This window comes from Cervus elaphus, chromosome X, assembly GCF_910594005.1.
Source record: "Cervus elaphus chromosome X, mCerEla1.1, whole genome shotgun sequence".
NCBI classification, from domain to species: Eukaryota; Metazoa; Chordata; class Mammalia; order Artiodactyla; family Cervidae; genus Cervus; species Cervus elaphus.
Genome location: NC_057848.1, coordinates 167,221,491 through 167,293,579, shown reverse-complemented (window position 1 = coordinate 167,293,579; position 72,089 = coordinate 167,221,491). Strand labels below are relative to the sequence as shown.

The window sequence follows — 72,089 nt, the reverse complement described above, 5'->3', positions numbered from 1 at the left end:
GAGTAGCAATCTTCATATCAGACAAAATAGACCTTGAACTAACGAAGATTACAAGAGATAAGGAAGGACACTACATAATGATGAAAAAGGGAAAAAGAACAAAAAACATTGAAGCAAACAGTCTCTAAACAGTGGGTCTAATTACTAGGTATTCTTAAAAGTAGAGGCTTAAAGATAAGTAAACAAAGCGAGAATTACGTATCAAAACCAAGTCTTATGTTCACATTCAAATAGGAGAAGAGATGATTTTATACAAAAAAAACTGGCACACCCTCATCTTTTTATCTCCCCGTCCCTGGAATTCAGAATTTTGGGTCAATGTTAAACTGAGATCATGGGTGATTTTCTTCTTTCATTGTATTTTTCTGGCAAATTTACATTTTCCGTTATGAGCATGTACTAATTTTTAATAGTTATGCAGTATCTTTCTCAAAGTAAGGATACATCTGGATTTTCTAAATTACATTCATAAGCATTCTCTTTCGCCATGAGAGGGCAGCAAAAGTAGAGTAAATATTTATTCATACCCTCATTTACAAATGAGAGGATACATCTGGATTTCATAAATTACATTCATAAGTATTCTTCTATTTCTTCACGAGAGAGCAGCAAAAGCACAATAAATGTTTATTCATACCCAAATATACTCTGAAGAGTCCCTTGGACTGCAAGGAGGTCAAACCAGTCAATCCTAAAAGAAATCATTCCTAAATATACATTGAAAGGACTGATGCGATCTGAAAGAGACACGTGCACCCCAATGTTCATCGCAGCACTGTTTATAATAGCCAGGACATGGAAGCAACCTAGATGCCCATCAGCAGACGAATGGATAAGGAAGCTGTGGTACATATACACCATGGAATATTACTCAGCCGTTAAAAAAATTCATTTGAATCAGTTCTAATGAGATGGATGGAACTGGAGCCCATTATACAGAGTGAAGTAAGCCAGAAAGATAAAGAACATTACAGCATACTAACACATATATATGGAATTTAGAAAGATGGTAACGATAACCCTATATGCAAAACAGAAAAAGAGACACAGATGTACAGAACAGACTTTTGGACTCTGTGGGAGAAGGCGAGGGTGGGATGTTTCGAGAGAACAGCATGTATATTATCTATAGTGAAACAGATCACCAGCCCAGGTTGGATGCATGAGACAAGTGCTCGGGCCTGGTGCACTGGGAAGACCCAGAGGAACTGGGTGGAGAGGGAGGTGGGAGGGGGGATCGGGATGAGGAATACTTGTAAATCTATGGCTGATTCATGTCAATGTATGACAAAACCCACTGCAATGTTGTGAAGTAATTAGCCTCCAACTAATAAAAGTAAATGAAAAAAAAACAAACAAAAAAAAACAGCCGGTGGTGGCTAAAAAAAAAAAAGAAAAGAAAAAGAAAAGGAAGAGATCAGAGATCCCCCGCCACACACACACACACACACGCACACACACACACACACTTTGTGAGGACACAGTGACATAATGCAAAGGTTGTCAGCAGAACAGAAAGAGGACCTTTATTATGAACCAAATCAATGAGCACCATGGCCTTGGACTTCCCAGCCTCCAGAGTTGTAAGAAATATATTCCTGTTGCTTAAAAGCCAAAAAAAAAAAAAAAAAAAGAAAGGACTGATGCTGAAGCTGAAACTCCAATACTTTGGCCATTGTGACCCCATAAACCTCAGCACGCCAGGCCTAAATAAGACATACAGATGGCTAAAAAACACATGAAAAGATGTGTAAGATAACAAGATTAACCATAAGGTTTTCAGGAAGAAGAAACTGTCCTCAAGCAGGATACATTGTTGTAATATAATCCCTAGGTCAGAGTTTAAACTGAGTTGTTTGTTGTGTATCATCAGTTCCAGGCTTAAAGAAAAAAAAAAAAAAAAACAACGTTTTATGTGTCAAAGACTAAGGAATGCAGAGGAAAAAAAAACATGTGTCCTTTCTTCGTCCTTTAGAACTCCAGACCCATATTTTTGCTTCAAGAGCCCCAGAACCCTTTCTCCTCTTTGGGGAACCCGGACTTCTTATCAAGTTGCTTACAAACTGACACTCTCACCACCAAGTGTATGCCTCCTCCCTAACTGATCATCAACCTGCTCACCACCCACCAGCCAAGCACAGCTCAGCTCTGTCACTTAGGAACACACAGATTGGAACCACCCTAGCTCCATCCATGCCAGGTGAGCAGGCAGACCACTCCAACTCCATCCATGATGGGTCAGCACTCAGACCACTCCACCTCCATAGATTCCAGGTCAGGACACAGACCACCAATCTCCATCCATGCTGTTCAGTACACAGACCACCCCAGCTTCATCCATGCCAGGTCAGTACACAGAACACCCACCTCCATCTATGCCAGGGGAGCACACAGACCACCCCACCTATATCCATGTCAGGTCACCACTCAGATCACTCCAACTCCATCCATGCCAGGTCAGGACACAAACCACCCCAGCGTCATCCATGCCAGGTCAGATCACAGACTATAACACGTCCATCCATGCCAGGTGAGCACAGAGACCACTCCAGCTCCGCCCTTTTCAGGTCAACACTCAGACCACCCCACATCAATCTATGCCAGGTCAGCACACAGACAACCACACCTCCATCCACGTCAGGGCAGCTCACAGACGACCCAACTTCCATCTATGCTAGGTCAGGACACAGACCTCCCCATCTCCATAGACGCCAGGTCAGGACACAGACCATCAACCTCCATCCATGCCAGGTCAGCACACAGACCAATCCACCTGCATGCATGCAAGGTCAGCACACGGACCACCCTACACCCATCCATGCCATGTCACACACACACCACACAGCTCCATCCATGCCAGGTCAGCACACAGACCATCCCACCTCCATCCATGCAAGGTCAGGACACAGACCACCCCACCTCCACAGATACCAGGTCAGCACACAGACCACAACAGTTCCAAGCATGCCAGGTCAGCACGCAGACCATCCCATGTCCATCCAGCAAGGTCAGCTCACAGACCACCACATCACTGTCCCTCAGACTGATAAGGATAAGAGGCTTATGGAAGCTTCTTCGTGGGAGAGACTGACTGTGGGGGAAACAGGGTGTTGTTCTGATAGGTGGAGCCATGCTTAGTAAATCTTTAATCCAAAGTGACAAAATGGTGGAATAGAAGGACATGTAGTCAACTTCTCCTGTGAGAACTCCAAAATACAACTAGCTGCTGAACAACCATCGAAAGGAGAATGCTGGATCCCACCAAAAAAAGATACCCAACGTCCAAGGGCAAAGGAGAATCCTCAACAAGATGGTAGGAAGGGTAAAATCTCATTTAGAATCAAACCCTATGCTGGCCAGAGACACTTGGAGGGCTCAAACAAAACCTTGTGTGCACTAGGACCCAGAGGCCCCACAGAGACTGACCAGACCTGCCTTTGAGTGTTTGAGCATCTCCTGTGGAGGTGTGGGTCAACACTGGCCTGCTGCAGGGGCAGGGGCTCTAGCTGCAGGAGATTTGGGTGTGGCATAAGCCTTCTTGGAGGAGGTCGCCATTTATTCCACCATAGAGACACCGAGCAGATGACCCAAAAACTGCAGAACAATTATACCAAAGAAATTCTCGCACTGTTAAGAAAGTTCTAGGACCCACAACAGATTTCCCAACATGGGGATCTGGCAAAGGGACTGAGAAGTCCCAGGGAATTAGACTTTGGAGGCCAGTGAGGTTTGATTACAGAACTTCCAGAGCACTGGGGAAACAGACTCTTGGAGGGCACAAACAGAACCTTGTGTGCACCAGGACCCAGGAGAAAGGAGCAGTGTCCCCAAAAGAGACTGACCCAGACTTGCCGGGGAGTGTCCAGGAGTCTCTGGTGGAGGCGTGGGTTGGTGATGGCCTGCTACAGGGTCGGGGGCACTGAGTTCTGCAGTGCGTGCACGCGATCTTTTGAAGGAAGTTGCCATTGTCTTCATTACCTCCACCATACTTTGGTCTCAGGTCAAATAACAGGGAGAGACACAGCACCATGCATCAACAGAAAGCCATGTTGACAGGCATTCAATATTCAAAAGGTCCAAGGGTTTCTAAGTAAACAACAACTGATCTCCTGGAGTCTCCTGGGGGGCCATCAAAAAAGAATTCATAACTGGGTAGACTGCCACAAAGCCAATTTTAACAGGTTCCTTTAACTCACACATTAAAAAAAAATCATGTGAAAAGATGTCAACATTTCTAAATATAGGGAAGGCTGTTCAGTCTCACCTCACACCACCAATCAGAATGGTGACTGTCAAGCATTCCACAAAGATTAAATCCACCAGATGCCATGAAGAAAAGGGTTCCCTCCACCTCCGTTGCTGTAAATGAAAATAGGTGAAAGCCACTATGGAGGACAGCGTGGACATGCATCAACAATGAAAATGAGAATGAAATTAGAATATCCCTCAAACCATACACAAAAATAAACTTCAAAGAAGATAAAGATACAAATGTAAGATGCTGCTGCTGCTGTTAAGCTGCTTCAGTTGTGTCCGACTCTGTGCGACCCCATAGATGGCAGCCCACCAGGCTCTGCCGTCCCTGGGATTCTCCAGGCAAGAACAATGGAGTGGGTTGCCATTTCCTTCTCCAATGCATGAAAGTGAAACGTGAAAGTGAAGTTGCTCAGTCATGTCTGACTCTTCGTGACCCCATGGACTGCAGCCTACCAGGCTCCTCTGTCCATAGGATTTTCCAGGCAAGAATACTGGAGTGGGTTGCCATTGCCTTCTCCAAATGTAGGATGGATACTATGCAAATTTGAGGACAATATGGGGCGGGGGGGGGGGGCAGGCTGTAACATCAATTCCACCAAGTGTGCCCAGAATAATGAAAAATAAACCAAAACTAAGAAAACAGGACTGAATTAACCTTAAAAGCATTTGCACAGCAAATGAAACCCTAAATGAAAGAGAAATACAGTCCTCAGAATGGGAAAAAATATTTGCAAACAAAGACGTCCATAAGGAATAAAGAAGATGGGGTACATAGACACGATGAACCGTCACTTAGCCACAACAATCAGGAAAGAATGCCATAGGCAGCCTCAGGGAAGAAAGTTGACATGATCATAGCAAGTGAGGTGAGGGGGACAGGGAGGGATATTAGCATAAGACATCACTTGTAGCTGGGATCTAACAATGGATACAGATGATCTTCTTTAAAAAGAGAAACAGTCTCACAGACTCAGAAAAGAATCAGTGGTCCCCAGGAAGAAAAAACAAAACTGTGTGACAGGGAGTAATGAACTAATTCAGTCTAACATAGGGAGGCTAATATCATAAAAAAAAAAAGTATCCACCAGAAACCACTGTGTAACACAGGAATCCTATCGAACACCCTGTAACATCCTATATTGGAAAAGAACCTGGAAGAGAAGATATACACATCTATGTACAAGTGAATCAAGTTGCTGTTGATCCAAAAGGAAAAAAAAAATCCTCAAACCTTGTCATTCAACTACATATGCCAATTCAAATTAGGGAATAAAAGTACAAAAAAGGAATCAGAAAGGCTGACTCTATTGCCCTCAGGCCATGGTGACCCAGATGGTGTCACATCCCTGGAGCCTGAGCCGGTTTCAGTCCCAAGCCTGGAGGGTCTCATTGCAGACGGAGCTGGGAACATGTGGCAGGAAACGTGACCCCAGAATGGACCTGGGGTGCCTCCTTCCCTCTGCATGAGCACCCAATCTCCAGATGCAGGTGGAACCTCCTGCAGAGAAACCAAGCCTACATCACCCAAGAACTGATGGAGCCTCTGGGCTGGAACAAGTTTGCAAGGTCCCCTGGCCAGTCTATGTCCCCTAGGCTGGGGTTCCTACCTCCAGCCTCCATCCTTAGGGTCACCCCACCTACAGATGACAGCACCCTCTGCAGAGTGTGTTCCAAAAAACTGGAATGTGTCCTGGGGACACTGGGTAAGGGGGAAAGAGAAGAGACTCAAGCCTTGGGTGTTTCTTCTGGCACATTCCACACTAGCTGACAATACCATGAAACAGAGTTTTCCATGAGACTCAATGCCTGAGGACCACAGTGGGGCAGGAAGCAATGCTCTTTCCTTAGGGCCATCTTCTAGAACAACAACTGTAAACCTAGTGCTGTTGGGCTCCTCATATTCACAAGGCCTGTGGGACTGTAAAAGACCCCTCCTGTCCAGTCATGTCCTGGGGTAAATCATCAGACAGGAATTCAAACAGGGCCACAATTCAAGAAGACAATTTCAAGAGGTAAACTCTACTCACACTGTACAATATCGAAAAGCACGAGGAAAATTCCTCCAGCTCACTATGTATCCAGTTCAGTTGCTCAGTTGTGTCCTACTCTCTGCAATCCCATGGACTGCAGCACAGCACTATGTACTGAATCCATGCAAATCAAAACCCCCATGAAAAATCCCCTCCCACAGGTCAGAGTGGCCACCGTCTAAAACATCTACAGAGAATACAGGCTGCAGAGGAGGGAGGCAAAAAGGAATTCTCCTACACTTTTGGTGGGGGTGTAAATGGGTGCAGGAACTATCAAAAACAGCAAGGAGGTTCCTTATCAGATAAACATCCAGAAACCACATGGCCCGACAATCCCAAGTCTGGGATCAGACCCAGAAAAAAATCACAAATCAAAGTGACCCATGCACCCTTGTTTTCAGGGCAGCTTGACTGACAATGGCCAAACTAGAATGGTTGCTGGCCAAAAACTTGGCTTTCTCTGCCCAGTGAAGCCAAATAAAAAATACAGAGACAGAGTTTGAAGGAAATACAAAGATGGCTTTTATTCTCCAGCCAGTGGAGAGGGGAATACAGTATGGTCATGCCTCAAGGACTGTGCCCCCCACCCCGCCCATGAAGAGTCTAGGGGCTTATATAAGGCAAAGGCTCACATTCAGGAGTCAGTGATGAGGAACAAAGGGGATAGGATCTAGATTTCTTCCTCATGCATTTTTTTCAAAACAGTCATAGACTTAAGTCAGTAACCCAGGAACTGACTGGCAGCTGGGGTGGCTCTGCAGCCTTCTTTCTGATATGTAAGTACAAGGGGAAAGGTGCTGTAAGGGTAAACACCAGATAGGGGATGTATTTAGCATAGAGCAGAAGGAAAAAATGTTAACCATAGCTCCTGCAGAGTTAGGGGGCAGAAAAGCAAACTTAGTTACAGACATTCAGAGTTATGAGTAGTTAAAATTAAAAAAAAACTAGGAATGTTCAGGCCTGCTCACTGTTCTCTTTATCCCCTTTGCTCTCAAAAAACAGAAAGAATAAAAAATCCATTTCTCTTTTTTTCCTTTGCACACGTTCTCAGGTGCTTCAGTCATGTCCAACAGTTTGTGACCCCGTGGACTGTAGCCCACCAGGCTCCCCTGTCCGTGGGATTCTCCAGGCAAGAAGACTGGAGTGGGTTGCCTTTCTCTTCTCCAGGGGATCTTCCCCACTCAGGGATTGAACCCGCGTCTCTTGCATTGGCATGCAGATTCTTTATTGGCTGAGCCACCAGGGAAGCCCTTTTTTCCTTCTCCCTGCAACAAATTCAACCAAGTTATCCCCTGACAGGAAAATGATGACAGAATGGTGCACCTCTACACTGCAATGCTACCCAGCTCTGAATCAGAATGGAATAATGCCAGTAACAACAGTGTGGATGGATAAAGTGGTTACCATACTAAGTAGAGGAAGGCCGAGAGAGAAAGACAAATATCACAAGGTATCACTGACAGGTATCTTCTTGAAATTAATGCAAATGTAGGATATTACACAGAATAAACAGACTCACAAACTTAGAAAACTAACTTCTGATTATTTAAGAAAAAAGAGTTAGGGATGTGGGATAAATGAGTTTGCAAGGAACAAACAGACATTACTACACATCAAACAGAGAATCAGGGAAAAAACTGTTGAACAGCAAAGGGCAGCATACTGGAGACACTGTAATCCTCTGGAGAAAAGTGAAAGTGAAGTCGCTCAGTCGTGTCCAACTCTTTGCGGCCCCATGAACTGGGGCCTACCAGGATCCTCCATCCATGGGATTCTCCAGGCAAGAGTACTGGAGTGGGTTGCCATTTCCTTCTCCAGAGGATCTTCCCGACCCAGGGATCAAACCCAGGTTTCCCGCATTGTAGGCAGATGCTTTACCATCTGAGCCACCAGGGAAAATGAACCCCAAAAGAATTGATAAACGTCTGTGTATCACTGAATCAAGCTCCCATACTCCTGAAACAAACACAGTATCAGAAATCAACCCTACTCCAAAATAAAACAAGGAATGGATAGAAAAAGAAATAAAAAGTGGAACATGAAGAAATGCTGATGCCTTGTGGCCACTCTTTATAATGGCAATTCTACAGCTGTGTCCAGTGCAGGTTGGTTGTGTCTGACTCTTTGTGACGCCATGGACTGCAGCACACCAGGCTTCGCTGTCCATCACCAACTTCCAGAGCTTGGTCAAACTCATGTCCATTGAGTCAGTGATGCCATCCAACCATCTCATCCTCTGTCGTCCCCTTCTCCTCCTGCCTTCAGTCTTTCCATGCACTTAGTATTCACAAGGTCCGTGGGGCTGTAAGTGAAAAACAACTGCCCTCCAAAAGTCTCCCAGGGATGGTCAATGAACAAGAATTCAAAACTTGGCAGATGATCACAGAGCCAAGTTGAACAGGTACCTTTAACTCACATCCTTTAAGAAAAAAAATCACATGAAATGATGTCAACATTGCTAAATATTGGGGAAGTGCCTGTCAACCCTGCAATGAGGTGTTACCTCAAGCCGGTCAGAATGGCCATTGTCAAACCCTCAAGTGTTGTAGATGCTGTGGACAAAAGGGAACCCTCCTCCTCTAATGCAGGGAATATAAGTTGGAGATAGCCCCTCTGCAGAACAATGTGTGGGTTATTTGAACAATGAAAACGAGAATGAAATTTAAAAAGTCCCCAACACCGTACACAAAAATACACTCCAAAGAGAAAGATCTAAATGGGAAGATGGAGACTATGACATTCTTGAGGAAAATATACGCAGGACACACTTTGACATTCACCTTGGGAAATTCATTTGGGCTCCAGATCTTAGAATAATGAAATATAAATCAAAAGTAACAAAACAGGACCTAATTAATCTCAAAGCATCTGCACAGAAGAGGAAACCCTAAACAAACAACAACAACAAAAAAAGACGACTCTCAGAAAGGGAAAATACATTTGCAATTGAACATACCCACAAGGAATTCATGTCCAAAACATAGAAAGGGTTTGTGCAGTCTAATGTCAAAAAACAAAAAAAGCAACCCAAGAAATCAAAGGGCCCAAGATGGAAATGGGTATGTCTTCCAAGAAGGCATACAGATTCCCATAAGGCACATGACAAGATGCTCATAATCTCGAATTATTACAGACAGGACAATCAGAAGTCCCTGGGTTTGGAAGATCCCCTGGAGGAGGACACAGCAACCCACTCCAGTATTCTTGCCTGGAGAATCCTGTGGACAGAGGAGTCTGGCAGGCTACAGTCCATGGGGACACAAAGAGTCAGACATGACTGAAGCGACTTAGCACACACTTAGCAATCAGAATCCACTGACAGCATCGTGGATGGACAGACTGATCACGATACTAAGTGCAGGAGGTCAGAGAGAGAGCAACAAATGTCATAAGATATCATTGACAATTATACTCTAGAGATTAAGGCAAATGAAGTATCTTACCCAGTTAGAGGGCTTCCCTGGTGGCTCAGAGGTTAAAGCGTCTGCCTGCAATGCGGGAGACCTGGGTTCGATCCCTGGGTCGGGAAGATTCCCTGGAGAAGGAAACGGCAACCCACTCCAATATTCTTGCCTGGAAAATCCCATGGACAGAGGAGCCTGGTGGGCTACAGTCCATAGGGTCTCAAAGAGTCGGACATGACTGAGCGACTTCACTTCAACCAGTTAGAAATACTCACAAACAGAAAACCAACTTGCGATTATCAAAAAGATGTTAGGGATGAGGGATAAATTAAGAGTTTGCTAATAACATATACATATTGGGGTATACTTAGTCGCTCATTCATGTCCAACTCTGAGATGCCATGGTCTGTAGCCCACCAGGCTCCTCTGTCCATGGGGGTTTTCCAGGCAAGAATACTGGAGTGGGTTGTCATTCCCTTCTCCAGGGGATCATCCTGACCCAGGGGTCGTAGCTGCGTCTCTTGCGTCTTCTGCGTTGGCAGGCGGATTCTTTACCTCTAGCACCACCTGGGAAGCACATGTACATGTTATTAATATACACATTACCATTTATCAAATAGGTGATTAAAAGGGACTTATTGAAGAGCACAGGGAATACACACTGTCATCACCTATATAGAACAAGAACCCAAAGAAAGAAGAGACAAACGTCTGAGTATCACTGAATCAAGTTCCTGTACATCAGAAACAAACACAGTTTCAGAAAACTCTACTCCAATGGAAAATAACAATGAATGCACAGAAGAAGGAAAAAAAAAAACAAAACAAAACTGAGCCCTGAAGAAATGCTGCTGCCTTGTGGCCACTTTTTTTTTTTTTTTTTTTTAGGTTTTAGAGTAATTTATTATGCATAATAGAAAACTAATACAGAGAATTTCAATATAATTTAGGTCCATAAATATTATAGAAATCTTTTGCTAAAATCAATTGATAAATTGTTAACTTGATGGATGATGCTCTTTTTCTTTTTTTTTTTTTCATTTATTTTTATTAGTTGAAGGCTAATTACTTTACAATATTGTAGTGGCTTTTGTCATACATTGACATGAATCAGCCATGGATTTACATGTATTCTCCATCCCGATCCCCCCTCCCACCTCCCTCTCTACCCAATCCCTCTGAGTCTTCCCAGTGCACCAGGCCCGAGCACTTGTCTCATGCATCCAACCTGGGCTGGTGATCTGTTTCACTATAGATAATATACATGTTTCGATGCTGTTCTCTCAAAACATCCCATCCTCGCCTTCTCCCACAGAGTCCAAAAGTCTGTTCTGTATTTCTGTGTCTCTTTTTCTGTTTTGCATATAGGGTTGTCGTTACCATCTTTCTAAATTCCATATATATGTGTTAGTATGCTGTAATGTTCTTTATCTTTCTGGCTTACTTCACTCTGTATAATGGGCTCCAGTTTCATCCATCTCATTAGAACTGATAGCCAGGACATGCAAGCAACCTAGATGCCCATCAGCAGATGAATAGATAAGGAAGCTGTGGTACATATACACCATGGAATATTACTCAGCCATTAAAAAGAATTCATTTGAATCAGTTCTGATGATGCTCTTTCTGTCCAAGGTTCTTTGATGGTTGTCACATCGGGCTGTGACTTGTGATAGTTTGTCCAATAATAATCACAAACAAAAAACAGTAAGACTATTTGATAATCCTTTACAGAACATTCAAGTTATTTTATTACTACAAATAACATTAAAGGGACATTTCCAGACAGGCTAAGAATTTCTAATTCTAGAAGATAATATTGAAAATGTTTATTTTCTGTTTGTGCAAGAAATATCATTTTCTGAGAATTGTCTGGAAAAGACTTCATTACTTGGTGGTGGTGGCAGTAGCACTGTCACTAAAGATTTAATATTTGGAAATACCACTTTTTCTAATAGCAACTCCAGAAGCTCTGTTGCCTGCGTACACACTAAGACTCTGTGACTGCATGGACTGTAGCCCACCAGGCTCCTCTGTCCATGGGATTCTCCAGGCAAGAATACTGGAGTGGGTCACCATTTCCTTCTCCAGGGGTTCTTCCTGATCCAGGAATTGAACCAGGATCTCTTGCATTGCAGGCAGATTCTTTACTGACTAAGCTACAAGGGAAGACCCTATTATTCTTAGAAGGAACATTATCCTTTTTATGGCAACTCTGATAATCCTGAACACACATTTCACCTTAGCTAGCACAATACCCATTGTGTTGTTAGTGTTTAAGGGCTACAGTGTCACTTGGGGAAAACGAAAAGATCTTGGAGATGAATGGTGAGGACATTTTTACTACAGTGTGAATGCAGTTAATGCTATAGAAGTGCATACTTAAAATGACTCAAATGATAAATATCTTACATTGTTAATCACAATGAAAAAATAATATATGTTACAACATGGAAAAGCACTGACAATATCCTCAGTGAAAGAGACCACACAGAAAAAGCCACCCAGATCATACCCTTCTTGTACACTTTAAATCCATGAAGGTTTTTAACATGAGGGAAAGCCTCAGTGGTGGTCCCAGAAAAAGAAACCTAGATTAGATGAAAAAAGTATATTTGCACAAAGCTCAGGCAGCTGGTGAAAGCTGAAGTGGTCCCGTGGATAGGATTACAATGTGGAAACCATAATTATCCTTCCTTTTGGAGTAAAAAAGCGACAGTTTTGGGTAAAACACACGGCAGTATTTGGTGTGAATGTAGAAAACTTTGTACTGTTATTTAAAGTTGAAACAATTGAAATTTACTAGACAGTAAATTACCTTTCAATACAACCATGTAAGTCACATGCCAGAAAATCAGAGATGACATCAAACATTGCTATAGTGGCCAAGACTTAACCAGACCAAATGCAACTAAAATGGTGATGCCCTGTAGAAGTCCACGTGGTATTAAAAGGCACCATAGGAAGAGTGTATTAGTAGCCACCATTCTGGTGGCTCAGACTGTAAAGCATCTGCCTGCAATGAGGCAGACCCGGGTTCAATCCCTGGGTCTGGAAGATCCCCTGGAGAAGGAAGTGGCAACCCACTCCAGTACTCTTGCCTAGAAAATTCCATGGATGGAGGAGCCTGGTGATCTACAGTCCATGGGGTCACAAAGAGTTGGACACAACTGAGTGACTTCACTTTCTTTCTTTTTTCTTTTCTTTTCTTATGTGTTGTGTGCTGTGGCTGACCCTGATAGAGCTGAAACCATGAGATTTCTGATTTCCACTTTTCCACATAAAACTACAAAACAACTATCAGAACTAAACAGTGAATTCAGGGAGTCCCTGGCAGTCCAGTGGTTAAGACTCTACACTTCCAGTGCTGGGGGTACGGGACTGATCCTTGGTCAGGGAACTAAGATCCAACATGCCGAGTTGCATGGTCAAAAAAAAAAAAAAGAAAGAAAGAAAATCAGTCGAACTGCAAGATCATTTGTGATTCTCTATATAATAATGAACTATCCCAAAACTGATGCCCCAGTGGGTCCAGAGGAGTCTAGACTCCTGTCAGCCTGAACAAAACTCCAAAATGTCCCAAAGCTGAAGTCTCAGTGGATTGTGAGGAGACCAGACCCCCATCAGCCTGAACTGAACCCACAGTGTCCCAAAACCAAAACACTGGCAGGTCCAGAGGAGACCAGACACCCATCAGACTTGACTGGACCCTACAGTGTCCCAATGCCAAAGTCGCAGTGGGTCCTGAGGAGACTAGAATCCAGTCAGCCAGAACTGAACCCCACAGTGTCCCAAAGCTGAAGCCCCAGCAGCTCTTGAGGGACCATAGTCCTCTCTCCCTGCACTGGCCCCACAATGTCCCAAAGACAAAACCTAGCAGGTCCTGAGGTGACCAGGCTCCTGTCAGCCTGAACTAACCCCACAGTGACACAAAGCTGAGATCCTTCCAGAGTGCAGTAGCTAGCAATTCTGAGACCACTGTACATGTAATCTGAAGAGGAGAAAAGAACTGATCAATGCAGATGGTGGGGGCCAGTCTCCTCGCTGCAGGAGTGGGAAGTTACAGATAAGCAAAGAACAAGAGGATGAAGCTGAGCCCCTGACCACCACTCCATCTGGTTCTGAGTTGTGTCCAACAGGACCACCATCACCTGCATATAGGTGCTATAACCCACTTGCCCCCTCCTGGCCTTTCCCCTTCCTCCCTGTGATGATTCCAGTGACATTTCCAGCCTTGTCCCCTCTCCCAGGCCAGTTGCATCTCTCCAAACACTGCCTCCCCATCTCACCCTGGGGGCTAACAGGCCCCTTGAGGACTGCAATCCTGCTGTTTCCCACAGCCAGGAGGCAGCCCGAACTTCTCTAGTTGCTGAGCCCAGACACCTGGTGTAAGTGAGCAGGAGCCTATGGGGCCTTCCCAGGACAGACCTCATCCCGTATCCTCTGCTGTAGCTCCTCTCTGAAGTACGGAGATAACAGTATCTGATGCACACTCTGGGAGTTGTTTTACAGATGCTAAAAGCCCCACTGAGTGGAAGAAGTTAATTACCAGATGAGCATGAACACGTAACCCCAGGAGCTTCCATGCCTGAGGATTTGTGAGGTTAGCCACCTGTTACCTCACCAACCAGAGAAATGTGCACCAGCGGATCACATACTCTGTGACTCCTTCCCTCTTGTGGCCTATACAACTGCTTTCCTGAAACCCTTCAGGGATTTCAGGGTTTAGAGTACGAGTTACCTGTCCTCCACGTATTGGTGTCTTCACAATTAATGTTGCATTTTCCTTTACCACAACTGGTGCCAGGCAACTGGCTTTACTGCACTCAGGTGTGTGGACTCAAGTTTGGTTCAGTAACACAGAGGCCCCCCAGGATCCCAGTTCCTTGTGCGCCAGTGACAGACAGTTCCTCCTCCAGGGCGTATGGCCAACCCCCACACTAATTCCCCTCTACACCCATGTCCCTGGCCCAAGCCTAACCCCTCCATCAGGCCCTAACAAAGCTCCCTGCCCCTGTGGTGCATTTCACATCCCACCCCAACCTGGTCTTTAGGAAGCCTGAACAAGACCATGCCCCTCTCCTCCCTGTGATTCCCCTCACCTGATGAAGCCAGGCCTTCATCCATTCCAGGGGACCCCAAGGTCCTAATTCTCTCCACAATTCACCGGTGTGGCCGCTGTCTGTGCCCATCTCTATGGGCCTGTGGTGATCTCCTAAAATGAGGATTACCTTATACACAGAGAATGGGGTGAATGGTGGCCACCAAAGATGTGTCCCCCCAGAACAGAGCCATATCTGGGAAAAGGGTCTTTGCAGATGTAGTTAAGGATCTCAAGGTAAGGTCATCTAGGGTTAGGGTGACCTTCAATCCAACTGATGGAGTCCTTATAAAAGACGAAAGAGGACACAGATGAGAAGCCTTGTGAAGACGGAGGCAGAGATGGGAGGGAGGGGGCCGCCAGCCCAGGGACACCTGGAGCCCCCAAAGCTGAAAAAGGCAGGAAGGACCTTATCCTGGAGCCTCTGGAGGGACCTCAGCCCTGTACCACCTTGATCTCAGGTGTCTGGTCTCCAGGACGGGGGCAGCATGAACTCCTGTTGTTTTAAACCACCCAACATGTGGTCATTTGTTAGAGAAGCAGAGAGAACTCACACAGTCTCTGCTCTGTAGGATCTAGAAGTGTGGGTCTCACTAAAGGTAGATGGAGGCTGGATTACGGAACCCTTTAGAGTCAGCACTGGGCCCTTAGAAATGCTAAAGCAGCGGCTGGACTCCAGAATGTTGAGGGGTCAAGTCTGAAGCCTGATACTAGGGGTACCGGCTGCACATGCCTCCCCAGCTTCTTACACCTGAACACGTGGCATAGTAAGTATCTAGTCCTGACTGAGGACATTTAATGCCACTGTTCACATTGCTCATTAAGAACCCACCAGTTACACAGGTAAAAACCCAATTAAGATGCTTGCTACACCAATGAGCAATTCTGAAGATGGTTGGGGGTGGGGACTTACATGCAGACAGCAGCCCTTCCACCATCCCACCCCTCGTCCACCATCTCCACCCCCTCCTCCACCCTCCCCTCCCCCTCCTCCACACTCCCCACCCGCTGCTCCACCCTCCCCCCCCCACTCCCACAAGGAGGGTCCTCAGTGGGAAGCTGGGGGACCACGCAGAGGCATCTTTAAGTAAATGCTGCCTGATCCCCAGGCTAGCTGCCCCTGAACATTCTCCATCCATCCCACTTAAAATACTCGAATATGTGCAAAGAAAATTAGAGATACCAAGGAACATTTCATGCAAAGATGAGCACAGTAAAGGACAGAAATGATATGGACCTGATGGAAGCAGAAGATACTAAGAAGAGGTGGTAAAAATACACAGAAGAACTATACAAAAAAGATCATACTGACCCAGATAACCATGATAATTTGATCACTCACCTAGAGCCAGACATCCTAGAGTGTGAAGTCAACTGGGTCTTAGGAAACATCGCTATGAACAAAGCTAGTGAAAGTGATGGAATTCCAGCTGAGCTATTTGAAATCCTGAAAGATGATGCTGTTAAAGTGCTGCACTCAATATGTGAGTAAAATTGGAAAATTCAGCAGTGGCCACAGGACTGGAAAAGATCAGTTTTCATTCCAATCCCAAAGAAGGGCAATGCCAAATAATGTTTAGACTATCACACAACTGCACTGATTTCACATGCTAGCAAAGTAATGCTCAAAATTCTCCAAGCGAGGCTTCAACATTCCATGAACCAAAAACTCCCAGATGTTCAAGCTGGATTTGGAAAAGGCAGAGGAACCAGAGATCAAATTGCCAACACCTGTTGGGTAATAAATAAGCAAGAGAATTGCAGAAAAACATCTACTTCTGCTTCATTGACTATGCTAAAGCCTTTGTGTGGATCACAGCAAACTGAAAAATTATTAAAGAGATGAGAATACCAGACCACCTTATCTGCCTCCTGGAAAACTTTATCCAGGTCAAGAAGCAACAGTTAGAACCTGACATGGATCCCTAGACTGATTCCAAATTGGGAAAGGAGTATGTCAAGACTGTATATTGCCACCCTGATTATTTAACTTACATGCCGAGTACATCACGAGAAATGCCATGCTGGATGAAGAACAAGCTGCAATCAAGATTGCCAGAAGTAATATCAATAAAATCAGAGATGCAGATGACACCACTCTTATGGCAGAAAGTGAAGAGGAACTAAAGAGCCTCTTGATGAAAGTGACAGAGGACAGTGAAAAAGTAGGCTTAAAAGTCAACATTCAGAAAACGAAGATCATGGCACCCAGTTCCATCACTTCGTGGCAAATAGATGGGGAAACAATGGAAACAGTGAGAGACTTTATTTTCTTGGGCTCCAAAATCACTTCAGATGGTGACAGCAGCCATGAAATTCAAAGACACTTGCTCCTTGGAAGAAAAGCTATGACAAACAGACAACGTATTAAAAAGCAGAGACATTACTTTGCTGCCCAAGGTCCATCTAGTGAAAGCTAAGGTTTTTCCAATAGTCACGTATGGATGTGAGAATTGGGCCATAAAGAAAGCTGAGGGCCAAAGAATTGATGCTTTTGAACTGTGGTGTTGGAGAAGACTCTTGAGAGTCTCTTGGACTGCAAGGAGATCCAACCAGTCCATCCTAGAGGAAATCAACCCTGAATATTCATTGGAAGGACTGATGCTGAAGCTGAAGCTCCAATACTTTGGCCACCTAATGTGAAGAACTCACTCATTGGAAAAGATCCTGATGCTGGGAAAGACTTAAGGAGGGAGGAGAAGGGCACGACAGAGGATGAGATGGTTGGATGGCATCACTGACTCGATGGACATGAGTTTGAGCAAGCTCCGGGAGTTGGTGATGGACAGGGAAGCCTGGCATGCTGCAGTTCATGGGGTCACAAAGAGTCAGACACGACTGAGCAACTTAACTGAACTGAACTGAACTAGGGCACATTGAGTTAAAATCATGAGGTATCACACCACACTTATTGGGACCGCTGCACTCCATATACATGACACCATCAACTGCTGGAGGATGAGGAACAATAAGTCTCCCTCACTGCTGGTAGGATGTATGTACAGCCACTTGATAACACAGCTGGGCAGTGTTTTCCAAAGCCAAAACACTGGGTCCAACAATCATGTGTTCAGTGTTGACAGCTGCTTTGAAAATTTATCCCAAATTCAAACAAAGATGCAATTATGCACAGCAGCACTATTCATAATAGCTTAAAAGATGAAAAAAATCAGGATATCCTTTAATAGATGAATGTATAAGCAAAGTGGAGTACATCCATGTCAAGATGAGTAGAATATGCCACCCCAAAATATGCCTCTCTGGCATAAGGATTATTTCGGTCTAATTTAAAAAAAAAAAAAAAAACACAGAAATCTCAGAAAATTCAGTAGCAATTGCCCTTTTGTGAAGGACATTTACAACAGAGAATTCTACATATTTAAGGGCTATCCCTCTTTGCATCAGAAGTAGATGACGAGTAACTCTCAAGTAATTCATATCAGTGGAGAGGCCCTGACTTAAATCTGCAACAATCATACACCTCTTCACTATCTTTGCATGATAACCGTCATAACAGGCTTCCCCCTTCCCCAAGGTCTTTCTTTTATTTTTCTCTAAAGATCGTATTTGAGGTGATAGCTTTGGACATTTCAGGGAGTGACTCAGGTTTCCTGGATAGTTCCCCTATATACAGGAGGTACACAAGTTATAAAAAACGTGCTTTTCTGATGGTGATATCTCAAACTCACTGCTTTTATAAAGGAACCAGAGAATGAGGCTGGGCTCCTGATGGCCACTCCTCATTTAAGTTGCTTCTCTCAGTGTTGCAGTGAAAAGGAAAAAAAGAGAAATGATTTTCTTTTCTTTCCAGAGAACAAAGAAGATAAAGAGAACAGTGAGCAGGCCTGATCCCTCCTAGATTTTCCTTTACTGCTCCTAATCTGTACTCTCTAACTAAGTCTGCTTTTCTGCCCCCTAACTCTGCTTGAGCTACTTCCTGCACCTATTCTCCTCTAACCCCATGCTACTTACACTCTGGTGCTTGCCTTTCCCACAGACCGCCCTTTGTAGTTTTCCTTTTTTTTGCATTTCAGAAAGAAAGCAGCAGTGCAATGAACCAGAGACAAACAGACCTAATTACTGGGCTACCTGATACCAGCTCTGATTTTTGTGGGGTTTTATTGCTGTTGTTATTTTATAATTTTATTTATTTATTTATTGTATATTTTTGGGTGTGCTGGGTCTTTGCTGCTGCATGGACTTTCCTCTAATTGAGGAGACTGTGGGCTTCTCCTTGTTGCACTGTGAGGGTTTCTCATTCAGCTATTGAGCCTGTGCTCGAGAGCCTGGTAGCCACAACTGCTGAGCCCATGTGCCGCAACTACAGAAGCCCACACACCCTGGAGCCTATGCTCCACAAGAAGAGACAACACAGCAATGAGAAGCCCTCACACCACAAGGGAGAGTAGCCCCCACTCACTCAATCTAGAGAAAACCCATGCACAGCAACAAAGACAGTGCAGGCTAAAATAGACAAATGAAATAAATAAGAAAAATCAACACTTTAAAAAACTAAAGTAAAATAGATAATCAACAAGGACCTACTATATAGCACAGGCAACTACACTCAACATTTTGTAATAATCTATAAAAGGAAAGATGGTGGAGTAGAAGGACATGCACTCATCTTCTCCTGCGAGAACTCCAAAATCGCAACTCACTGCTAAACAACCATGGACAGGATAATGTTGGATCCCACCAAAAAAAGATACCCCAGGTCCAAGGGCAAAGGAAAAGCCCCAACAAGATGGTAGGAGGGGAAAAATCACATTTAGAATCAAACCCCATGCCCACCAGAGACACTTGGAGGGCTCAAACAAAACCGTGTGTACCAGGACATGGAGGCCCCACAGAGAATGACCAGACCTGCCTTTGAGTGTTTGAGTGTCTCCTGCGGAGTCACGGGTCAGCAGTGGGCTGCCACATGGACAGGGGCTCTGGCTGCAGCAGACTTGGGTCACGAACCATGTGGCATAAGCCCTCTTGGAGGAAGCTGCCATTGGGCCCATCACAGAGCCACCTAGCAGACGACCCAGAAACTGCAGAATAATTATACCAAAGAAATTCTTGCACTGTGAAGAAAGCTGTAGGACCCATAACAGATTTCTCAACCTGGAGATCTGGCAAAGGGACTGAGAACCTCCAGGGAATTTGACTTTGGAAGCCAGTGGGATTTGATTACAGAACTTCCACAGAAACAGACTCTTGGAGGGCACAAACAAAACCTTGTGTGCAGCAGGAGCCAGAAGAAAGGAGCAGTGTCCCCACAAGTGACTGAGTTAGACCTCCCTGTGAGAGTCCAGGAGTCTCTCGTGGAAGTGTGGGTCAACACTTTGGCCTCAGGCCAAACAACAGAGAGGGAACACAGCCTCCCCCATCAACAGAAAATTGGATTAAATATTACTGAGCATGGCTCTGCCAATCAGAACAAGACCCAGGTTCCCCCACAGTTACTGTCTCCCATCAGGAAGCTTCCATAACTCTTATCCTGATTCATAAGAGGGCAGACAGAATGAAAACCACAATCACATAAAATTAACCAAACTGATCCCATGGACTACAGCCTTGTCTAACTCAATGAAACTATGAGCCATGCCATGTAGGGCCACCCAAGATGGACAGGTCATGGTGGAGAGTTCTGACAAAACATGGTCCACTGGAGAAGGGAATGGCAAACCACTTCAGTATTCATGCCTTGAGAACCCCATGAACAGTATGAAAAGGCAGAAAGATAGGACACTGAAAGAGATGGAGATGGCAAGAGTGAACATTGACATTTTAGGAATCAGTGAACTAAAATGAACTGGAATATGTGAATTTAATTCAGATGATCATTACCTCTGCTACTGTGGGCAAGAATCCCTTAGAAGAAATGGAGTAGCCCTCATAGTCAGCAAAAGAGTCCAAAATGCAGTACTTGGGTGCAATCTCAAGAAGGACAGGATGATTTCAGTTCGTCTCCAAGGCAAACCATTCAATTTCATAGTAATCCAAGTCTATGCCCCAACCACTAATTCCAAAGAAGCTGAAGTTGAATGGTTCTATGAGGACCTACAAGACCTTCTAGAACTAATACCAAAAAAAAAAAAAAAAAAAAGATGTCATTTTCCTCATAGGGGACTGGAATGCAAAAGTAGGGAGTCAATCAGACTATAGTAAAAAGCTACAGTCATCAAGACAGTAGGGTACTTGCCCAAAGACAGAAATATAGATCAACAGGACAAAATAGAAAACCCAGAGACAAATCCACGCACCTATGGACACCTTATCTTTGACAAAGGAGGCAAGAATATACAATGGAGAAAAGACAATCTCTTTAAAAAGTGGTGCTTGGAAAACTAGTCAACTACCTGTAAAAGAATGAAACTAGAACACTTTATAAGACCATACACAATAGTAAACTCAAAATGGATTAAAGATCTAAATGTAAGACCAGAAACTATAAAACTCCAGGAGGAAAACATAGGCAGAACACTCTCTTACATAAATCACAGGAATATCCTCTATGACCCACCTCCCAATGTAATGGAAAAAAAGGAAAAAATAAACAAACGGGACCTAGTTAAACTTAAAAGCTTTTCCACAATGAAGGAAACTATAAGCAAGGTGAAAAGACAGCCTTCAGAATGGGAGAAAATAATAGCAAACATAACAACTGACAAAAAATCAATCTCAAAAATATACAAGCAGCTCATGCAGCTCAATAACAGAAAAATAAATGACCCAATCAAAAAGTGGGCCAAAGAACTAAACAGACATTTCTCCAAAGAAGACATACAGATAGCTAACAAACACATGAAAAGATGCTCAACATCACTCACTATCAGAGAAATGCAAATGAAAACCACAATGAGGTCCTATCTCAAGCCAGTCAGAATGGCTACCATCTAAAAGTCTACAAACAATAAATGCTGAAGATGGTGTGGAGAAAAGGGAAGCTTCTTACACTGTTGGTGGGAATGCAAACTAGTCCAGCCACTATGGAGAACAGTGTGGAGATGCCTTACAAAAAAAAAAAAAAAAAAAAAAACTGGAAATAGAACTACCATACGACCCAGCAATCCCACTGCTGGGCAAACACACTGAGGAAACCAGAATTGAAATAGACACCCATACCCCAATATGCATTGCAGCACTGTTTACAATAGCTAGTACATGGAAGCAACCTAGATGTCCACAGGCAGACGAATGGATAAGAAAGCTGTGGTACATATACACAATGGAATATTACTCAGCTATTAAAAAGATCACATTTGAGTCAGTTCTAACGAGGTAGATGAAACTGGAGCCTGTTTTTTTTTTTTTTTTTTTTTTTCATTTATTTTTATTAGTTGGAGGCTAATTACTTTACAACATTGTAGTGGGTTGAAACTGGAGCCTGTTATTCAGAGTGAAGTAAGTCAGAAAGAAAAACACCAATACGTTATATTAACGCATATATATGGAATTTAGAAAGATGGTAATGATGACCCTATACACAACAGCAAAAGAGACACAGATGTAAAGAACAGACTTTTGGAGTCTGTGGGAGAAGGTGAGGGTGGGATGATATGACAGAATAGCATTGAAACATGTATATTACCATATGTGAAATAGATGACCCATCCAAGTTTGATGCATGAAACAGGGCACTCAAAGTTGATGTACTAGGACAGCCCAGAGGGATGGGATCAGGAGGGAAGTGAGAGGAGGGGTTCAGGACAAGGAGACACATGTACACCTGTGGCTGACTCCTGTCAACGTATGGCAAAAACCACCACATTATTGTAACATAATCAACCTCCAACTAAAATAAATATTTTTTTTAAGTAGGAAGTTGAGATACCAGGAGTAACAGGCAAGTTTGGCCTTGGAGTATGGAATGAAGCAGGGCAAAGGTTAACAGAGTTGTGCAAAGGAAATGCACTGGTCATAGCAAACACCATCTTCCAATAACCCAAGAGAAGACTCTACACATGGACATCACAAGATGGTCAATACTGAAATCTAATTGATTATGTTCTTTGCAGCCAAAGATGGAGAAGCTCTATACAGTCAACAGAAACAAGACCGGGAGCTGACTTTGGCTCATATCATGAACTCCTTATTGCAAAATTCAGATTTCGATTTAAGAAAGTAGGGAAAACCCCTAGGCCACTCAGGTATGACCTAAGTCAAATCCCTTATGATTATACAGTAGAGGTGACAAATAGATTCAAGGTATTAGATCTGATAAACAGAGTGCCTGAAGAACTAAGGACAGAGGTTCCTAACATTGTTTAGGAGGCCATGATCAAAACCATCCATGAAAGTGAAATGCAGAAAAGCAAAAGGCTTGTCTGAGGAGGCCTTACAAATAGCTGAGAAAAGAAGAGAAGCTAAACGCAAAGAAGAAACAGAAAAAGATATACCCATGTGAATGCAGAATTCCCAAGAATAGCAAGGAGATATAAGAAAAACTTAAGTGAACAATGCAGAAAATAGCAGGAAACAATAGAATGGGAAAGACTAGAGATCTCATTAAGAAAATTAGAGACACCAGGGGAACATTTCATGCAAAGATGGGCATAGTAAAGGATAGAAATGGTATGGACCATTTCCGAAGCAGTAGATATTAAGAAGAGGTGGCAAGAATACACAAAAGAATTATACCAAAGAGATCTTAATGACCCAGATAACCACGATGGTGTTATCACTCACCTAGAGGCAGACATCCTGGAATGCAATGTCAAATGTGCTTTAGGAATCATCAACACGAACAAAGCTAGTGGAGGTGATGGAATTCCAACTGAGCTATTTCAAGGCCTAAAAGATGATGCTGTTAAAGTGCTGTACTCAATATGCCAGCAAATTTGGAAAACTCGGCAGTGGCCACAGAAGCGGAAAAGGTCAGTTTTCATTCCAATCCCAAAGAAAAGCACTGCCAAAGAATGTTCAAACTATTGCACGATTGCACTCATCTCACATGCTAGCAAAATAATGCTCAAAATTCTCCAAGTGACATTTCAACATACGTGAACCAAGACCTTCCAGATGTTCAAGCTGGATTTCGAAAAGGGAGAGGAACCAGAGATCACATTGCCAGCATCCACTGGATTATAGAAAAAGCAAGAGAGTCCAGAAAAACATCTTCTTATTTACTGACTATGCCAAAGCTTTTGACTGTGGAGCACAACAAACTGTTGGAAAATTCCCAGAAGATGGGAATACCAGACCACCTTACCTGCCTCCTGAGAAATCTGTATGAAGGTCAAGAAGCAACAGTTAGAAGCAGACATGGAACAATGGACTGGTTCTAAATTCAGGAAGGTGTCTATCAAGGCTGTATGTTGTCACTGTGTTTACTTATGTGCAGAGTACATCATGCAAAATGTCAGGTTGGATGAAGCACAAGCTGGAATCAAGATTGCTGGGAGAACTATCAATAACCTCAGATATGCAGATGACACCACTCTTATGGCAGAAAGTGAAGCAGAAGGAAAGAGCCTCTTGATTAAAGTGAAAGAGGAGAGTTAAAAAGTTGGCATAAAAGCATTCAGAAAACAAAGATCATGGCAACTGGTCCCAACACTTCATGAAAAATAGATGGGGAAACGATGGAAACAGTAACAGACTTTGTTTTCTTGGGCTCCATAATCACTGCAGATGGTTACTGCAGCCATGAAATTCAAAGATGCTTGCTCCTTGGAAGAAAAGCTCTGACCAACCTAGACAGCATATTAAAAAGCAGAATCATTACTTTGCCGACGAAGGTCCATCTAGTCAAAGCTATGGTTTTTCCAGTAGTCATGTAGGGATGTGAGAGTTGAACTGTAAAGAAAGCTTAGTGCTGAAGAATTGATACCTTTGAACTGTGGTCTTGGAGAAGACTCTTGAGAGTCCTTTGGACAGCAAGGAGATCCAACCAGTCCATTCTAAAGGAAATCAGTCCTGAAGATTCACTGGACGGACTGATGCTGAAGCTGAAGCTCCAATACTTTGGCCACCTGATGCAAAGAACTGACTCATTGGAAAAGACCCTGATGCTGGGAAAGACTGAAGGTTGGAGAAGAAGGGAATGACAGAGGATGAGATGGTTGGATGGCATCATTGACTCGATGGACATGAGTTGAGCAAACTCTAGCAGTTATTAATGGACAGGGAAGCCTGCCATACTGTGGTCCATGGCATCACAAAGAGTTGCACACAACTGAGCAACTGAACTGAACTGATAAGGGGAAAGAATATGAAGAATAATAGATATCTATATCTATACCAGACCAGCTGAAATGTAAAGGATGCTGATGGTGACTGGTTCTGACCCTCAAAACTTCAATCAACTGAAGCTTGGAGTCTGCCACAGCCCAAGACCCTTAATGAACATATCTGTAAATTTAAAGTGTTAGTCACTCACCCATGTCTGACTCTTTGCAACCTCCTGGACCACCAGGCTCCTCTGTGTATGGGATTCTCCAGGTAAGAATACTGGAATGCATTGCCATGCCCTCCTCTGGGGATCTTCCCCACCTAGGGATTGAACCTGGAACTTCTGCTATGGGCAGATTGCTTACTGTCTGAGCTACCGCGGAAGCCTGAACATGCCTGTTCCCATAGATTAAAGCTTCCCCACCTTTGTGGTTTAGAGAGACACTGCTCTGGAAAGCTGCATGGTGTTCTCCATAGTTCTGCAAGTAATACACTTTTCCTTCCCATGAGCTTTGGCTGGGTTGTATCTTCTGGCTCAACACCCACCAAGATGTAAACTCACTTTTCTGGTAACATTTCCCCATCCAGAGTCCCAACCACCACTAGATACTAATTCTACAGTCAGTCGTCTTGCTTCCAATACATGGAAATTGCCTTACCTTTCTGTGAGCAAATCTACCTAGCAGCCAGAAACAGTGTCCCTATTGTATCTTGTGAAGCCAGTATGTGTCAAGGAAACTTAGCTCTGTGGATCGATCCATTGTCCTCCAGTTCGATGCCTCGTTTTACAGAACACACTTGCAAGACTTTGAGATTTTATTTATACCTCATTTCTGAAGGCTTTTGATACCTACATTAAATACACAGATTACTCATCAGTGCCACTTCTACTTTGAGGTTAAAAATCCTCCAAGTTTTTTCTAACATAACTATTCCATGCATTGCATTTAAATATTTGACCATACGTTTATTTTGTGTCTCATCAGAGTTTAGTTAATCACACCATTTTCCCCTGAATAATGCAGCACTGACCCCATAGGCAGAGAAGGCAATGGCACCCCACTCCAGTACTCTTGCCTGGAAAATCCCATGGACGGAGGAGCCTGGTAGGCTGCAGTCCATGGCGTTGCTAAGAGTCGGCCGTGACTGAGTGACTTCACTTTCACTTTTCACTTTCATGCATTGGAGCAGGAAATGGCAACCCACTCCAGTGTTCTTGCCTGGAGAATCCCAGGAACAGCGGAGCCTGGTGGGTTGCCGTCTATGGGTCGCACAGAATCAGACATGACTGAAGCGACTTAGCAGCAGCAGCAGCAGCACCCCATAGGCGATCTTGCCGAAACTGGATTTGACAAGGTAAGGCACAGGTGGGCCTAGGAGAAAGTCCCGGAGCATGACTGCCATCTGGTGGAGCCGAGATTCTAGTTGAGGGCACTGGAAGGAAACATCCAGCCTGAGGACAACCCGCCCACTTGAGGATAGAAGCCTGAGGCAATGCCTGAAAACAAGCAAAGAAAATGGCCAAGATGCGCCTGCGCACTGGAGGCTTCTTGGCAGACATGCCCTCTGAGCAGCCAATCCCCGAGCATTTGGGTGGGGCCTCCTTCTCTCTCTACACCCTCCCAGCGCCTATTGGCTGGACTCCCTCGGTCACAACGCTGATTGGTCGCTTGTGCCTGACAGGCTACAGGCCGGCTGCTTGCCCTTCACTTCGCCTCGACGCGGGAAGACTCCATGCCGCTGAGCGCTGAACTAGCCTCGGCCGGGGTTGGTAGCACCACAGGACAGCTGGGAGACTGACCAGAATGCACCCTGCACAATCCTCACAAACCCTTACCCTGACGGCCTCAAATTCCAGGGTAAGAGGCCCCAAATCCCGTCAGCTTTGAAGAACCTGGGTCCTACGTGAAGGGAGCTCGCGTCTCGTCAGCTTCAGGAACTACAAGTCCCTTCACCCCCGGAAACACCAAATCCCCTAGTGTTGTGACCCTCAAATACCTAGAGTAACCCCAGTTCCCCTCAGGCTGAGGCACCTTCAAAATAGCACCCGCAGAGAGACCAAATTTCCTTAACCTCGGAGACCCTGAATACCTCAGCCTGGGAGCTCTTACAACTTTCTCCTCAAGACTCCCACTGTCCTGCCTGTTAGAGTCCTAAAGCCCCTTAATAAGAAACCTCCAATTTCCTCAGCCTCAAAGATCCCAAGTTCTCTAACCCTGCACATTCTACATCAGCCAAAACATCCCCAGTCCCCTCTGTCTGAGGATCCCAGTTCCTTCAGCTCCTGTGTCGCAGTTCTCCTCAAGTGGAGCGACTTATCCCTTAAACGTAGAACCCATGTTATGACCAGATTTTTCCGAGTTCCCAGGCGGAGATCCTCAAAATCCTTCTTGGAGAAATATTCCCTCTCTTGCACTGGAACAGAGCCCTGATTTCAGCCTGACCCCAGTCCAGCAGTTAGTGGCTTCTAGGTCTTCTCAGGACTCCCTCTGTCACCCACAGACACGTCCCACCCAGTGCCTTTCCTCAGAGGGGCTGAATTGTAGGGGAACCATAGAAACCAAATCTAGTTCACATTAGGCTGGCCTGTCATAGCTGGTCAGGATCTGTCCATCCCATCAACACCCTCACTCTGACTTTCCCCACCTTCCTGCCCTGGACACTCCACCCAAGGAAGACAGACCAGGCTCTGGACAGTGGTCTGGGCTATCTCAGCACTTTTTTCTTCCACGGGCACCTTGGCCTTGAGCACTTCAATGGCCATGAGGCTGAACAGGTCTCCAGAGGAGAGCACTGAGGGAGATGCCGGGAGAACAGAGCGGAAGCCCACGGTGAGAGGCGGAGGCGGCAAAGCTGGGCTCTAAGCCAGCTCTATAGGAAGGACATGGCGCCGGTCCCTGAAGGACCACAGACTGCTTGCCTGGGCAGCTGAGTGAACTTCCCTGTGACTGTACACAGGATGGGAATGCCTGGTCCTGTCTGAGACAGTGGGGTGGAGTGGGACAAAACAGGACACTAGCATCATCAACTGCTCTGTGTCCAGGGAGAGTTAGGAAAATGCTCAGAGTTTGTTCAGTTAAGCAGGACACAGGTGGGAAGAAAAGTCTTCATCCCTGTCTCACAGAGACCATCCAGTAGCTTCAGGCTACTCCCTGCACAAAAGGTGGAAGAGACGTCAGCTCTAAGGTCTGACATATATTAGTAAGTCACTGATGGAATCTACAATTTCCCTTAGGCAAAAGATGCTTTCAAAGACATTTCCATATACTTCACCAAGGAAGAATGGGCAGAGATGGGAGAGTGGGAAAAAATTCAATATAAGAATGTGAAAAGGAACTACAAAATGCTGATTGCTATAGGTAACAGGAAGTGCTAGGTGCCTGTGAGCCTGGGAAACATGAAACAGGTCTTCACCCTTATTGTTTACTTGGCCCTCTCTTAGGTGGCTTCTTCTGCTCACAGTTACCTTTTGTGTGGAGACTAACCTGGAGGAAATTTTTAGTTTTGTACCAAAGTGGGGTTGACCCTGGCAGTGCAGACATCACCTATTGCCTTATTCTACATTCTTCCAGCCCATCCTACTGATTTCCCTAACTTTGTGACACTTTCCATTTCTTCTGTGCTTTTTGCCTCCTTCTTAGAACATATATCTTGCTTCTTTTCAGGTTTCAGAGCCACAAGACCAGCTTTCATGCATCATTGCAAGCAGGTCATCAAAGCCCAGGTAGATAACACTGAGGATTCTGATGAAGAATGGACACCAAGGAAGCAAGGTGAGGGGCCAGAAGGATTTAGAGATGTCTTCAAGAAACCAGCCTGGGCTTAGGTCTCAACTGCATCTTGGCCATTAGCAAAGAAAACATAATTTTCATCATTCTGAAGTGGTTGTGGCTGAGTATTGACATAAGCCTGAATGAAGGTGAAGGTATAGGTTTTCCAGTGTAATTCTAGAAAGTTTTATGTTTAAAATTTATCATTCTTTGTAAAAAGAATTATTTTTGCTGAACATCTTTAATGAAAGGCAATTAAACATACCCTAGGCTATAAATTCACCAAAGAGATTTCTAATACTAATCTCATAATAATTCAGTTATTGGATTAAATCTCTTAGAAGAGGAAATTATTAACATATTACGTCAAGATACATTATTTATGTGTGTATAAAAAATAACACCACTTACCCTAGGGTGAAACTAATTCTTTGTTTTGATTCTCGGAAAGGGTTTGAGAGAACTATTTATTCTCCCTGATCTTTCCCACATTTCACTGACCAGAGACAGCATCAGGTAAATAAAAAATGAAGTACAATCATTATAAAGTAGAAGTGGGCAGCTCACTTCCTCTTCCACTGCTCAGAGACTTTAGAAGAGTTAATCTGCCTAGAGTAGAGAAGACAATTTAGATAGTTCTAGGATTCTCCATCTATGGATTTCTGCTCTCCCAGATTTTAAAAAATTATTTATTTAGTTTTGGCTGCACTGGGTCTTTGTTGCTGTGCAAGGGCTTTCTCTGGTTGTGGTGACTGGCTTCTCGTTGCAGAGCACATTCAGGCTCAGTAGTTTGTGACACACAGGATTAGTTGCCCCGCAGAAAGTGGAATCTTCCCGGAGGAGCAATCAAACCTGTGTCCTCTGCATTGGCAGGCAGATTCTCATCCACTGTGCCACCAGGGAAGTCCATCTGTTCCCTTAGGTTATCAAAACTAGTGTAAGAAACATGAAAACCAAAGGTTTTGACATGAAGAGAGATCCTTCATAGGGAATAATATCTCATGGTTCACTGTGCTTCTACACATCTTTACCTTGTTAATTTATGAGTGTATGGTACACTATTGCTAACTATGTACACATTGCTCTAGAACAAATCTGTAGAACTTTTTCATCTTGCATGCCTGAAGCCCTACACCTATTGAGAAACAATTCTCCAATTCTTCCTCCTCACAGACCTTTGCAACCACGATTATATTTTCTGTTTCCATGGATTTGATTAATTTAGATACCTCGTAGAAGTGGAATCTTGCAATATTTGTCTTTTTTTGATGGGTTCACTTCACTTAGCATAATATCATCAAGGCCCATCCTTGATGTGGCATATGACAAAACTCTATTTTAAGGCTTCAAAACATTCCATTGTGTGCATGTGTATATGATATATATATAAGATATACATAATCTTTACCTGCTTATCCACCAATGAACATTTAGATTGCTTCCACATCTTGCCAACTGGGAATAATGCGGCAATGACCATAGATGTGCACATGACATATTCAAGGTCTTGCTTTCAATTTTTATGGAAATATACTCTGGAGTTGGATTGCTAGATCATATGGCAGTTCTAATTTTCTGAGGAAACTCCATACTGTTTCTATAACGTTTGAAAGATTTTGCATTTCCAACAATAGTGTATAAGGGTTCCAATTTCTCCATATCCTTACCAAACTTGCTATTGTCTTTTTAGTCATATTGGCCATCACAGAAGGTATGAGATAATTTCCACTGTGGTTTTAATTTGTATTTCCCTATTGATTAGTAATCTTCAGCATATTTTAATATGTTTGTTGGCCATTTGCATATCTTCTTTGGAGAAATGTCTATTCAATTCCTTCTCCCACTGTGTTAGTCAGCTCAGGCTGCCATAACAAAACAGACTACATGGCTTAAACCACAGAAATTTGTTCTCTTACAATGCTGGAGCATGGAAGTTTGATATCAGGGTGCCATCATGGTCAATCAGGTTCTCTCCCTGGCTTATAGGTAGCCTTCATATTGGTGTATGCTTATTAACCCCTTATCAGATAAATATTTTACAAATATTTTCAACCATCCTGTAGGATGTCTTTTCACTCTGTTCCTTTGTTTTACTCTGTTCCTCTGTTAAACTCTGTGTCCTTTGCTGCACAGAGGTTTTAAGATTAAGGTAGTCTCATTTGTCTATTTTTACTTTGTTACTAATACTTGTGCATTTGGTATTATATCTAAGAAATCATTGCTGATTCAATGTTGTGAAGCTTTACCCATTTTTTTTTCTAAGAGTCTTATCAAGCCTTACATTTAGGTCTTTAATCCATTTTGAGTTGATTTTTCTTCATGATTTAAGATCTTCATTATTTTGCATATGGATATTTTGTTTCCCCAGCGCCATTCGTTACAGGGATTAAACTTTCCATGTTGTCTTGACACCCTTGATGAAGATCATGAGACCATGTATACAAGAGTTTATTTCTAGCTGTCTATTCTGTTCCATTGATTGGTATGTCTGTCTTTATGCCAGTGGGCTTCCTCAGTGGCTCAGCAGGTAAAGAGTCTGCCTTCAATGCAGGAGACATAGGAGATGTGGGTTCAATTAATGAGTTAAGAAGATCCCCTGGAGAAGGAAATGGCAACCCCCTCCAGTATTCTTGCCTGATAAATCCCCTGGACAGAGGAGCCTGGTGGGCTACAGTCTAAAAGGTCACAAAGAGTCAACATGACTGAGCGACTAAGCATGCACTTTATGCCAAAACTACACTTTTTGGTTACTGTACCTTTGTAATATGTTCTGAAATGAGAGGCCTCCAGCTTTGCTGTTCTTTCTAAGATTGTTTGCCTATTTGGGGTCCTCTGAGATTCTGTATTAACTGTAACATGGATTTTTCCATATCTGAAAAAAATTCCATTGGGATCTTAATAGGAATTGCATTGAATCTTTAACTTGCTTTGGGTAGTATGAACAGCTTAATAATATTAAGTCTCCAAATCCACAAATGTGAGACACCTTTCTATTTACTTCTGTCAGATTCCTTTCAACAATACTTGGTAGTTTTCAATGTATAAGTCTTTCATCTCCTTATGTTTACTCCCAATTATTTCATTCTTTTTGATACTATTATAAATAAGATTATCAGGACTTCTCTGGTGGTCCAGTGTCTTAGACTCCACAGTCCAAGTGCAGAGAACTTGGGTTCAATCCCTGGTCAGGGAACTAGATCCTACATGCCACAACAAAGACCTGGCACAAATCAATAAATAAATATAATTTTTTTAAAAAATTTAAACTTAGCTCTTGACTATAGCTTTAAAAGATAAAACATAAATAGGGTTGTTTTCTTATTTTCCTTTTTGGAATGGTTGTTGTTCATTCATGGGAAGATATTTGAATATTGATTTTGTACCATGCAACTTTCTGTGCAGGTTTTGTGTGTAATTTTAAAATTTTTCTGCACATAAAATCATGTCCTCTGTGAACAGACATAATTTTACTTCTTTCTTTCCAAATGGAAGTCTTTTGTTTCCTTTTCTAATCTAATGCCCTGGCTAAGACTTCTAATATTATGTTGAATAGAAGTGTTGAGAATGGGCATCCTTGCCTTTTTTTCTTGATCTTAGAAGTTTTCAGCTTTTCACTGATGACTATGATGTTAGAGATAGACTTTTCATATATGACCTTTATTATATTGCAATCACCTCCTTCTATTTCTACTTTGTTGAGTATTTTTGTCATGAAAGTCTAGTAAATTTATTAGATACTTTATGGACATCAGATGAAGCACAAATGAAGTTTCATATTTTTTTTTAATTTTAATAAAATTATGTAATGCTCCCAGTGGAAGCATAGGAGTTGATGAAACAGAAATCACTTTCCATTTCTCCTTTGGTAATCCTTGTCCTTGTCACTCTCTGGCTCAGAATTCTGTGTCCTTAATTAGAATGGCCAGAGTTTGGAAACATTTACCAACCAAAACACTGATTCTCATAATTTTTCAGGTAAACCTTCTAGGATGGCCTTCAGAGGGAAGCACAGTAAACACCAGAAGGTAAATGTTTCCCAAATCCTGTTGACAAAAAAATCCCTCCTCATGGATCCAGTCCCAGGTGAGAATAGGAGAAAACACAGAGATCCCGGAGACTGCTGCCTTCCTGTCCTGAATCTTGAGCACAATGTCTGATATCATCACCATCTTTATAGTTAGTAAGAACAGCAACGATAGTAGGCTGTTCTATCATTACATTATTTTCACAATATTTCAGACTTTAAGCATTTTATGTGAATAAACTTACTTAAACCTTAAAACAATCCTACAGTACCTATAAGTAGGTATATAGCTATCACCATCATAGATCAAGAAACTGAGGTTAAAAAAAATATTTGATTATATGCATGGGATCACAGTATGGTGGTACAATCTAATCCAAAGCACCTTCTCTAAACCCAATACAAACTGGTTAGAACTTCCATAGTTTTATAAAGTCTCTTTATACATCTTTATATCATTTATCTGAGAGATGTTTTCAACTTCAGTTCTTTTGTGCTGTGCTAGTGAGGGATATCTGAGGGATATCTAAGGGAAGCTTAAGGACATGTTGGGCAGTTTGTAGAGTGGATGGTCCAAGATGAAGGTGACATGATCCCTACCTCAGAGACTCCTACTCCAATAAGAGGAAGTAACTTGCAGCTCTGACAAGCCTCAGGTTTATGACTCAAAAACAACAAATAAGAAAATAACTGAAGGACTTCACATAGGTTACCTGCTTTTGAGTAGAAACTCATCATCTGGACATGATTTCAAATGCTCATTCTTGTAGGAGGAAGTAACAAGTCCTTCCTCTGAGCTCTGATTAGACAACTCTCCTGTTTGGAATCATTTGTTTAGCCTGCCCCTGTTTTGTAAGCTTTGAGAGTGTAGCCCATACCTGTTAATTCTCAGAAGTCCAGGCCCAGCTCAAAGCCCCTGAGGGACCTCTGAATGTTTTGTGAATGAATGACTCCACATTTAAACATTCATCTAGGAATAAGAAGGTCAAGGAATACTGGAGATAGTATTTGTGAGCTAGACTTCAAATATAGAAGCAGTCGAGGGGATATATTGATGGCAGGGATGTATGTTCACATTCATACTGTATTAAATAGCTCACACAACGATTTGTTGAATGTTATTAAATTTCATGTCCACTATAACATTAACAATTAGCATGTATACCAATTTATGAACCAGGAAACTAAGGAGAACCAGCTAGTTGTACAGCCTTCTTCAAGGAGAATTGATGAGGCCAGCTACTTTACTTCCAAACATTGTCTCTAGGACATGGCAACCTGCAACTTTTGGCTCATTTTCTTTACTGTTTGAATGTGTTTCTGCAGATTATCTTTTCTCTTCTCAACCTTACTGCTTTGTCACCTTATTTTCCAGATGTGTTTTGTCCCTTCTGTAATTTTCCATACTTTCTTGTCCATCAAAGGTCCACTAATTAATAGAAAACCTCACGGATTTCTCTATGAGCCCTTACCCTCTTCTTTCCCTGATTTCCAGCTATTCTCCCTGTGTTGCTTTCATTTTTATGCATAACGTTGAAGGGAAAGAATCTTAAGATATGAATTCTAGTTTTGATTTACTACCCACTTAGGTCCTTTTTTACACTCCAGTGTTCAGACCCCCCCCCACCATGTATTTCCAAGAATTGTCAAAGTATTAACTGAAGCCATGCATGTGAAAACACTTCATACAGTCCTAAAGAACTAAAGAAATGCATGTTACCTTTTACTCACATGTCAGAGAACAACCAGGGGACCATTAAATAAGGTATCTCGTTTGAAGAAATTGCTGGGAGCAGCAAAATTGTGGAAGAAAAGTGGCTCCAAACAGGCTCAGAAACCAGTGCCCCCTCCCAGAGAAGCAAGGACCCCTGGACAGCATCCCAGACACAAAGTTGGTAAGAGAAAATTTGGGGGGTTCCTCTAATTAGTTCCTCCAGTCCCTGTAGAAAAGCTAATAAGTATGGCCTAGGTGTGGGGTGTGGACTTTGGGTAGGCGTGGGTTTAAGCTGGACTGATCTGAGACATGAAGTTAGCACTGGGACCTTGGGAAAATCTTATACATTTTCTGAGGTCCTGATCGCTCATCTGTAAAGTGAAGATAGGGACACATAACTCATACAGTGTTTGGAAGCATTACATTAAATGCAAAAGTGCTGACACCTACAAGTAGTTCAATAAATCCAGCTGTGATGATAGGGACCATGCTTTGTTAGTATTTATACACAGACCTCTGCTCAATGCCTTACGTGTCATGCCCTTAACATATATTTTCTGAGTAGATGTGTCAGTGAACTATTTCCTAAGTAAGAAGTTTGGTAAGTTAAACCTACTAACAGGAAGTGCAGGAAGCTAGCACTGAACTGGGCATCTGTGGTCAGTGTGGAGCCTCAGTCTCCTGAACCTGTAGTTAAAGGGAGAAGAAACAAAGTATAGAGAAGGGACTTCCTGGTGGTTAAGTGGTTATGACTCCACACTTCCACTGCAGGAGGTGTGGGTTCCATTCCTGGACAGGGAACTAAGATCCCACATGCCATGCAGCATGGTCAATAAATAAATAATGTATCATTAAAACATAAAAATACAAAAGTAATAGTTTGAAAAATAAATGTGAAAAAGTTTTAACAAACTGTATAGATGGACAAGTAGGAGATCTCACACTTTCTGATAAAACAGGGACTAACTCTCCAGACCCCACCAGTCTTGCTTAGCTTCCGTTCTCCATCTTAGAACTCAAAAGAAAGGAGACTGAAGTGAAAAGGTACAATCTGAGAGAGAAAGGGCCATGTGTACCAAGAGGACAGCCAGCCCCAGGATGATGACTACCTCTGTGAGTGGCCCCACTGGCCCACTCATGGAGAAGGGGTTATGACACCTTGGTACAATAACCTCACCTCACCATTTGGTCCCCCAGTCATCCCCTTCCTGTATGACTTGGGGTACAAGATTAAGGCCAAAGGCCGTGAATGCCCCAGTTCTTTCTGAAGGTCTTTACAACCAGCAACATCACTATACCTCCCTCATCCCTGTTGCTCTCACCTCCAGATTGTGAGGAATGTTAGAACTTCTTCATTGACAGCTGTGCTATCCATGGGCCCCCAACCTTCATAAAGGACTCTGCAGTAGAAAAGGGGCATGCCAACCGTGCAGCCCTCACTCTGCCCCCTGGGTTAAGAATCAGACGGTCAGGCATCCCTAAGGCTGGGCTTGGAGTGTGGAATGAGACATCTGATCTGCCGCTGGGCCTGCATTTTGGCCCCTACGAGGGTCAGATCATAGACAATGAAGAGGCCTCCCACAGTGGATACTCCTGGATGGTGAGAAATAGCCCTCTTTCCCTGTCCTCTGGCTCTAATCACTTGTGTGTGGTGGTGGGGTACTTATATCTACATGCAAGGACATGGATGGTAATGACGGTCAGCAATGACACAGTCAGCCCTTGTGTACTGTGTGCACTGGGCATGAACACAGGACTTCTATCCAAAGATCAGAGGAAGGTGGGAGACAGTGGTACAGGCACACAGGACTTCTATCTAAAGATCAGAGGAAGGTGGGAGACAGTGGGACAGGCACACAGGACTTCTATCTAAAGATCAGAAGAGAGGTGGGAGACAGTGGTACAGGCATACAGAAGTGACTCCTCACTTGTGGAGCCCTTGCCTTCAATGTGCTAATAGACTCAGACTTGAAATGATGATTAAGGAGCTTACTGTGTGGCCCAACTGGCAGTTGAATCCATGCCGGCTGAAGAGCACCAATGACAGCAGAGGGAAAGTTCTATTACTTCCTACCAAAAAATAAATAAGTAAAATAAAAGAGAGAAGAAAGCTTGTATCTCTTTTCTGACACTCAGGTCAACAAAGGGAGAAACAGCTACGAGTATGTGGATGGGAAGGACAAGTCTTTGGCCAACTGGATGAGGTGAGTGCCTTGAGTCTGCAGTTTGTAGATGTCCCTCCTCCCTCAAGTCCACACCCCTTTCCTTCTCAGCCCGTCTCCCTCAATAGCTTTCACATCTTCTTTCCTCTTTTCCCTCCATATCATGCTCTTTCATTTCAAAAGACATTAGAAAGAAAGAAAGAAAAATATAACATGTGCTCTTAAAATATAAATCTATGCTCAACAAAACTGAGGTACTTGAAAACAACTTGAGGAGTCTAGATTCACCAGGGACACTTTAACTCACTTAACTGACACTTACCAAGCACTCTCTGTCCCAGTTTAGACAGTGAACTTCATGACTGAAGCAGATCACACAACCCATGTCCTTTTGGAGAACAAACTGAAGACAGACATTAACCAACTGATTTTAGGAATAGTAACCTTAATTTTTCTATTTTTGAATAATTGCACAGCACCAGGATAACCTAACATGGGAGACCTTGAGTCCATGTGGGCAACAACCTCCCCAGGCTCGATTCCAGTGAGAAGTGGGCCCTGAGGCCTGAGAAGGAATGGGGGGCAGGATGGCTGTGAGCATGGCCATTCACTGAGGGCCTCTCCTTTCATCAGGACAGGCAGAAAGTGAATAAACTATTACTGTTCTGTGTCTCAAGCTATGTCAGAGCACTCTCCATTTTTCCATGGGAGGGGGTGGGCAAGTGAATAGGACCCTGGATACAGGTGGGGAGATTGGAGAAAAGCCTCTGGAGAGAAGGCAGGCTGGGGTGAGTGCTGAGGGCTGCATGCTAACCTAGGAGTACCAAGTCCTGTGGAATGAAAGAGAACTTAATTTAGAGTTTAGAGGAACTGGAGGTCACCAGTCTTACGGACAGTCCAGGTGGAGACAAAAGCATTCCAGCCAGGGAGAGGACCGGAAACAGGATCTGGAAATAGGAATTCACACAGCCAGGTTGAAGGTGTGAACAGAAGGTCCCCATGAGGGGCGGTGGGAACCATGGTGGCCTCAGAGCCTGAAGGCAAGGAGTTGGGCATGGTCCGACAGTGGAGGGGTCTCATCACCTGTGGTTTCTTTCCCTTTCCTGGCCTTGACTCCAGGTATGTGAACTGTGCCCGGGATGACGAGGAGCAGAACCTGGTGGCCTTGCAGTATCATGGGCAGATCTTTTATCGAACCTGCCAGGTGGTCAGGCCGGGCTGTGAGTTGCTGGTCTGGTATGGGGATGAGTATGGCGAGGAACTCGGCATCATTCGGGACAGCAGGGGGAAGAGCAAGCTCTCGGGCAGGAGAGGTGAGCACCACCCCTCTCCCAGTGCCCCACCCCATCCTGGGGAGCTCCCCTGGTCCAATCCTGAAGCAGAGTCCAATCCAGTCTAAAGTCAGTCAAGTTGCAATTAAAATGCCTCAGAATTTGATTCATTTCATAAGACTGTTAGGAAAATATTTATTTTAAAAATATTAGTTCTAATTTTCAATATTTCATGCAAAAAATCTGTAACATCACCTTCTGCTGAAAGGCTTAGAAGCAAAAAGCAAGTTTTCTGGCACCTACCAGCTCTCTCCCCTTTATCAGTTTCTTCCTCATTTCCTCCATATTTCTAAGTGACATGCATACAGTGATTTGCACTCAGTTACTGTTTCAGTTTGTTGTCATGTGAGTTCATACTCTGACACAGGGCTCCATGCACTGAAACATACAGAACCACTGCCTTGGGGCAACATGGGCTTCATACCAGACAGGGGCTGGTGCTCTGAGGGAAACCAGTGCAGGAAAAGTGCCTTGGATCAGCATTAGCAGAGAGTGGGGTGTGATGGATGATGGTGGGGCAGGGTCTCTGTAGAGAAAACACCTGTGGATTCCAGGATTCCAGACAGGGGAGCAGCCAGTGCTGCAGCCTCAGGGCCGGGAAGAGAGGCCATGTCAGTGGTTGCAAGAGGAAGCACAGAGGGAGAGAAGGAGGCTGGATGGAACATGGAAGCCTCAGAGCTCATGTCCATGTGCAGGCCCCAGGGGTCCTCCTGGGTGACACAGAACAACCATGCGGCTATCAGCTGCTAGCAGCATGTTCTCTGTGCTAAGATGATGCTTCGGTCATTTTTGGGAGGAGACAGCAGCAGGGAGTCCCCTCAGAGGTCAGTTCATTGCCAGACATGAGGGGAGAATGGGCTGGGTGAAGATGCATGGGAGTGAGGGTGTGAAGAGTCTGGCTGGAGATGTATTTTTAAGCAGGACTTCCTAGTGCATGTTAAGTGGACTAAGACTGAGTGAAATAAAAGAGGTATGAATACTGGTGAGACTTGAGAAAGGACATGTCTATTATTTTATGATGTATAAAAAACTGAGAAAGGAGCAATTTGTGAACCAACTGGGGCAGCAGGAGCCAGAGACCTGTAGTCAGTGGGACCTGGGCCTCTTGGTCTCATCCAGTCTCAAACTCACTTCCTGCAGAGTGGTTTCTTTGAAAGGTTGCTCTTTGAACAAGGAGCCTCAAATTCAACTTTGCTCACACCTGCTCTAACCACCCCTGTGCTGCCTCCCATATGCAGAGAGCTCCAGGCCAGGCGCCCCAAACTCAATAGACCCTTTCCCCTCACAGGGAGCCATTCAGGAAGATTCCACCTAAGTCATCAAGAGTCTTATCTCTCAGTAGGGTAAAATACCTGTGACGACTGTGACATGACTTTCCGTATACTTACACACAGGGAAAGGTCCCTGCAGATCCACCTCTATCAGGAGAGACGCTGCCTCTGATGCTACTGAAAGGTCCCTAGTCTGGGTGGTATGTAGAAAAGGCCCTTGATGCAAGCTTCCTGGATTTCTGTAGATGTAGAGAATAAGAATGGAATGGAAAAGTGGACTGGAAAGACACACTTGATGGGCGACAAATCGTGCATTGTCAACACTAAGATGATTACTGGGGCAGGCTTTACCATGGCAAACCAGCTACCTGACTAAAATCTTCCTCTTTCAGCAGAACCAAAGCCCAAGATCCACCCATGTGCCTCCTGCTCTCTGTCCTTCTCCAGTCAGAAATTCCTCAGCCAACATGTCCAACACAGTCACCCCTCTCAGATCCTCCTGAGGCCATCTTCAAGAGACCACCTCCAACCAGAGGATCCCTGCCCAAGCAATCAAATTCAGCAGCAGCGATATTCTGAGCCACACAGCCCGAGTGACAAACCAGAGGGTCGAGAGGCCAAGGAAAGGCCCCATCCTTTGCTGAAAGGCCCCAAACTTTGCATAAAGCTGAAGAGGATTTCAATGGCCTCTTCCTACTCACCCAAAGGACAAATGGGGAGTTCTGAGGTGCATGAGAGAATGGCAGAAGAGCCCAGTACAAGCCAGAAACTGAATCCAGAGGACACAGCCAAATTATTCATGGGAGCAGGGGTCTCAGGGATTATAAGAGTCAAGTATGGAGAGCATGGGCAAGGCTCCAAGGATCCATCAAGTATAATCACGCATGAGAGGGCACACACAGGAGAGAACCCCTATGTTTGCAATGAGTGTGGGCAAAGCTTCAGTGTGAAGTCAAATCTAAGTAGACATAGGTGGACTCACACAGGAGAGAAGCCCTATGTGTGCGGGGAGTGTGGGAGAAGCTTCAGTCAGAAGACCCATCTCATCACACACCAGAGGACACACACAGGGGAGAAGCCCTATGTTTGTGGGGAGTGTGGGAAAAGCTTCAGTCAGAAGTCAAATCTTGGTCAACACCATAGGACACATACAGGGGAGAAGTCCTATGTTTGTGGGGAGTGTGGGAAAAGCTTCGGATGGAAATCAAGTCTCATCACACACCAGAGGACACACACAGGGGAGAAGCCCTATGTTTGTGGGGAGTGTGGGCAAAGGTTCAGTGTAAGATCAAATCTCACAAAACACCAAAGGACACACACGGGATAAGCCCTATGTTTGCACGGAGTGTGAGTGAGTCATGACCAATAAACCACATCCTAGCCACAGGAGGATTACTGCAGCCACCTCATGCTTCAGCTCTAAGGGGGCCTCAGAGCAGGTTTATGACCCATTACTGTCCCCAAAAGTATGAGGAGAAACTTCCCAGGTGGTCCAGTGGCTTCTACTCCAATGCATAGACCCACGTTCAATACCTGACTGGGGAACTACCTCCCACATGCGGCAACTAAGACACAGTGGAGCCATGTAAATAAATACATAAACAAATATTTTACAGAAACAGTGTGATGAGCACAGAATTAATTGATTAAATAGACCTTCCACTTTCATGACAGGAGAGGAGGTAGATAAACAGCAGATGGTTTCTTAAGTGTTCTGGACATATTCATGCCAATTGCCTTCATGGTTTTTTGTACTCCTCTTCTAACAAATTTTGTCTCCAAACATATCTGAAGCCCAGACTATGTACTCATTCCCCCCTTATTACTGACAGCAGTGGGGTCCAGTGGTAGCTGAACCCCTGGGAAGGCATTATTCTGGAGCCAACTCAGTTAAGTCACCAGACAGTCATCTTCCAGGGTCCAGGGAGAGGAATCTAGGGTTTGAGACAGATTCATCAGGGAAGAGAAAACTCTGGCTTCCTGGGAAGTGTGGCCTCTCCTCCTTATAGATCTAGGCTGTACTTTTTGGTCTCTCCTGGTTGACCTCTGTCTTCTTCCGACTTCTGTGGCCTCAAAAGTGAAGGCCAAGTGCACATGTATGTGTGCATGTGTGTGTGCTTTGCTCAGCCTGGGCCATTCTGGTCTCCCTTACTCTGTCTTTGCCACTTCATCAGGGTCATCACAGCATCTGGACTCCAGATTCAATCACAGGGGTCCAGTTCTCAGCCCTGCCCTCAGCAGCTGTGTGACATGGGCAAGATGCTCAACCTCTCCTGTGTCTCTATTCTCATCTGTGATACAGGGTGGGAGCACCAGCATTTTGGTCTGTTGCATAAGCACAGGCAGAATCTGGCAGAGGCTGGCTGAGAAAGCAAGCCCCGCCATTGCTGTTATTTGTGTTTTTTTCTTTAATCTTTTAAAAAATTTAAATTGAAGGATAAATGCTTTACAGAATTGTTTTCTGCATGTCTTTCAGCCCCCACACCTTCCAGGTCTTTAGAGCTAGACGAGGAAGGGGCCGTTTAGGCACTTGGCTGCCCTGATGAGGACATGTGAGGCCAGGGTTGCTAAGGGAGTGCAACCTCCCTTCCCACCATTGCCGTTCCTACTGAGCTGGGCAGCCCCAGAACCCCTCCACACAGAGAGGCAGTGCCAACAGTCATCCACCCTGCGGACAACAGAGCCTAGAGCCGCGTGTGCAGGAAACTCCTGTCCAGACCCCATCCCACCCCCAACACGGAGGGCCCTTGAAGCCCACACAGTGGCTTCTCTAATGCACAGGTCTTGTACCTGTGCCCACGTGCTTTGGTCAATGCTGTCGCAACCTTGAAATTCTTAACTATGGAATAGCTCATCCTTACACTTCCCTTTTATGAGTGAAGTCTGATGGACCTTGGGGTGCACTGTGAGCAGAGCAGATGCACACAGCACAGGCCCCAGGGGTGACCAGGCTGCATGTGGGGACAAGGTGGACACAAAGTCCGCCCACCCCCCAGGTGAGTGAAGGTGGTGACTGCACAAGGAAGCCATGCTTGCTTAGGCCCAGAACTGAATTCCAACACAGAGTGGAGGCAATGGCGTTCTTAAGAGTTGACCACACCCTCCCCTCTGTGAATGACCTCTGCTCTGTCTCGATCCTTCCAGAATGGGTTCAGGAGGCTGAAGTCCCCCCAGTCACCAGAAGACACCAAGGGGTGAGTGGGCTATGGGGTGGTGGGGGAGGGAGGTGGTAACTCCAGGACTGGGGGCAATGGCCTTCAGTTCCCTCCCTGTGCCAGGCTTGTAAGGTGTCTCTACATGAACTGTGTCAGTAATAACCATCCACTATTATTTTCTCGTTTCTTTCATGCTTTCTTAAAGGAACACGTTTGTCTGTAGCTTGGTTTCCCTACAGGAAGGGAAGCCATGTAAACTCCCCATCTTCCATGGCTTGTGGTTGGGGCCACACGAGTGAGAGAGAGTTAAGGGTGATGCAGGCAGAGGGGCTTCAACTGAAATATGGTGGAGACCCAGAAACTTGCAGGGGCTTCTCACCTGCATCTCCTACCAGAGCAGGGCCTAGAGTCCCCTGGAAGCCTGAACAGGTCGAAGCCTCTCCCTCCCCTCCCCTCCCCTCCCCTCTCCTCCCCTCAAAAAGCTGGTTCCTGGCCCAACCCACAACACCCCCAAATCCCCCATCACCCACAGCCCTTCACAGGCCCTCCCTCACAGAAGTGGGACGACCTGCACAGTGGTAGCGATGGTGTGTGACCCCAGAGCTTGGGGTCTCAGCTGACCGTGAGCAAGGGGGCTGGTGCTTTACACACCTTCCCAGGCCAGGGAGATGCCAGCAGCCACAAGCCATGATCTGAAGCAGAGTTGGGGGGGTGTTGATGTGAGCTGTCTGAGGTCCCGTCCTGTCCCCATGACAGCAGCCAGGCCTCACCTGACACTGTGACTGCCCTGCATTGGCACGGAAGACAGCAACAGTCATGGTGACAGGATAGCCAGCTGACTCCACTGCATGCTCCACTCTGACCACAGAGGCCCCGCAGCTGTACCTGCCCCACCTGGGCACTGCTCTGTTTGGCTGCCAGGGCTCGGGGACCCTGGGTGTGTAGGTGAGGGCAGAGCATCAGAGGTCAAGCCTGCTTTCAGCCTCCAGACCCACCCTGGTCGCCAGACCCATGAGCCCAACCAGTATCTGAAGCCAAGATGCCTTTGGGAGAATGACACCACAGACGCTGACCTCAGAGCTCAGACTCCTGAAAATTTACTAAACAGGATTTTTTTTAGTCTTTTTTTTTTTTTTTTTTAAGTAGGGGGTTGGCAGGAAGAGGGAGGGGAATGACTTCTTTGGTGCTGCAGTGGTTAAAAATCTGCCTGCCAATGCAGGAGACGTGAGTTCAATCCCTGATCTGGGAAGAGCCCACATGCTGTGGAGCAACTAAGCCTGTGCACAACTACTGCAGCCCAAGTGCCTAGAGCCCATGCTTCCCAACAAGAGAAGCCACCACAGTGAGAAGTTCAAGCACAGAAACTAGCAAGTAGCCCCCACTCCCTACAACCAGAGAAAAGCCCACATAGCAACAAAGACCCAGCACAGCCAAAAATAAATAACTTTTATTTTTAAAAAAGGAGGATGCTGCAACATTCCCTGCTGGTCCAGCGGCTAAGACTCTGAGCTCCCAACACAGGGGGGCCGGGTTCAATCTCTGTTCAGGGCACTAGATCCCACATGCCACAACTGAAGACCCTGTGTACTGCAACTAAAACCCATTGCAGCCAATTAAATAAATATTTAAAAGTAGGAGGCGGGGTGGTCCTAAGATGGTGGAGGAATAGGAAGAGGAGACCACTTTCTTCCCCACAAATTCATCAAAAGATCATTTGAATGCTGAGCAACTTCCACAAAACAACTTCTGAATGCTGACAGAGGACACCAGGCACCCAGAAAGGCAGCCCATTCTCTTCAAAAGGAAGTAGGACAAAATATAACAGACAAAAAGAGAGACAGAAGAGTTAGGGAAGGAGACCCATCCTGAGGAGGGAGTCGTGAAGGAGGAGAAGTTTCCAATCACCAGGAAACCCTCTCACTAGCAGGTCTGTGGGAAGTTTTGGAATCGCAGAGGGCAACATAACCAGGAGGGGGGAAAAATTCCACAGAATACGTGCCTTAAGCACAACTCCCAGCTGAGAAATAGCCCAGACACTCACATCTGCCACAGCAAGCAGGAGAGGAATGGGTTGCATGTTTGGGGAAAGGACTGGGCCTGAATGCCCTGAGGCCAATCTGAGGGAACTAAGGTGAGATAGCAACCCAAACTGTGGGATAGACAGAGAGAGAGAGAACTTTCCTATGAAAGCTCTAACCTAAGGCACAGCCTGGCAGGCTTACAGAACAAAGGAGTGAGCGAACAGCAAAGGAGAGTTAGCTAGCTGTGGACTGGCCCATCACCCTGCTGGAGGCAGACAGGCAGGCGGGCGACAGCCAGAGCTGGAAGGCGAGTGGCAATCTTGGCCCCAGAGACAGCATCCTCCACCAAACTGTGAGCAGGCTCCCAGTTACTAACCACATCTTCCTGGGATCCTGGATGGTTGACATCTGCCAGGAGGGTGGCAGCCTGAGATCAGCCCCCCCCCCCAGAAGAGACACATGGCACACCTGAGACAGTGCTCTTCTGGCACACATGGGACATCAAGCGGCTGGGACCAGGGAGGTGATTAAGACACCCGGCCCACCTGGGGCAGTGTGCTTGCCAAGCACCTGGTCGCCTGAGTTGCTTGGACCTGGGAAGGGCACAAAATGCAGGTCCAACCCAGTCTGTGCCTTTTTGGAGTACCCGAGAACCTGAACCTGAGCAGCTCAGATCAGGGAAGTGCACGAAATGCAGGGCCAGCTTTGGACAGTTCCCCTGCAGAGCAACCTGGAGCCTGAGCAGTATAGACTGGGAAAGCACAGGCCATCATGAGCTGGGGCAAACCCCATGTGGTCCATACACCACCAGCACTCCCCACACATGCCAGTGATACTTGTTTGCAGTGTTCCCACTCCCCACAACACAACTGAACAAGTGAGCCGAAATAAGTGACCACCTTCACTCCCTTGTGTCAGCGTGGAAATTAGACACTGAAGAGACTTGCAAACAGAGGAAGGTAAAATAAACAAAGAAGAGGGAGCGGCTCTGGAAGTGACAGGTGCAGCAGATTAAAACCCTGTAGTTAGCATTGACTAAGCATTGGAAGGGGCCTATAGACCTTGAGAAGAAGTATAAGCTGGAACAGGGAACTATCTGAAACTGAACTGACCCCACACTGCCAGCAGCAGCTCCAGAAAAACTCCTAGATATATTTTTACAATTATCATTTTAAAATTATTTTATTTTTAAGCTCTTTATTACTCCTTTAATTTTCATTTTTAAAACCTACTATTACTTTGCAAAAAAGACCCTATTTTTAAAGCAAATTTCACATGTACATTTTTTATAAGTTTTTGTTACTGATTTTGTTTTGTATTTTTAATATTGTATTTTTGAGAATCTAACCTCTACTCTAGATTCTTAATCTTTGCTTTTTGGTATTTGTTACCAATTTTGTACCTTTAAGAATCTAATCTTTAGTACCCATTTTTACTTAGGGCTGTGATTACTGGCTTGATTGCTTTCTCCCCTTTTGACTCTCCCTTTTCTCCCCCAGGTCACCTCTATCTCCTCCCTCCCCCTTCTCTTCTCTACTTAACTCTGTAAAGTGTGTTCTGGACTGTGGAGAACACTTAGGGAACTGATTACTGGCTACATTGTTCTCTCCCCTTTTGACTGACCCTCTTCTCCTGATCACCTCTGTCTCCCTCCTCCCTCTTCTCTTCTTCATATAACTCTGTGAACCTCTCTGAGCATCCCTCACTGTGGAGAATCTTTTCACCATTAAGCTAGGTGTTTTATCATCAGTGCTGTATGGATGGAGAAGTCTTGAGGCTACTGTAAGAATAAGACTGAAAGCCAGGGGCAGAAGGCTTAAATCCAAAACTTGAGAAAATCAGAAAACTCCTGACTCCAGGGAACATTAATCAACAAAAGCTCATCCAAAAGCTTCCATACCTACACTGAAACCAAGCTCCACCCAAGAGCCAATAAGTTCCAGGGAAAGACATACCATGCTAATTCTCCAGTAACACAGGAACATAACCCTGAGCATTAATATACAGGCTGCCCAAAGTCACACTAAACCCATAGACACCTCAAAACTCACTACTGGACACTTCACTGCACTCCAGACAGAAGAGATCCAGCTCCACCCACCAGAACACCGATGTAAGCTTCCCTAACCAGGAAACCTTGACAAACCACTGGTCCAAGCCCACCCACAGGGGGAACCTCCACAATAAAGAGAACAAAAATCTTCCAGCATACAGAAAGGCCACCCCAAACACAGCAATCTAAACAAAATGAAAAGGCAGAGAAATATTCGACAGGTAAAGGAACGTGGTAAATGCCCACCAAACCAAACAAAAGAAGAGGAGATAGGGAGTCTACCTGAAAAAGAATTCAGAATAATGATAGGAAAGATGATCCAAAATCTTGAAAACAAAATGGAATTAAAGATAAAGAGACTGGAGGCAAGGATTGAGAAGATGCAAGAAATGTTTAACAAGGACGTAGAAGAAATTATAAAGTGTCAATCAGTAATGAATAATGCAATAACTGAGATCAAAAGCACTCTGGAGGGAACCAACAGTAGAGTAACTGAGGCAGAAAACAGGATAAGTGAGGTGCAAGATAGAATGGTGGAAATATATGAAGCAGACAGGAATAAAGAAAAAAGAATTAAAATAAATGAGGACAACCTCAGAGTTAAATGCCCCAACATTTGAATCATAGGAGTCCCAGAAGAAGGAGACAAAAAGAAAGGCCATGAGAAAATACTTGAGGAGATAATAGTTGAAAACTTCCCTAAAATGGGGAAGGAAATAACCACCCAAGTCCAAGAAACCCAGAGGGTCCCAAACAGGATAAACCCAAGGCGAAATACCCCAAGACACATATTAATCAAATAAACAAAGATCAAACACAAAGAACAAATACTAAAAGCAGCAAGGGAAAGCAACAAATAACATATAATGGATTCCCATAAGGATAACAGCTGATCTTTCCATGGAAACTCTTCAGGCCAGAAGGGAATGGCAGGACATACTTAAAGTGATGAAAGAAAAAAAACCTACAACCCAGATTACTATACCTAGCAAGGATCTCATTAAAATATGAAGGAGAAATCAAAAGCTTTACAGACAAGCAAAAGCTGAGAGAATTCAGCACCACCAAACCAGCTCTTGAACAAACGCTAAAGGATCTTCTCTAGACAGGAAACAGAGAAAAAGTTTATAAGCTTGAACTCAAAACAACAAAGTAAATGGTAACGGGATATACTTATCAATAATTACCTTAAATGTAAATGGGTTGAATGCTCCAACCAAAAGACAAAGACTGGCTGAATGGATACAAAAACAAGACCCCTATACATGCTGTCTACAAGAGACCCACCTTAAACCAAGGGACACATACAGACTGAAAGTGAATGGCTGGAAAAAGATATTTCATGCAAATGGAGACCAAAAGAAAGCAGGAGTAGCAATACTCATATCAGATAAAATAGACTTTTAAATAAAGGCCATGTAAAGAGGCAGAGACAGACACTACATAATGATAAAAGGGTCAATCGAAGAAGAAGATATAACAATTATAAAGATATATGCCCCCAACATAGAAGCATCACAATGTGTAAGGCAAATGCTAATAAATATGAAGGGGAAATTAACAGTAACACAATGATAGTGGGAGATTTTAATACCAAACTCACATCTATGGATAGATCAACTAAACAGAAAATTAGCAAGGGAACACAAACTTTAAATGATCTAATGGACCACTTAGACCTAATTGATATCTATAGGACATTTCACCCCAAAACAACGAATTTCACCTTTTTCTCAAGTGCACACGGAACCTTCTCCAGGATAGATCACATTCTGAGCCATAAATCTAGCCTTGGAAAATTAAAAAAAATTGAAGTCATTCCAAGCATCTTTGCTGAACATAATGTGGCAAGATTAGATGTCAACTATGGGGAAAAATTTAAAAACACAAACACCCTCTTCCAAAAACACAAGATAAGACTCTACACATGGACATCACCAGATGGCCAAAACCAAAATCAGACTGATTACATTCGTTGCAGCCAAAGATGGAGAAGCTCTATACAGTCAGCAAAAACAAGACCAGGAGCTGACTGTGGCTCAGATCATGAACTCCTTATTGCCAAATTCAGACTAAAGTTGAAGAAAGTGGGGAAAACCAATAGACCACTTAGGTATGACCTAAATCAAATCCCTTATGATTATACAGTACAAGTAAGAAATAGATTTAAGGGACTAGATCTGATAGAATGCCTAATGAACTATGGACAGAGGTTTATGACATTGTACAGGAGACAGGGAGCAAGACCATCCCCAAGAATAAGAAATGCAATAAAGCAAAATGGCTGTTTGAGGAGGTCTTACAAATAGCTGTGAAGAGAAGTGAAAAGCAAAGGAGAAAAGGAAAGATATCCCCATTTGAATACAAAATTCCAAAGAAAAGCAAGGAGAGATAAGAAAGCTTTCCTCAGTGATCAGTGCAAAGAAATAGAGGAAAACAATAGAATGGGAAAGACTAGAGAGCTCTTCAAGAAAATTAGAGATACCAAGGGAATATTTCATGCAAAAATGGGCACAATAAAGGACAGAAATTGTATGGACATAACAGAAGCAGAAGATATAAGAAGAGGTGGCAAGAATACACAGAAGAACTGTACAGAAAAGATCTTCATGAGCCAGATAATCACGATGGTGTGATCACTCACCTACAGCCAGACATCCTGGAATCTGAAGTCAAGTGGGCCTCAGGAAGCATCACTACGAACAAAGCTAGTGGAGGTGATGGAATTCCAGTTGAGCTATTTCAAATCCTGAAATATGATGCTGTGAAAGTGCTGCACTCAATATGCCAGCAAATTTGGAAAACTCAGCAGTGGCCACAGGACTGGTAAAGGCCAGTTTTCATTCCAATCCCAAAGGAAGGCAATACCAAAGAATGTTCAAACTACCACACAATTGCACTCATCACATGCTAGTAAAGTAATGCTCAAGATTCTCCAAGCCAGGCTTCAGCAAACGTGAACCGTGAACTTCCAGATGTTCAAGCTGGTTTTAGAAAAGGCAGAGGAACCAGAGATCAAATTGCCAACATCCTTTGGATCATCAAAGAAGCAAGAGAGTTCCAGAAACATCTATTTCTGCTTTATTGACTATGACAAAGCCTTTGACTGTGTAAATCACAATTAACTGTGGAAAATTCTGAAAGAGATGGTATACCAGACCACCTGACCTACCTCTTGAGAAGCCTGTATGCAGGTCAGGAAGCAACAGTTAGAACTGGACATGAAACAACAGACTGGTTCCAAACAGGAAAAGGAGTACGTTAAGGCTGTATACTGTCACCCTGCTTATTTAACTTATATGCAGATTACATCATGAGAAATTCTGGGCTGGATGAAACATAAGCTAGAATCAAGATTGCTGGGAGAAATATCAATAACCTCAGATATGCAGATGACACCACCTTTATGGCAGAAAGTGAAGAAGAACTAAAGAGCCTCTTGATGAAAGTGAAAGAGGAGAGTGAAAAAGTTGGCTTAAAGCTCAACATTCAGAAAACTAAGATCATGGCATCTGGTCCCATCACTTCCTGGCAAATAGACGGAGAAACAGTGGAAACAGTGGCTGACTTTATTTTTTTGGCTCCAAAATCACTGCAGATGGTGGTTGCAGCCATGAAATTCAAAGACAGTTATTTCTTGGAAGGAAAGTTGTGACCAACCTAGACAGCATATTAAGAAGCAGAGACATTACTTTGTCAACAAAGGTCCATCTAGTCAAGGCTATGGTTTTTACAGTGGTCACGTATGGATGTGAGAGTTGGACTATAAAGAAAGCTGAGTGCTGAAGAATTGATGCTTTTGAACTGTGGTGTTGGGGAAGACTCTTGAGAGTCCCTTGGACTGCAAGGAGATCCAACCAGTCCATCCTAATGAATCAGTCCTAGATGTTCATTGGAAGGACTGATGTTCAAGCTGAAACTCCAATACTTTGGCCACCTGATGTGAAGAGCTGAGTCATTTGAAAAGACCCTGATGCTGGGAAAAATTGAGGGCAGGATGAGAAGGGGATGACAGAGGACGAAATGGCTGGATGGCATCACTGACTCAATGCATATGAGTTTGGGTAAACACCAGGAGTTGGTGATAGACAGGGAGGCCTGGCGTTCTGTGGTTCATGGGGTCACAAAGAGTCAGACACGACTGAGCAATTGAACTGAACTGAGGGCTCTTTCCCTCTCTCTGGATCCCCTCCCTTCCCTGATTAGCACCTCTTCCAATCTGCCCTTTGGAGCAGTAGGTCATGGAGCTGGGAGTCTATTCCCAACTAGAAACAGGGGACATGGGAAAGTCTTCTGTGCCCAGGAGCCCCACAGTGTCCTGCTCGATTTCACTACTAGGCCCTGACCCTACACTGACTATGGCCTTGCGCTGCCTGAGATGGCCTGAACTTTCCCAATCTGTCCTCTTAACTCTCTCCCTAACTAAGGCCCTGAGCTGTCTGTGATGGCCTGAGCTTTCCCAAACTGTCTTTCTAAATCTCTCTCTAACTAAAGCGCTGATGTTGGTCTTAACAAACACTGACAGTGTCCCTGGGACACTAAAGTGTCTTTCTCTAAGGTCTTCCAGTTTTCCCTGAGGCCCTGACACTCTCCCTAATTAATCCCTTAACTCCACCTTTAAGTGAAGGCCTGATGCACTCCCTCACTCAGGCACTGATGCTCTTACTAAGGCCTTGAAGGAGCCTCTACTTGAGGGCTGATACTGTCTGTAACCAATTCTCTGACTCTTTCCCGAACAAACATCCTCATTTTGCCTCTAAATAACACCCTGAGCCTCGTCTTAATGCACTGATGATGTCCCTAATAGGCCTCAATATGCCTACTTTTGCCATGATCCCGTCCGTAGCTAAGGCCCTGAATATGTATCAAAGTAGGTCTCTGATGCTGTCCCTAACTAACACCCTGACGCTAGCTCTATTAAGGTCCTGAGATGCTGCTAAGTAACAGCCTGAACTTCTTTAAGGCCCTCAAGTTATCTCTAACTGAAGCCTTGAAACTGTCTTTAACTAAGCCCCAGAACTGACCCTAGCTAAGGCCTGAATTATATTTTATGAAGGCCCTAAACCCTTCCCTAACCCTGACACTGCCCCTAATTGAGGCCATGATACTGTCCCTTATAGCCTAAGCTGTCACAAAATACACCTGATCCTAGTACTAAGGCCCTGACTATGTCCCTAAGAAAGTCACAGAAGTACATCTAACTAACAGCCTGAACTATCTCTTATTCAGGCCATGAAGTTATCTTTGAGGTCCTAACACTGTTCCTAATTAAGGCCCTGTTGCTGGCCCTAAGTAATGTCCTGCTGCTGAATCTGAGTTCCTGATACTCTTCCTGTTAACCTTTGCCCTGCTAACAGAGTTTTGCCAAGAGAACACACTGGTCATAGCAGGCACCCTCTTCCAACAACACAAGATAAGACTCTACACAGGGACACCACCAGATGGTCAATACCGAAATCAGATTGATTGCATCCTTTGCAGCCAAAGATGGAGAAGCTCTATACAGTCAGGAAAAACAAGACCGGGAGCTGACTGTGGCTCAGACCATGAACTCCTTATTGCCAAATTCAGACTTAAGTTGAAGAAAGTAGGGAAAGCCACAAGACCATTCAGGTGTGACCTACATCAAATCCCTTATGATTATCCAGTGGAAGTGACAAATATATTCAAGGGATTAGATCTGATAGAATGCCTGAAGAACTATGGACGGGTTCATGACTTTGTGCAGAAGGCAGTGATCAAGACCATCCCCAAGAAAAAGAAATGTAAAAAGGCAAAATGGTTGTCTGAGGAGGCCTTAGAAATAGATGAGGAAAGAAGAGAAGCTAAAGGCAAAGGAGAAATGAAAGATATACCCATGTGAATGCAAAGAATAGCAAGAAGAGAAAAGAAAGACTTCCTCAGGGATCAGTGCATAGAAAGAGAGGAAAACAATAGAATGGGAAAAACTAGAGATCTCTTCAAGACAATTAGAGATACCAAGGGACTATTTCATGCAAAGATGGGCTCCATAAAGGGCAGAAATGGTATGGACTTAACAGAAGCAGAAGATATTAAGAAGAGGTGGCAAGAATACACAGAAAAACTATACAAAAAAGATCTTCATGATAACAACAATGGCGTGATCACTCATCTAGAGCCTGACATCTTGGAATGCAAAGTCAAGTGGGCCTTAGGAAGCATCACTATGAACAAAGCTAGTGGAGGTGATGCAATCCCAGTTGAGTTATTTCAAATCCTCAAAGATGATGCTGTGAAAGTGCTGCACTCAATATGCCAGCAAATTTGAAAAACTCAGCAGTGGCCACAGGACTGGAAAAGGTCAGTTTTCAAATCAGGAAAGGTGTACATCAAGGCTGTATATCATCACCCTGCTTATTTAAATTCTATTCAGAGTACATCATGCTAAATGCCAGGCTGGATTAAGCACAATTTGGAATCAAGATTGCCAGGAGAAATATGAATAACCTCAGATACACAGATGACACCAGCCTTATGGCAGAAACTGAAGAAGAACTAAAGAGCCTCTTGATGAAAATGAAAGAGGAGAGTGAAAAAGTTGGCTTAAAACTCACCATTTAGAAAAGTAAGATCATGGCATCTTGTCCCATCACTTCATGACAAACAGATGGGAAAACAATGGAAACAGTGAGAGACTTTATTTTCTTGGGCTTCAAAATCACTGCAGGTGGGGACTGCAGCCATGAAATTCAAAGACACTTGTTCCTTGGAAGAAAAGCTATGACCAACCTAGATAGCATATTAAAAACCAGAGACATTACTTTGCTGACAAAGTTCCATCTAGTCAAAGGTATGGTTTTTCCAGTAGTCAGGTACAGATGTGAGAGTTAGACTATAAAGAAAGCTGAGTGCTGAAGAATTGATGCTTTGGAACTGTGGTGTTGGAGAAGACTCTTGAGAGTTCCTTGGGCTGCAAGGAGATCACACCAGTCAATCCTAAAGGAAATCAGTCCTGAAGATTCATTGGAAGGACTGATGCTGAAGCTGAAGCTCCAATATTTTGGCCACCTGATGCAAAGAACTGACTCATTTGAGAAGACCCTGATGCTGGGAAGGATTCAAAGGAGGGAGAGAAGGGGATGACAGAGGATGAGATGGTTGGATGGCATCACCGACTCAATGGACATGAGTTTGAGCAAGTTCTGGGTGTTGGTGATGGACAGGGAAGCCTGGCGTACTGCAGCCCATTGGGTTGCAAACTGTTGGACATGAAAGCCACTGAACTGAACTGAAGCTCTTCCTAACTAAGGTCTTGATGCTGACTCTACCTAAGGCGCTGACACTGTCATTAGTAACCTAACTGTTTACCTATATAACAACTTATTTGTGGGCCTAATTCATGACCTGACAATGGTCCTATTTCCCTGATCCTGTCCCTTCATAAGGTCAAGAACCTCCTCCTCACTAAGGCCCTGACAATCTCAGTAATAATGACCTGACTTTCCCCCTAAGTAACACCCTGATTTTGTCACTAAGTAATGCATTGACATGGGTTCTAACTACAGCCCTGATGCTGGTCCTATTGAAAGCCCTGAGACATCCATAAGGAACAAACTTAACTGAAGCCTTGACACTGTCTCTAGCTTAGGCCTTGATGCTGTCCCTCATAGTCCATGTTGTCACTAAATATCCCTCTGATACTGTCCATAACTAAGGCCCTGAATATGTCCCTAAGAAAGTCTCTGAAGTGTCCCTAATGAACAGCCTGAACTGACTCTTCCTAAGGCCCTCAAGTTATCTCTAAGGTCCTGACACTGTCTCTAAGGCCTTGATGCTTGCTCTAACTAACGACCTGACGCTGACCCTTACTAAGTTCTTGCCTGGGAGTTGTCCCAGGTTGCTGGGCAGCTTCCTATTTTCCTCATCTCTTGCCAGCTGCCTGCCATTGGCCAATCTAAGATTCTGTGGTGCAGTGGTCCCACACAGGATGTGCCTGAGGAGGCTTACCTACAGGAGGATGGTCTCAGCCATTCCACCCTCCAAGGGACAGTGGCTCAGGGTGGTAATCTCTCAGCCAGTGTCTGACCTCAGGTTCTGTGTCCCTATTTGGTGTAAAACCCTTGGAGTTACTTTAATAACATTTTAAAATGGATCTCCCCCTCAGTATATTTATAGGATAAATTTTTACTGAATTAAAATTCAAGAACATTATTAGAATGAGCAGGAAGACACAGGATGCCCCCCAATGATCTATTACTTGGAGGATTTTACAATTCTCATGAGAAAACACTCACTCTCATCACCCTCTAGGCATCAGCGTGAGGTAGGAATCATCTGCATACTTTATTTATTCCTCTGATTTTCATAGAACTTTTCCTTCAGGAGAAATCTCTGGGCTCTGCAGGAACTGTGAGTGGTGTACTATCAGGTAAATCTGAGATTGAAAAGCAAGAGGAAAAGAGAAGGTGAGGAGATGAGAATTCTTGATGGAGAAGCAGGGGCATCCATGTTCAATCTCAATCTGAGAGTCTGAGTTAGTATCCAGTGAAAAGAAGGACCACCAGGACCTGGCCCCACTGTCCTTGTCACCTGGTATGGGGACTGGAGACACCTAAACTGCCCTGACCACTTTCAGAGAAATAAAATGGTGGGAGAACACAGGAGCCACATTGGAAAAGGTCACTGCTATGAAGTAAGATGCACTTTTCAAGAAAGTGGAGGATGGTCTCTTGGTTCTCAAAGACTTGCAAAGACTCTGTGTTCTTCTGGATACATGTTGAAGCCTCCAGTCTTTGAGGGCAGTGATGAGAAGGAACTGGACTCAAAACCATCCAGAACTCACTCCTTGAGGGTGCTGAGGATGACCAGTGTCCAGCCCAAGGTTGTGGGGCCTGAAACCCCCTTATCACCTGGGATGGGAGGGGCCCCACGGGCACCCCACTGGACCAGTGGGGTCTTGGCTTATAGGCTACAGACCTTTATCAGGTACATGATCTGCAAACATCTTGTGCCATTTTGGATGGCGGATCTTTTTCCTTACTCCTTTTGTGCACAACGGCTTTTGTTTTGAAGAAGTCTAACTCATCTCTTTTGTCTTTTATTGTTTGTGCTTTTGGTAGCAGATCTAAGAAATCGTGGCCAAATCCAAGGTCATGAAGTTTTTCTCTCATATTTTCTTCTATGGGGTGTATAATTTTGGTTCTTACATCTAGGCCTTTGATCCATTTTGAGTTCATTTTATATAGAAAGGGAAGTAGGGGTCCAACTTTGTTTTCGTGTGGGATTTGCTTGTCCCAGCACCTGTGCTAATTTTGGGGGGAACATATTTGCAAACGATGCCACCTAAAAGGTGTAATTTCCAAAATACACAAACAGCTCATGCATCTCAAAATAAATAAATAAATAAATAAATAAATAAATAAATGGGCAGGTCTAAATAGACATTTCTCCAAGAAGACATACAGATGATCAACAGGCACATGAAAATACACTCCACACTGCTAATTATTAGAGCAATGCAAATCAAAACCACAATGAGCTGTCACCTCATAGTCATCAGAATGGCATCAATAATATGTCTACAAATAACAAATGCTGGTGAGGGGGTGGAGAAAATGAAATCTCCTACACTATTGGTGGGAATTGGTGCAACCACTGTGGAAAACAGCAAGGAGGATCCTCAAAAAACTAAAAAGAGTGTTGCCATATGAATGAGCAATCCCATTCCTGGGCATATATCCAGACAAAGCCATAATTCGAAAAGATACATTCATCACTATGTTCATAGCAGCACTATTCACAACAGCAAAGATGTGAAAGGAACCTACCTATCCAACAACTGGTGAATGAATAAAGATGTGTGTGTGACTCTGGTGTGTTTATATATATATATATATATATATATATATATATATATATATATATGTGTGTGTGTGTGTGTGTGTGTGAGTATCTCCCATGCACACATGAGGTACACACATTATTTAACTTATTTGGGCAACTATGTGAAAGTAATTAATATCACAAAACTGTATATTTAAAATGAATTAAATGGTTAATGCCATGTTTTGTATTTTTAATGACAATGAGAAAAAAGTGTAGTGGTCATAATTGTTACAACTTAAATGAATATTAAAAACGTCCTTAATGAGAAATGCCATATCATAAAAGGCCAACCAGATCCCATACTCATCTTGTCTGGTTTAAATCCATCAAGGCTGCCCCAATGAGAGGAAAACTCAGTAATGGTTCCAAGAAAAGCAAACTGGATCAGGATGGAAAAATATATCTTCACACAGCTTGGACAGCAGGTGAAAGTAGAAGTGGGCCTGTGTATTAAATTATAACACAGAAATCATGATTTCCTCATGCAGGGTGGGGGGGCTAGGTGTTGGGTCCTCAGGAGAGTGTCACTGTTTTGGGTAGAACACACTGAACATTTTGGGTGAATTGGCAAATATGAAATTTTTTTTGCCATTATTAAAAGCTTTTTATACATTTTATTTTATTTTCAAAATTTCATTTATTTATTTATTTTTTTGGTTGTCAAATGATCCTTTATTTTTCTTTTTCCTTTGCAGTTCTTAACTAGCTAGGCACTCCACTGCCTAGCACTGTTGATATCATCTATGATGTCATGAGGGTGGCGGCCATCAACATTGCAGCCCACAGACTGGGCGGTCCCCAGGATCTCTTTAATGGTTCCAGAAAGTTCTCTAGCTAGAGACCGATGCCACATCTGCCGGGCAATGTTGACGATCTCATCAAAAGTGATGTTTCCACTGTGCTTAATGTTTTTTTGCTTCTTTATGTCCCTTGGTGGTTCCTTGAGGGCTTTGATGATCAGGGTAGAAGCAGAAGGTACCACCTCAATCTGGGCTTGTCTGTTCTGAATGATCAGTTTCACTGTAATCCTCAGACCCTTCCAATCACCAGTTGCCTTGGTGATATCATCACCACCCTTTTTTGGAGACAGGCCCAAGGGGCTGATCTTGGGGGCCAGGGCAGACGTGGCACTGACTTCCCCACTGGTGCACCTCAAGTACATGACTTTGATCTCGTTGGGGTCTAATTTAGGCAGCATGGTGGAGGCGGCTGGTGTCGGATGAACCTGGATTCGGGACGACCGAAGAAAGTTGCACCTTTGCCTCCTCCTAGCCGAAAGCCAAAAGCTAAAAGCTTTCTATACATTTTAAATTGGTGGAAAGTGAGTTAATTTTCAAAACAACCATGATAATACCATTCAAGAAATCAGGTAAGACAGGCATCAAAATTTGTTATAGAGGCCAAGACTTATCAGACCAAGTTCAACTGAAGTTGTGACACTTATTTCCCTTGTAGGAGTCCATATGGTATTAGTACTAAGAAGCATCGTGGGAAGAGGGTGTTAGTAGCCACTAAGTTGTGGGACCTGTGGATGATCTGGATTGCAGGAGAAACAGTGAGATTTTAGCTTCACGATCTTCTACATTACTTCAAAAATATGTTAAAAGATAAATTCAGTAAAGTTGCAAAAATGGAATACACACAAATCAATTTTGTTTCCATACGTGAATAACAAACCATCAAAAAAAACTTACATGCAGAGTACATCATGAGAAATGCCAGGCTGAATGAAACACAAGCCACAATCAAGATTGCCAGGAGTAATATCAATAAACTCAGAGATGCAGATGACAACACCCTTATAGCAGAAAGTGAGGAGGAATTAAAGAGCCTCTTGATGAAAGTGAAAGAGGAGAGTGAAAAAGTTGGCTTAAAAGTCAACATTCAGAAAACGAAGATCATGGCATCCAGTTCCATCACTTCATGGCAAATAGATGGGGAGCCAAGGGAAACAGTCAAAGACTTTATTTTCTTGGACTTTATTTTACAGGAAGGACTGACGTTGAAGCTGAAACTCCAATACTTTGGCCACCTGATGCGAAGAACTGAGTCATCTGTAAAGACCCTGATGCTGGGAAAGATTGAGGGCAGGAAGAGAAGGGGATGACAAAGGATGAGATAGTTGGATGGCATCACCTACTCAATGGACGGAGTTTGGGTAAACTCCGGGAGTCGGTGATGGACAGGGAGGCCTGGCGTGCCATGGTTCATGGGGTCGCAAATAGTTGGACATGAATGAGTGACTGAACTGAACTGAACACAACACTGTTAATCAGCTATACTTCAAGAAAAAGTAACGTCACTGGGAAAAAATGACTGGTATATTTCATTATATGTAAGGTTTATATCCAAAGAAAATTGCTGTAAACAAACATGGCTCACTACTTAATGGCTGCTGTTGCTAAGTCTCTTCAGGCATGTTCGCCTCTCTGTGACCCCATAGACGGCAGCCCACCAGGCTCCGCCATCCCTGGGCTGAAGTGGGTTGCCATTTCCTTCTCCAATGCATGAAAGTGAAAAGTGAAAGTGTGCTCAGTCGTGTCCAGCTCTTCGCGACCCCATGGACTGCAGCCTACCAGGCTCCTCTGTCCATGGGATTTTCCAGGCAAGAGTACTGGAGTGAGGTGTGATTGCTTTTTCTGCTACTTAATGGCAGGCTTGCTGAAATACTTATGGAGAGACATACTGGTGTCTGCAATTTACCAGAAAATGCACCAAGGAAAAAGGTCCATTGATGATTGGCTAGAGGGATGGACAAATGGATAGATACGTGACAAAGGAAGTATTGTAAAATGGTTACAAAACCGGACCCCTACACATGCTGTCTACAAGAGACCCACCTCAAACCAAGGGACATATATAGAGTGAACACTAAGGGTTGGAAAAAGGTATGTCATGAAAATGCAAACCAAAAGAAAGCAGGAGTAGCAATACTCATACCAGATAAAATAGACTTTGAAAGAAAGACTGTAAAAAGAGACCAAGAAAGACACATGATGATAAAAGGATCAAATGAAGAAAATACAACAATTATAAATGTATATACACCCAACATAGGAGAACCTCAATACATAAGGCAAATGCTAACAAGTAGGAAAGGGGAAATTAACAGTAACACAATAAGAATAGAAGACTTTAATATGCCACTCACACCTATGGATAGATCAATTAAACAGAAAATTAGCAAGGAAACACAAACTTTAAATGATACAGTGGACCAGTTAGACCTAATCGATATCTATAGGACATTTCACCCCAAAACAATGAAATTCACCTTTTTCTCAAATGCACATGGAACCTTCTACAGGATAGATCACATCCTGGGCCATAAATCTAGCCTTGGTAAATTCAAAAACATCAAAATCATTTAAGCATCCTTTCTGATCACAATGCAGTAAGATTAGATGTCAAATTCAGGGAAAAAACTATTAAAAATAAAAACATATGGAGGTTAAACAACATGCTTCTGAATAACCAACAAATAACAGAAGAAATTTAAAAAGAAATAAAAATATGCATAGAAACAAATAAAAATGAAAACACAACAACCCAAATCCTATGCCATTCAGTAAAGCAGTGCTAAGGGGAAGGTTCATAGCAACAAGAGCTTACCTCAAGAAACAAAAGAAACATCAAATAAATGACTTAATTTTACACCTAAATCAACTAGAAAAAGAAGAAATGAAGAACCCCAGGGTTAGTAGAAGGAAGAAATCATAAAAATTAGGGCAGAAAGAAGTGAACAAGAAACAAAGGAGACTATAGAAAAAAATAAACAAAACTAAAAGTTGTTTCTTTGAGAAGATAAATAAAATAGACAAACCATTAGCCAGACTCATCAGGACAAAAGAGTAAGAATCAAATCAACAAAATTAGAAATGAAAATGGAGAATTCACAACAGACAACACAGAAATACAAAGGATCATAAGAGACTCCTATCAACAGCTATGTGAAAATAAAATGGACAACTTGGAAGAAATGGACAAATTCTTAGAAAAGTATAACCTTCCAAAACTGAACCAAGAAGAAATAGAAAATCTTACCAGACCCATCAAAAGCATGGAAATTGAAACTGTAATAAAAAAAATCTTTGAACAAACAAAAGCCCAGGACCAGATGGCTTCACAGGTGAATTGTACCAAACACTTAAAGAGCTAACACCTATCCTACTCAAACTTTTCCAGAAAATTGCAGAAGGTAAACTCCCAAACTCATTTTATGAGGCCCCCATCACCCTAATCCCAAAATCAGACAACGATGTCACAAATAAAGAAAACTACAGGCCAATATCACTGATGAACATAGATGAAAAATCCTCAACAAAATTCTAGCAGATGGAATCCAACAACATATTCCAAAGATCAGACATCATGACCAAGTGGGTTTATCCCAGGGATGCAAGGATTCTTCAATATTTGCAAATCAATCAATGTGATAAATTGCATTAACAAACTGAAAGATAAAAACCATATGATTATCTCCATAGATGCAGAGAAAGCCTTTGACAAAATTCAACAAGCATTTATGTTAAAAAAAAAAAAAAAAACGCTCCAGAAAGCAGGCACAGAAGGAACACAACTCAACATAATAAAAGTCATATATGATAAAACCACAGCAAACATTATCCTCAAAGGTGAAAACTTTAAAGCATTTACCCTTAAGTCAGGAACAAGACAAGGGTGCCCACTCTCATCACTACTATTCAACATAGTTTTGGAAGGTTTAGCCATAGCAATCAGAGAAGAAAAAAAAATTAAAGGGAATCCAAATTGGAAAAGAAGTAAAACTCTCACTGTTTGCAGATGACATGATCCTGTACACAGAAAGTCCTAAAGACACCACCAGAAAATTACTAGAGTTAATCAATGACTATAGAAAATTTGCAGGATATAAAATTAATACACATAAATCCCTTGCATTTCAATACACTAACAATGAGAAAACAGAAAGTGAAATCAAGGAAACGGTCCTTTTCAACATTGAGACGAAAAGAATGAAATACTTAGGAATAAAACTACCTAAAGAAACAAAAGACCTATATGTAGAAAATGTTAAAACACTTATGAAAGAAATCAAAGATGACACAAATAGATGGAGAAATATACCATGTTCATGGACCTGAAGAATCAATACAGTGAAAATGAGTATACGACCCAAAGCAATCTATATATTAAATGCAATCCCTATCAAGCTATCAACAGTATTTTTCACAGAACGAGAACAAATAATTTCACAATGTGTATGGAAATACAAAAAACCTCGAATAGCCAAAGCAATCTTGAGAAAGAAGAATGGAAGAGCCGGAATCAATCTGCCTGACTTCAGACTATACTACAAAGCTACAGTCATCAAGACAGTTTGGAACCGGCACAAAGACAGAAATAGATCAATGGAACAAAATAGAAAGCTCAGAGATAAATCCACACACCTATGGACACCTTATCTTTGAGGAAGGATGCAAAAATATACAATGGAGAAAAGACAATCTCTTTAACAAGTGGTGCTGGGAAAACCAGTCTAGCAAATGTAAAAGAAGGAAACTAGAACATTTTCTAACACCACACACAAAAATAAACTCAAAATGGATTAAAGATCCAAATGCATGACTAGAAACTATAAAATTCTTAGAGGAAAACATATTCAAAACATTCCCTTACATAAATCACAGTAGGATCCTCTATGACACAATTGCCAGAGTAATGGAAATACAAGCAAAATTAAACAAACGGGACCTAATCAAACTTAAAAGCTTTGCACAATGAAGGAAACCATGAACAAAGTGAAAAGACAGCTTTCAGAATGGGAGAAAATAATAGCAAACGGGGCAACTGACAAAGAATCTCAAATATATGCAAGCAGCTCCACACCAGAAAAATAAACGACCCAATCAAAAAATGGGACAAAGAACTGAAGAGACGTTTCTCCAAAGAAGACATACAGATGGCTAACAAACACATGAAAAGATGCTCAACATCAATCATTATCAGAGAAATGTAAATCATAACCACAATGAGGGATCATCTCCCACTGGTCAGAATGGCTGCTATCAAAATGTCTACAAACAATAAATGCTGGAGAGGGTACAGAGAAAAGGGAACCCTCTCACACTGTTGGTGGGAATGCAACCTAGAACGGCCACTCTGAAGAACAGTGTGGAGATTCCTTAAAAAAACTGGAAATAGAATTGCCGTACAACCCAGAAATCCCACTGCTGGACATACACACTGAGGGAACCAGAACTGAAAAAGACATGTGTACCCCAATGCTCATAGCAGCACTGTTTACAATAGCTAGGATATGGAAGCAACCTAGGTGTCCTTCGGCATGCAAATGGGAAAGAAAGCCGTGGTACATATACACAATGGAATATTACTCAGCTATTAAAAAGAATGTATTTGAATCAGTTCTAATGAGGTGGATGAAACTTTAGTCTATTATACAGAGTGAAGTATGTCAGAAGGAAAAACACCAATAGTGCATATTAATGCATATATATGGAAATTAGAAAGATGGTAATGATGAACACATATATGAGGCAGCAAAAGAGACAGAGATATAAGGAAGAGACTTTTGGACTCTGTGGGAGAAGACCAGGGTGAGATGATTTGAGAGACTAGCATTGAAACTTGTTATTACCATATGTGAAATAGATCATCAGTCCAACTTTGATGCATGACACAGGGCAATCAAAGCCAGTGCACTGGGAAACCCTAAGGGATGGGATGGTGAGGAGGATGGCAGGGGTTTCAGAATGGGGAAGACATGTACACCCACGGCTGATTCAACTCAGTGTATGGCAAAAATCACCACAATATTGCAAAGTAAGGAGCCTCCAATTAAAATAAATAAATTAACTTAAAAGAAAAAGACCCACATACATGCTGTCTACAAGAAACCCACTTCAGACCTAAAGACACATATAGATTGAAAGTGAGAGGATGGAAAAATATATGCTATGCAAATGGGAATCAAAAGAAAGATGGAATAGCAATCCTCATATCAGACCTTAAACTAAAGAAGATTACAAGAGATAAGGAAGGACACTACCTAGTGATGAAGGGATCAGTACAAGCCAAAGACATAGCAATTTTAAATATCTATGCCCCCAACATAGGAGCACCTCAATACATAAGCCAAATACTGCTGCTGCTGCTGCTAAGTCGCTTCAGTCGTGTCCGACTCTGTGCGACCCAACAGACGGCAGCCCACCAGGCTCCACTGTCCCTGGGATTCTCCAGGCAGGAACACTGGAGTGGGTTGCCATTTCCTTTTCCAATGCATGAAAGTGAAAAGTGAAAGTGAAGTCGCTCAGTCATGTCTGACTCATAGCGACCCCATGTACTACAGCCCACCAGGCTCCTCCATCCATGGGATTTTCCAGGCAAGAGTACTGGAGTGGGTGGCCATTGCCTTCTCCGAAGCCAAACACTAACAGACATTAAAACAGAAATTGAGAGTAAAACAATCATAGGAGAGTTTAACATCCCACTCACACCAATGGACAGATCATCAAAACAGAAAATTAATACAGAAACACATGTCTTAAATGATACATGAGGAATCTCATTGATATCTTTAGGACATGCCATCCAAATGGAGAAGAATACACCTTCTTCTCAAGTGCACATGGAACACTCTCCAGGATAGACCACATCTTGGGTCCCATATCAAACCTCAGTAAAATTAACAAAATTGAAATCATATCAAGCATCTTCTCTGACCACAACATTATGAGACTAGATATAAATTACAAGAAAAAAATTGTAAGAAACATGAACACATGGAGATTAAACAAGATGTTTCTAAATAACCAACAGGTTACTGAGGAAATCAAAATGGAAATCGAAAATTTTCTAGAAAAAAATGACAATGAAAACATAACAACTTAAAACATATGTGATGTAGGAAAAGTAGTTCTAAGAGGGAAGTTTATAGCAATACAATCCTAACTCAAGAAACAAGAAAACCATTGAATAGACAACCTCAATTGACTCCTAAAACAGCTGATAAGTAAGAACAAAAAATGAGCAAAAATTAGTAGATGGAAAGAAATCATAAAAATCTGAGCTGAAATAAATGAAAAAGAAATCAAAGAAATAATAATAAAGATTAATAAAACTAAAAGCTGGTTTCTTGAGAAGATAAACAAAACTGGCAAACCTTTAGCCAGACTCATCAAGAAGAAAAGAAGAATCAAATCAACAAACTTAGAAATGAAAAAGGAGAGGTTACAAAAGAAAATGCAGAAATACAAAGGATTATAACAGACTATTATGAGCAACTCTATGGCAACAAAATGGATAACCTGGAAGAAATGGACAGATGCTTAGAATAGCTCAATCTTCCAAGACTGAAGCGGGAAGAAATAGAAATTAGGAACCACCCAATTGCAAGCTCCAAATCGAAGCTGTGATAAAAAAATTCCCAAAAGACAAAAGCACAGGACCAGATGGCTTCACAGGTGAATTCTAGATGAGCAAATGCCTATCCTTCTAAAACTCTTTCAAAAAATTTGCAGAAGAAGGAACACTTATGAGGCTACCACCACCTGATACCAAAACCAGAAAAAGACAAGACCAAATAAGAAAAATACAGGCCAACATCATTGATGAACATAGATGCAAAAACTCCTCAGCAAAATTTTAGCAAACAGAATTCAACAACACATCAAAAACCATGATCAAGTTGGGTTTATTCCAGGGATGCAAGGATTCTTCAATATTCGCAAATCAATCAATGTGACAGACCATATTAACCAAAGGAAAGCTAAAAAATCATATGATAACCCAAATCCATGCAGAGAAAGCCATTAAATCTAAAACTTTTAAATTATTAAATTAAAAATAAAGTTTAAAAAGAAATAAACAAAATAAAGGAAAAAACGTTGAAATAACTCAAAGTCCATCAACTGGTAATTGAATAAATAAGACATGCAATGCAAAATTATTTGGCCATCAAATGAATGGAGTTCTTATATAAGCTATAACATGCTAGAGCTCTGAAATGATTATGTTAATTAAAAGAAGCCAGGAGCAAAAGCTGTGCATTGCATTATTCTGTTCATGTGATTGCTTATGTCCCAGATTAGGTAATTCTCTAAAGGCCGAAAACAGAGGAGTGAATGCAAGGGCCCAGATGAAGGGGGAAATGGAAAATGTCTGCCAACTGGAGAGTGTTTCTCATTGTAGTGATGGAAATATTCTAGAATGAGGCAGTGATTAAGGTTATTCAACCTATGAATAAGTTACAAATCAGTGAATTATACAGCCTAACTGGTAAATAAATGGTACAGGTATAACATGTCAATAAATAAAATGCTTTTTTTTTTTTTAAACTACTGAAATTAACTTCTACGTCCAGGAATATTATCCTTCAAAAACAACGGAGAAGGAGATATTCTCATATGAACAAAACATTGGGGAATTCATTCTTAGCAGATACCGTGTCTTGTCAGAAATGTTAAAAGAAGTTATTTACACAGAATAAGATGATATTGATTAGAAACTATGAGTTAAGAAAGACTATTATGTTGAAGTTTGACAGAAAACAACAAAATTCTGGAAAGCAATTATCCTTCAATGAAAATTTAATTGAAAAAATAAACAAAGGCAAATTGAAATGAAGGGCTTTTTTCTTATTATTAATTGGTAAAAGATAAATGCTTGTTTGGGTTTCTCCATCTTTGCTTTTCACTCATTATGAATCTTCATAAATAAAGTGGGTTTCATGTATGCAAGATCTATTTTCGCTCAGCGATAAAGAATACACCTGCAATGCAAGAGCTGTAGCAGATGCGAATTCCATCTCTGGGTCAAGAAGATCCCTTGCAGGATAGCATGGCAACCCACTCCAGTATTTTTGCCTGGAGAATCCCTGTGAACAGAGGAGACTGGTGGGCTTGGGGTGGCAAAGAGTTGGACATGATTGTGCAAGTAAACAACAGCAGACACATGTGCCTAACAGAAACTCTGAAGATATAAGAAATAGATGAGAAAATTCTCAGCCTAAACAAAGCAAAACAAACAAAAAACCTAGATAGTAGAGCTGAATTATAAAAGGTTTTAGGCAATAAAATGTCTCCCAACAGTAGTGTAAACTGTGTTCCACACAAGAGAAAGGAGTAATTTTTAATACTCACTCAACAGAACAACATTCTAGTTACATTCATAAATTAGAGGAAATAAAAATATCAGGAAAACATACATAGTATAAAATCTATTGATCATTTTATATCTAGTTAAGACTGTAAAACTGTAAGGGGATTTTTAAGAAAAACCATCTGTGAAAGTTTAAGCAGCCCCTAATGAAAAGACCTGGACATGACTGAGTGACTGAACTGAACTGAAGCAGCCCCAATGAACATAATTTTATTTTCTTTTTCCATAGTCTCAAAATAACTGACAATTAAGAATGAATTTCACTTTAAAACATATTTTTCAATTTCAGCAGGATATTCAAATATAAGATTTTTCAAGCTAAAAAAGTTTGTACCTTGCAGTGAATATTTTGTTTCACTGATTTAGACATAAATCAAATCATTGTGTGTCTTTACCTTGACCATCTTTGTGGTATCACTGTGCATTTAGAATCAACTGTTAAACGTGGGGTTTGTGAGGTTCTCAGGTCACATACTGTTGAAGCCTAGCTTGAAGGATTTTGAGCATTACCTTGCTAGCATGTGAAATGACTGCAGCCGTGCATAGTTTGAACATTGTTTGGCATTGCCCTTCTTTGGGATTGAAATGAAAACCGACCTTTTCCAGTCCTGTGGCCACTGCCAAGTTTTCCAAATTGGCTGGCATTTTGAGCACAGCACTTTAACAGCACCATCTTTTAGGATTTGAAATAGCTCAACTGGAACTCAATCACCTCCACTAGCTTTGTTCCTACTGCTGCTTCCTAACACCCACTTGGCTTTGCACTCCAGGATGTCTGGCTCTAGCTAAGTGATCACACCATCATGGTTATCCAGGTGATTAAGATTTTTTTTTTACAGTTCTTCTTTTTTTTTTTTTTTTTTTTACAGTTTTCTTGCTACCTCTTCTTAATCTCTTCTGCTTTAGTTAGGCCTATAACGTTTCTGTCCTTTATTGTGCCTGTCTTTGCATGAAATGTTCCCTTGGCATCTCTTTCTTGAAGAGATCTCTAGTCTTTCCCATTCTATTGTTTTCCTCTGTTTCTTTGCTTTATTCAAATCCCTTGTGATTATACACTGGAAGTGACAAATAGTTTCAAGGGTTAGATCTGGCACACAGAGTACCGGAAGACCTCTGGATGGAGGTTCCTGACATTGTACAGGAGGTGGTGATCAAAACCATCCACAAAAAAAGAATTGCAAAAAGGCAAAGCGGTTGTCTGAGGAGGCCTTACAAATAGATGAGACGAGAAGAGAAAGGCAAAGGAGACATGGAAAGATGTAGCCACACGAATGCAGAGTTCCAAAGAATAGTAAGGAGAGATAAGAAGGCCTTCTTAGGTGAGTCACCAGGGAAGCCCCTTATCTAATAAAAGGGATTTCTCAGTGGGATCGCAAAGTGCTCAATCCCCTCCTATGGACACTCTGTCATAGTGCTTCCTCCCCTCCCCAGCTGGGAATCACTGTCTGCTGCTCTCAGTGCCCAGGGGGAGGGGGCACCCCAGCCATGGGGAAGCCACAGACCTGAGAACCATGTGTGTCTCCCTGAGGCTCTCATTGTACAAATCATGCACTCACCTTTAATCACCTCACACCCTGCATTTGCCGGGAGAGACACGGAGGACCGAGGAGACCATGGACCCTGCCACCTGGCCCCACCTCTGCAGTCACCCACATTCAGTGGATGGGTGGACGAATGATCAGCCCCGCAGGACAGGGCTAAGAATAGCCTCCGCGATGCTCAGCTCCTCAGCACGCCATCCGTCAGTACCCAGGTGGCCTCCAGTTTAGGCCCGTGATGTCACAGGACGCACTGAGACACAGCCTCCGTGATACCCAGTTCCACCCACGTGCCATCCATCAGTCCCAAGCAGCTTCCGGTTCAGCCCAATGACGTCACAGGATGCAAAAGTGGAGCGGCCTCTGCCCAGCTCTACACATGCGCTGTCCCTCAGCCACAAGGAGCTTCCGGTTCCACCCATTGACGTTGCCAACAAACCCGTCAGCCGGGATGAAGTCGCCCGCGATGATGTTGGTGCATCCGGTGGCCGACCCTGGGCACTGGCCCCTCACCCACGCACACAGGTAGGGGAGCCCCCACAGGGTCACGTTCTCCAGGGACCAGGCCAGGTGGATAAGGACAAACTCCAGGTTCTCTGTGAGGTTGATGCCGGCCAGGAACAGCCTGCCTGGGACAAGAGAGGGGCTGCTGTTCATGGTGCAGACTATGGGGTCAGCCACCCATGTGTGCGGTCACTAATCCACGGAGTCATGTGGCCAACCAACCCATGTGGTCACTGACTCACATGGTCACCTGACCATGGGGTCATTACCCCATGTGGTGATCCCTCCACATGGCCACCAACTCACGTGATCACCCACCCATGGGGTCACCATCCCACCCGACCACCAAGCCACATGTTCACCCACCCACAGGGTCACTAACCTGCGAGGTCATGTGGTCACCTGTCCACATGATTACCCACTCACACTGTTACCCACTCATGGGGTTATCTACTCACACAGTTACCACCCGTGTGGTCATCAACTCACATCAACCCATCCTGGCAGTCAGCAACTCAAACTGGTCACCCGCCCACAGTCACCCACCCACATGGTCACCCACCCATGCAATCACTAACCCATGCAGTCTCCCGCTCATGTGACCAGTAAACCATGGGGTCAACCACCCATGCAGTCACCCACCCATGTGGCCCCTAACCCATGGGGTCACCTGCCCATGCAGTCACCAAGCTGTGCCATCACCCACACAGACTCTGGCCTCCTCCCCGGTCAGAGATTCAGATGTCCAGCAGAGGCTAAAGTTCAGACAGCAGGGGCTCACAGGATTCTTGACTCATGAATTTCTCCTGTTACAGAGGGCAGGTGGGCTGGACAGTGACCCCAAAGATGTCCACATCCTGACCCTATGTGGTGGACACAATAATGTCCGCACGGATGTTCACGCCCTGTCTACATCCTGACCCCCTGTGGTGGACAGATTGATGTCCCCAAGGATGCCCATGCCCATGTGGTGAACAGAATAATGTCCCCTAATACGTCCTGTTCCATTTCTCCACTTGAACCCAAAGCCAGCCCCATGTGCTAGGACATGCATGTGACCAGGTGTCCCAGTGTGAAGGTGGCACTCACTTGGGTGGCTGCAGCTTTTCATGTGCTCCAGGTAGTGGACGAGGTCTGGGTGCTTCACCTGGTTCCCCCACCAGTAGGGAATCCTGGGCCACAGTTGTGCATGCTGACTCATGGACGCCTCATCCTTGTACCACAGGATGACCTGCTGGCCCTGTGACCACAGCTGGCACAGAGTCAGCACCTCCTGGGTGGGAATCATCAGGGTGCCCGTGAGACATGTGCACAGGGGTTATTGGGCTGCTTTGTGACACGATGTGTCAGGTATTGGGGGTGTCCGAGAAGCTACAGTGATGTGTGGATTATTGTGGTGTTTATGAGCAGGATGGGCTGGTTACTGGGTTCTCTGTGAGAAGAGGCAGTCATGGATGGATTATTGGCGTGTCTGAATAGACACTGGTGGGTAGATTACTGGGGTGTCTGAGTGGAGACGGTGATGGGTGGGTTATTGGGGTGTCTTGAGCAGTGATTGATAGATTTTTGGGGTGTTTGAGTGGAGACAGTGGTGGGTAGATTACTTGGGTGTCTTGAGCAGTGATGGGTCGATTATTGAGGTGCCTGAGTGGAAACAGAGGTTTCTGATAGGAAACAGCGGGTGGATTACTGGGGCATCTTGAGGCGTAATTGATGGATTTTGGGGGTGTCTGAGTAGAGACCAGGAAGGGTGGATTATCGGGGGTGCCTGTGACCAGTGATGGGCTGGTTATTGGGGTGTTTGAGTGGAGACAGTGGTGGGTGGATTATTGCGGTTCTGTGAGCAGCAGCATCTGGTGCCTGAATCGGCCTCACACAGCCAGTGGATAGTCTGATTACAGTGAAGCCTAGTGCTCCCACCGCCCCTGCTGCAGAGAGCATGGGGAGCCTGTGGCCCCTGCTCACCCCACGGGGACACAGCATGTCCCCAAAGATGTTCTTGATGCAGCCCATCAGGTGCTTGCGTGGGTCCTCCATCATGCCCTCGAATTTCCTGCACGCCAGGATAACCACCTCCTGGGGATGGTTCTCCAGCCACTCCGAGATCTCTGTGAGCATGTCCTGGGTGGGGGTGGAGGAGAAGGGCCTTGTAGTGAGAGACAGAGGGGCGTGTGTGGGGACTTTCCCCAGCACAGCCACTCTACAGACCGGTTGGGGGTTCCTGACACACAAAGACATAAAGCGTGGTGCCTGCTCCCAAGGGACCCAGCCTCTCCTGAGTGGCAGTGGGGAGCTGTGGCATTGCTCTGGTGTGTGTGTGTGTGTTTCTGGGTGTGTATGTACACGCTGCTGTAGGTACAGGTGCACATGCATGTGTGCATGTGTTCAGGGTCTGTGTGTGCACAGATATGCATGTGTGTGTATGTGTGTGCACAGCAGCAGAGAGCAGTGCTTATAATACTGTGTGAAGTCTGTACTCCAGGGAGCGTGGGAGGCCAGCAGGGTACATTCACAGTGAGGCCCAGGCCGGAACCTCCAAGGGTCATTAGGTTCTGTGGTAGGGCACCAGGCACTGAGGCCAGAGTGAAACATTAAGTGACTTGGCCAGCAGCTGAGAGAATGGATTGGACACCCCAAAACTGGACACAAGAAAAAACATGTCAGGGACCTGGTTTAGTCAAATTCTTGGAGACACCCCAGAGGCCAGGGGTAGAGGTGTGAGTTCAGAAATGCACGTTGGTCGGGAATTCTGAGTGCCTGATGCCAGAGGTCTGCCCTCTCCTGCCAGGAGGAGTGTGTCCGTCACCTTAGAGATTAGTGTCTTCTAACGGGAGTGGACCTGTTTTGTCCCCATAAAGGTCAGCCAATCCTGCCTGAAGTGACCATGTGTCCATCTTGGTGGACGTGTGTCTGTCTGAGTGGACATGTGCCCATCCCTTCAGAGGCCCTCCCCATCCTGCCTTGACCAGACGTGGGTGTCCCTGGCTGGTGGACCCCCCTGTCCATACCCCCAGCCCCCGCCCACACCTCCACGAGGGCCGTCATGTACACCATGTGGTAGAGTGCAGGTTCCCCTCAGTGCCCTCCTCTCTGTGCGCCATCCGCAGGTCCTCATGCTGGCATCCAGCTGCTTCGTGATGCTCAGCACCTGCACACAGAGGTCGGTCACCTGTGCTGGGCACAGAGGGTGGCCCCCGGCTCAGGGGCTGGGCATGCACTGAGGACGCCCAATGAGGGCCACATCATCCACTGTGAAATCAACAGTGTTGGTGCTGCCGGGGTTGAGGCCCTGCTTCTGGGAACAGGGTCTCCAGGGTCATTGGTCATGTGGAGCACAGAGCCCGGGTCCAGATTGTGGTCTTGGGGCGGGGGTGTTCCTGCAGAGTCCAGCCTCATCCTCCTCTCAGGCAGTCCCTGGGTGGAAGTGCCCTGTGGGTTCACCAGCCCAGGCTCCAAATACCCAAGCTGGACCCTTGGACATGAGGACACACAAGACCCATGGCATCAGAGTCATCCAATTACAACTTTCCCCCTCCACAGTAATAGTCCCCCACTACAGTAAGGGTCCTCCTTGATTATGAATCCC

At 43.8% G+C, this 72,089-nt stretch overlaps 1 protein-coding gene and 2 pseudogenes across 1 annotated transcript; 1 reads left to right on the top strand and 2 right to left on the bottom strand.

Annotated features, from left to right (window-relative positions):
- The first annotated feature begins 27,718 nt into the window (after positions 1–27,718).
- On the top strand, positions 27,719–43,328 carry LOC122690589 (annotated as a pseudogene).
- A 13,671-nt stretch (positions 43,329–56,999) lies between these two features.
- LOC122689294 (60S ribosomal protein L12-like) lies at positions 57,000–57,515 on the bottom strand. Its single transcript, XM_043895583.1, has one exon. It carries the CDS (start codon positions 57,499–57,501, stop codon positions 57,010–57,012), a length of 492 nt encoding a protein of 163 aa, XP_043751518.1. The 5' UTR covers positions 57,502–57,515; the 3' UTR covers positions 57,000–57,009.
- A 10,820-nt stretch (positions 57,516–68,335) lies between these two features.
- On the bottom strand, positions 68,336–71,899 carry LOC122690588 (annotated as a pseudogene).
- Positions 71,900–72,089: the final 190 nt, after the last annotated feature.

Coding starts and splice junctions, on each gene's coding strand:
- LOC122689294 (XM_043895583.1), bottom strand. CDS start 57,501: ATGCTGCCTAAATTAGACCCCAACGAGATCAAAGTCATGTACTTGAGG.